The 72,089-nt window shown below is 47.8% G+C and overlaps 1 protein-coding gene across 1 annotated transcript; it reads right to left on the reverse strand.

Annotated features, from left to right (window-relative positions):
- Positions 1-468: 468 nt before the first annotated feature.
- PDIA6 (protein disulfide isomerase family A member 6) lies at positions 469-32,411 on the reverse strand. The gene is made up of 13 exons (XM_073568229.1): positions 32,254-32,411; positions 30,268-30,409; positions 29,304-29,361; positions 27,794-27,920; positions 23,743-23,852; positions 12,565-12,692; positions 11,889-12,003; positions 4,463-4,603; positions 4,133-4,217; positions 3,939-4,011; positions 2,439-2,597; positions 2,201-2,297; positions 469-1,005 (listed from the first exon to the last, which is right to left on the reverse strand). The coding sequence occupies exons 1-13, from the start codon at positions 32,270-32,272 to the stop codon at positions 937-939; spliced, it is 1,323 nt and encodes a 440-aa protein (XP_073424330.1). The 5' UTR covers positions 32,273-32,411; the 3' UTR covers positions 469-936.
- Positions 32,412-72,089: the final 39,678 nt, after the last annotated feature.

A 72,089-nucleotide genomic window follows, 5' to 3' on the forward strand; every position in this document is an offset into this window, starting at 1 on the left:
GGCTCCGCTGTTCACAGAGAAAGTGGTTACCAAGGATTGTTGAAGACCCCCAATGGATGGTGCCAGGGAAAGTGGCCAAAAAAGTGCAAAAAACAGCCAAATGAGCTGTAAACATTGTCCTTCCTGGGATGCTATCTGAAGAAAACGTGTAGAAGATCTGATGCGGATAGTGTCTGCCTCCTACAGACACTAGGCTAAAACTGAGCTGCCTAGCGTCGTAGGAGAAGATTGAATCCACCAAACATTTCGATCATATGTTGAGCCTTGTCGTAGCAGGGCGTCTACTCACAGTCCTGTATACCTCTATGCTATTGACGGGAAAAGTATAATATATTTGCTCTGGTACCTACAGAACACCAAAATACAAATAAACTCTACTATAAAAAAAAAAATAAATAAATTACAAATTATAATATGAAAGCTACATTCATCAGAAAGGTAAAAGACAAATCAACCAATAAAAACACCAAGTGTCAAAAAATATTTTATTCAGAAACCGAGTCAAGCTGATCAATTTGCCATTGAAAATACCCAAAACTTAAAATACATTAAACAAAACAATATTTGCAGCATCGGCCAAGAAGACGATCCGGGTGACAGTTTTTAACTGGCCAAAAAGCCAAATGGGGTGTAATTGCTTCAGTCTGCAAACACCGCAACCCCAGACCAAAAAGAAAAAAAATGAAAACAAAAATCTAAAGAGTAAACAACAGAAGTCATCACTGTTACGACAATTCATAGAATTTTTTTCAGTGTTCTCCCGAGAGGAACTGTCCATTGGTAGAATTGTAATCCTTCTCTCCGAGCGCACATATAAAAGTCATTGCAGCTGCCACCTCAGCGTTCTGGATGAGTGGCGGTCCACCCCACCCGCTGAAATGTTCCTCCGAGAGGAGGGATGTAAAGATACAACATGGAGGCATGTGCTGCTTCTTTTCACAGTTCGTCTTTCTCAATGTCATCAAGGTCTACATCGCTGAGATCAATGTCGTCCTCAACCGGAAGCTGCAGAGAAAAAAAAAAAAAAGACAGAAATGTAGGATGGATTTATTAAAGAGGTTCTCCGGGCACATGATATGGATGACAGCACAGAGCTCAAGGTTTATATCTAGCCACTGCTGCAATGGCTAGCAGCTGACTGATGGAGGTACCAGGTTTGAGCACCATAATATGGTTCTGGCAGACTCAATGTAGAAGAGGAATAATATTACCACCCCCCTCGGTTGTCAGTTTAGTCATACACTTCCAGGAGGAGTAACAGAGGAATGGCACCATGCAACAATCTAGGCATAGATGATCCAGAACTAGGTGCCCCGTTACAGGGGTGATCTAAAGAAGAGGTCCAGAGGACATGGACATCATAAAGGAAGGTCCAACGCTTTTTTAGTATCAAGAGCAAAAAACTGCAAAGAGCGAGCACCTATCATAATGCCCGATTTATCACAGCCACGTATTCATTTTTGCAGTAGTCCCAGTAGCAGGAGAAATGTGTGGAAACCCTCTGATGACAGCTGATTTCCTGAGAGATTTTAGAAACCAGAGGTCTATCAAAGGTTATCTGTCAGCAGTTTTTTTTTTCTATGTAATCTGAGAGCAGCATGATGTTGGGGCTGAGGCGCTGATTCCAGGGATGTGTCACTTACTGGGCTGTGTGGTTGTTTCAATAAAATAAGTGTATATCAGTAGGAGATTTTCACTACAGGACTAGATGTCTTGTGCCTCCTAGTCCAACCACGCTCCCACCACTGATTCGTTTTCTGCCAGTGGTGTGGGCGGGGCTATAGAGGGATCAGCATTCTGATAACTGCTAGATTTGAGGCAGAGAAAACTGTGATTGTAACAAAATGACAGCATGCAGACCAGCAAGTGACACATCGCTGGAATCAGGGTCTCATCATGCTGCCCTAAGCTTACATAGCAAAAACCTCCTGACAGTTTCCCTTTAAATGGGGTTGTCTGAGACTTCTATATTGATGACCTATCCACTATGAATAGGAGATAGGATACAATGCCGGCTGTCAGCAAGCACTAAACACTGTACAGGGCGGCTGTGTTTCTCCCCATACATTTATGGCAACTGCAGGAGCAGACTGATGGAGGGCGCCGGGTGTCAGCCCTCCCAACATTGTCCTATGGGTAGTTCCTCAATATAGGAGTCCCGTACATGCCCTTTAATAACCATAATTAGATGTGTTCTTACCTCTCCATCCTTCCCATCCCAAGCCTCGACGGCGTTTATCTTGGGAATGGCGCCACCGCCAACTGGAGAAGTGGAGCCGCGGCCAAACGAGAGCTCTCTGCAAACACAGAGGAAAAAGCAAGACCGAATAAACATGGAGGTCAAATTTATAAAACCCGGATGTCGCAGAATTCTTTATGGATATCGCTCTGAAAAGCTGAGAAGTGACATTAACCCACGAGACACAATTTACTCTTACCGTAAGAACTCGTTGATTCCCTGCTCGCTGAAGGAGCCCTTCAGAAGTGCAAACTTCATCTTTCGTGCATTAATAGCAGCCATGGCCGGATAACCAAAGCCACCGATACCGAGAGCGGTCTCTAGATCCAGCTGCGCACCGGCTTCTGTCCAGAGCCATCTGTAACAAAGCGTGCGCTATTAGAAGTCTGCACACCGTGGCAGCTTGGAGCTGCAAACTACTCCAATATGGTTAACGTCAGCTACTGAGACGTTAAAGGGTTACTACCATGATCATAACTGGATATTGGTTGAACAGTACTGGTAAAAACAAGCACTTTTGCAATTTACTGCTTATTAAAATTTGCAGCCGTTCTGGAGATACTAGCCTTTTTGTTTACAGATCGTTGCCAAGGAGACCAACCACTGCTGCTGCTTAGCATGCAGACACTGCGCTGAAACTAGCCAGGATTAGGAGGTAACAGCTCTCTCTAGTGATCCTGGTCAGTTTTTTTTTTTTTTTTTAAAGAACAGTCCTTACAAGCTCAATAGAAAAGAGCTTGTAAACACTACTCATGTTCTGTTGTCCAGCAGCGGTGGTCGGTCTCTAAGGCAACGAGCCTATTAAAAAAAAAAGAGAAAAAGTGTTAATATCTCAAAAACGGCTGACATTTTTTATAAGCAGTAAATGGCAAAATTGCTTGTATTTACAAACTCTACCCGACAATATCAATTTATGAGACGGGGAATAATCACATTAACCCCTACGCGACATGAAAATTTTTCATAACCTTATTTTTTATTCTTCTGAAATCGTCAGACATATGAGGAGGTTTGTTTATTGAGGGACGTTGTTCTTTCTGGCTGAGGACCATCTATTTTACCATGCAATGTACTGGGAAATAAATTCCAAGTCTGACCAAATTTCAACCTCCCCCCAAATCCTGTAACTGTTTTTATTTTGTTCATTGTGTGATAAAAATGACCCAGCAGTATGATTCTCCGGGTCAGTATTAATACCGTGATACCAAATATGCCTAGCTTCTCTTTTTTTTTTTTTTCAGGGTGTTAAAAAAACAAAACAAAAAAAAAAAAACAAAATTCGTAAAAAAAAATAAATACATTTTGTTTGTGCCTCCATTTTCCAAGACTTTATTTATTGAAATAATTCACATTGCCATGTAATGGACTGGAAAATGAAAAAAAAAAAAAAAAACCCAAAAAGAATGCCATATAGAATGAAATAGTGAAAAATAAAAAAAAAAACCCCAAACATTTGTGCAATTTTTTTTTTTTGGGGCGGGTGGGAATGTTTTTTTTTTAATTTTTTTAAACAGGGTAAATTTTTGGAGATCGGACGGACTATGGCGGCTGAAGGGAGATATATATATATATATATCACGATCTCCCAAAGAAGTCCAGCTCGCCTTCATATGCCCTATTGTCAAGAAGGGGGTTAAAAAAAATGAAGTCTTGGGGTGACATTTGAATAAAGCTTTATGGCGTCTGCCGGTGGACTTACCCCCATATCTTCTTCTTGTACTTATCAGCCATTTTCAGCATAACCTCCAAATAGGCATTCCTGCCAGACGCACCTGCAAAAAATGGAAAGCAATCGAAGTACTGTCCGTGTCAACGAGGGCGAAGGCCAAGTGATGCAAACCACTACCCCTCCGATTAGTCCGACACTGTGCAGGATTGTATCAGACCTATTACCTGTGTCCAGGATATGAGGCAGGACAGCGATGATGCATAGCTGATGTTCCTCGCAGGTCTTCTTCACGACGGCTTCATTCAGCATCTGTCAAAGCAAAAAAGTATGAGAGTTCATCATTCGCGTCCGGGAACATGGAAGGACGTAGGGGAAGGTCACAGAGTTTTCTGACATCCTCCATCATAGATGATGGTGGGCTCCTGACAGGTCGGATTAGCGGCATGGATGATCGGCTTGTCCAAACCATGCCGGGGGATAAAGCAGCTGCCAGGCACCTCTGCCACCGCCTCGCCTCATCTTCTCACAAATAGGCAAAAATGAAGCAAACCAACCTCCAGGATTTCCGGGGGAGGTGCGTTCTCAGAGAACAAGTCAAGGGCACGAGCCACGATGTCCGCCCTCGTCCGTCCACCTTCATAGTCGATGGGTTCCTCTCCTTTCGAGAAGATTTTAATGGTGGGAAATCCTCTGATCTGAAGAGAAAAAAAGAGTTAACATTAGAGATGCTGCGCCTGAAGCTGATGGAGGCGTTACAGACACTTATCCTTCACTGCCAGACCCCTATACTGCAGAGGAGAACAAGGTCCGATAAAACTCGATTATTAATGCAATTCCCCAATATACAGTGCCTTGGAAAAAGTATTCACACCTCACAAACTTTTCCAAATTTTTTCACTTTAAACTCACAGATTTATATATAATTTTATTGGGATTTTATGTGACATACCAACACAAAAAAGTGTAAAGGAAATTACACTTGGTTTTCCAATTACATTTTAAAAATATAAAGCTTGAAATTGTGACGTGCATTTGTATTCAGTCCCCCTGAGTCAATACTCTGTAGAACCACCTTTTGCTGCAATTACTGCTGCAAGTGTTTTGTTGTCACCTACACCGCAGTCTCAAGTCTTTTGCAGCCTGAAAACTCAATCCAAAAGTTCTGGCCCCTAGGTATCTCATTTCTGTTTAATTTGCCACCTGTTGTAAAGTGTAATCCGTCTCTAGCAGCAGAGATGCCGAGACGGACGACTGTTATGAATGAGTCACCGTAGGAGGCAAAACAGAAATGCTAGCTAAGTCCAGAAAACCAGAGAAGTTGGCAGCTATCGGATTGCAGACCCCTGAACCTATCAAGAACAACTAGCAGTAGCCGTGGGTGGTTCCTACGATGCCCTACACCCCTCGATCACAGCCGGAGAACTGCCTAGCCTAAAGACAGAAAGGGAAATCTAAACTGCCCCAGAGCAGACCCCAAAGCAATAGGCAGCCCCAAACATATAATGACAGTGAAGCAAGAAGAAAAAACACTAACACAGATAGAAAGATAGACTGAGCAAATGATGGGGCCCAAGCTAACCAGATAGGACAGGATAGGAAGGCTGCTGTCTGCAAACCGCGAAAAACCCTATCAAAATAAGAGCCAACAGACTGACAGGGAAAAAGGCCCTGAAGACGCTAGGCTTCAAAAAGACTATGTCAGTACTCAGGTATTTTCTGAAGACAGAGCAAACCGACAAAAAGGAATTCAGCTCACCCCAGCAGGGAATGGCAGAATCCAGAAAAGCAAGGCAAACTAAAACCAAAACAGAAAACTTAGCTTTTGAGGAGCAGGAATCAGACTGGTCTCCTAGAATTCCACAGAGAAATCACCAGCGAGGCAGAAGGGCGTCGGCTGCCTTATATCCATCCAGTCAGAGATCCCCGTCGCCCAGTCATCCTCTCCCAGCTCAGGTGCTTGGTAATCAGCCTCACTACCTTCCTTCACCAGAAGAGGGAGTTCATCAGACCTCAATGGTGAAGGGGAAAATGAACTCATAACAGTACCTCCCCCTTGAGGAGGGGTCACCGAACCCTCATCCACGCCACCAGGGCGATCAGGGTGAGCCCGATGAAAGGCACGCACCAATCTTTTGGTATGAATATCAGAGGCAGAGACCCAGGAATTATCCTCCTGACCATAACCCTTCCACTTAACCAAATACTGGAGTCTCCGTCTAGCCAGACGGGAATCCAGTATCTTCTCTACCTCATATTCCATGTTACCTTCAACCAATACAGGGTCCGGAGGTGCCACCCCAGGAACTACTGGTTCAACAAACCTCTTCAACAAGGACTTATGAAACACATTATGGATTTTAAATGTGACAGGAAGAGCCAACTGAAAAGAGACCGGATTAATGATCTCCAAAATCTTGTAAGGCCCAATAAATCTAGGCTTAAACTTAGGAGAAGCTACCTTCATAGCGATATTTTTTGATGATAACCAAACCATATCACCCACCTTAAACTGGGGACCAACGGTCCTATGTCGGTTCGAAAACCGCTGGGCCTTTTCCTGGGAGAGAGATAACTTATCCACCACTTGGTCCCAGATCTGGTGCATTCTCTCCACCACAGTGTCAACACCTGGGCAGGCAGAAGGCTCCACCTGCCCTGAAGAAAATCGAGGATGAAACCGAAAGTTACAAAAAAAAGGTGACATCAAAGTGGCAGAACTAGCTCTATTATTTAAAGCAAATTCGGCCAAGGGCAAAAATGAAACCCAATCATCCTGATCAGCGGAAATAAAACATCTCAAATACGACTCCAAGGTCTGGTTTGTTCTCTCCGTCTGCCCATTGGTCTGAGGGTGAAACGCAGAGGAGAAGGACAACTGAATTCCCAGCTTGGAACAGAACGTCCTCCAAAATCTAGACACAAACTGAACTCCTCTGTCAGATACAATGTTCTCAGGAATCCCGTGCAAGCGAACCACCTGTTGCAAAAACAGGGGCACCAACTCAGAAGAAGGTGGCAACTTAGGGAGTGGTACAAGATGAACCATCTTAGAGAACCTATCACAAATCACCCAAATAACAGTCATTCTCTGAGAGACAGGCATATCAGAGATGAAATCCATTGAAATATGGGTCCATGTACTCCTGGGGACTGGCAAAGGCATCAACAACCCACTAGAGCGAGAACAAGGTTTAGACCGGGAGCAAGTCCCACAGGACTGCACAAAATTCCTGACATCACGAGACAAGGCGGGCCACCAAAAAGACCGACTCACCAGATCTCTAGTACCAAAAATACCTGGATGACCAGCCAATGCAGAGCAATGAACTTCAGACATCACTCTCTTCTTCCACTGGTCAGGAACATACAACTTTCCACTGGGACAACGCTCAGGTTTGTCCTCCTGGATCTCTTCCAGAGCACGTCTCAAATCGGGTGAGATGGCAGAAAGAACTACCCCTTCGCCTAAGATGGTAGCTGGCTTGGTCACCACAGGAGAATCAGCAAAGAAGCTCCTAGAAAGAGCGTCAGCCTTGACATTCTTAGTGCCAGGAAGAAAAGACCACAAAATCAAAACGTGTAAAAAACAAGGCCCATCTAGCCTGTCTAGGGTTCAAGCGTTTGGCCGACTCCAGGTAAATCAAATTCTTGTGGTCAGTGAGGACCACGACTTGATGTTTAGCTCCCTCCAACCAATGTCTCCACTCCTCAAATGCCCATTTCATGGCCAACAGTTCCCGATTCCCCACATCATAGTTACGTTCAGATGGGGAGAACTTTCGGGAAAAGAAAGCACAGGGATTCATTTTAGATGTTATAGGATCCTTTTGGGACAAAACAGCTCCTGCACCAATCTCAGAAGCGTCCACCTCTACCTGGAACGGGAGTGAGACATCAGGTTGCCGCAAAACCGGGGCAGAAGTGAATCTTCGCTTCAGCTCCTGAAAGGAAGAAACAGCCTCCGGACACCAATTAAACACATCAGCACCCTTCTTAATCAGATCAGTCAATGGCTTGGCAATACTAGAAAATTTTGCTATAAATTTCCGATAAAAATTAGCAAAAACCAAAAACTTCTGAAGGGCCTTCAAAGAAGTGGGCTGAACCCAATCATAAATGGCCTGTACCTTGGCCGGATCCATTTCAATAGTTGACGGAGACAAAATAAATCCCAAAAATGAAATCCTCTGTACCCCAAAAAGGCATTTCGATCCTTTGACATACAGGGAATTCTCCCTCAAGATCCGGAACACCGTCCGAACATGTTCCACATGAGAATCCCAATCCTTGGAGAAGATCAAAATATCATCCAGATAGATAATCAAAAATTTATCCACAAAGTCTCGGAAAATGTCGTTCATGAAGCACTGGAAGACAGAAGGGGCATTAGTGAGCCCAAAAGGCATCACCAGGTACTCAAAATGTCCCTCTGGAGTATTAAACGCCGTCTTCCATTCATCCCCATGCTTAATGCGGATAAGATTATACGCCCCCCTGAGGTCAAGCTTGGTAAACCAGCAAGCACCTTTAACTCTGGAGAACAGATCTGAAATCAGGGGTAACGGATACTGATATTTAATAGTAATTTTATTGAGGGCACGATAATCAATACAAGGCCTTAATGAACCATCCTTTTTGGCCACGAAAAAAAACCCAGCACCTAATGGTGAAGAGGATGGTCTAATATGACCCTTCTCCAACGCCTCCTTAATATAGGATCGCATAGCCTCGTGCTCGGGTACAGATAAATGGAAGAGCCGACCCTTGGGAAATTTACACCCCGGGCTCAGTTCAATTGCACAGTCATAACTCCTATGAGGAGGCAGAGACGCAGACTCATTATAACTAAATACATCATAAAAGTCCGCCAAATAGTCAGGAACATCATGCGACTGAGGAAAGGTGGAAAAAACCGGAGCCTCACTAAGGGCACACCGACAACCCCAACTCACCACAGACACAGATTTCCAGTCCAAAACTGGATTATGAATTTGCAACCAGGGAAACCCCAGAACAATGGTATCATGCAAATTATGCAACACCAAAAATCTGCAATTTTCTTGATGGTTTGGGGCGACCCGACCCGCATTACCACCTGGGTCCAAAACTGAGGTTTATTTTTCGCCAAAGGAGTAGCATCAATCCCCCTCAAAGGGATAGGCGTCCGCAGAGGTGTCATAGGAAATCCACAACGTTTAGCAAAATCCAAGTCCATTAGGTTCAGGGCTGCTCCCGAATCCACAAAAGCCTTGGCGGAAAATGTGGACAGGGAGCAGATCAGAGTTTGAACACCACCCACAGAAAACGTGTGTGCAAAACGTTTCTCTCGTTTAGGACAGAAATAATATGCGAGGCATCTCCACAAAAAAAAACACAGCTTATTACGCTTTCTGAACTCCTGATGTTGCTCCCTGGACAAAACTCTATCACATTGCATAGGTTCAGACACTTGTTCAACAGGTGGCCACACCTCTCGTGCAGTCCTGCGTTCACGTAAACGCCGATCAACCTGAATGGCTAATGACATAGAATCGTCCAGACCAGAGGGAACAGGAAATCCCACCATAGTATCTTTTACGGCTTCTGACAAACCCTTCCGAAAGAGAGCTGCCAAGGCATTATCATTCCAGGCAGTAAGGACCGCCCACTTTCGGAATTTTTGACAGTACAATTCTGCAGAATCTCGACCCTGGCTCAATGCCAACAGGGTCTTTTCAGCCTGATCAATAGCATTAGGTTCGTCATACAACAACCCCAAGGCTTGAAAAAAATGTGTTCACATTAGTCAGACTAGGATCATCAGGTTTCAAAGAAAACGCCCAATCCTGGGGATCGCCACGCAGCAAAGAGATGACAATTTTAACCTGCTGCGCGGAGCTCCCTGACGAGTTAGGCTTCAAGGCAAAAAATAATTTACAATTATTTTTGAAATTCAAAAATTTAGACCGATCCCCAAAGGGATCTCTGGTTCAGCAGCATGTGAATGAGCAAGGTAGGCGGAAATTCCCCGCACTTCCGCAGCGAGCTGCTCCACACGATCAGACAATTGCTTTATCTCCATTGAGAGAAAAAAAAATTCCCCCTACGGCCTCAGAGATAGAGGAAAAAAAATACACACTTTTTTTTTTTTCAAATTCTTTCCTGCTATTGAGTACCCTAGGATCTGCATAAGGCTGGTGATTCTGTTATGAATGAGTCACCGTAGGAGGCAAAAACAGAAATGCTAGCTATGTCCAGAAAACCAGAGAAGTTGGCAGCTATCGGATTGCAGACCCCTGAACCTATCAACAACAACTAGCAGTAGCCGTGGGGGGTTGCTACGATGCCCTAGACCCCTCGATCACAGCCGGAGAACTGCCTAGCCTAAAGACAGAGAGGGAAATCTAAACTGCCCCAGAGCAGACCCCAAAGCAATAGGCAGCCCCCAACATATAATGACGGTGAAGCAAGAAGAAAAACACTAACACAGATAGAAAGATAGACTGAGCAAATGATGGGGCCCAAGCTAACTAGATAGGACAGGATAGGAAGGCTGCTGTCTGCAAACCGCGAAAAACCCTATCAAAATAAGAGCCAACAGACTGACAGGGAAAAAGGCCCTGAAGACGCTAGGCTTCAAAAAGACTATGTCAGTACTCAGGTATTTTCTGAAGACAGAGCAAACCGACAAAAAGGAATTCAGCTCACCCCAGCAGGGAATGGCAGAATCCAGAAAAGCAAGGCAAACTAAAACCAAAACACAAATGCAAAAAGGCAAAGCAGAAAACTTAGCTTTTGAGGAGCAGGAATCAGACTGGTCTCCTAGAATTCCACAGAGAAATCACCAGAGAGGCAGAAGGGCGTCGGCTGCCTTATATCCAGTCAGAGATCCCCGTCGCCCAGTCATCCTCTCCCAGCTCAGGTGCTTGGTAATCAGCCTCACTACCTTCCTTCACCAGAAGAGGGAGTACATCAGACCTCAATGGTGAAGGGGAAAATGAACTCATAAAAAAAATGACGGGAAATGGAGAAGGCTCTTTTGTCTCTCTGCTACTGCTCTCCTTTCTGTCAAGCTGATTAAAGGCATACTATAGAGCCGGACTTTCAGCTAAGGACAGGTACGCGAGTGGACAATGGCAGGAGCAACACACGGGAAAGTGAGGGGAAAGGAAGTTCCAGCTCCCGTAGTGCTGACAGAATGCTCAGCAACTCCACCTACTGAAAGAGAGTGGCTGGCAAGTTACAAAGCAAGAGAACAGGAACAGATGCTGGACAGATTAGATGGATATGTACCCTGAAAGCCATTTAAATTTGTAGTGAGGAGAGAGGCCAGAAAGACCTCGCTGTCCTATAGGATTTCAGTGAAAGGGGTGATCACATTACTGATCTCTTAGATTTAAAACAAAAAAAAAGTTGTTCATTCATCTCAGGATATACAACAATCCCGTGTAGTTTGTAGATACAGAAGAACTTAATGGATAAAGAGCAGACAGTTCAGTAATGGCCATTACTACAGATTATAGTATGGAAAAGAAAAAACGCTCAGTATCAGTGCCAGTACAGGCACCAGTCCCCGTATACAGTGCAGTCACAGTGATCTCCTGATATTATAGCCCAGTGCCAGTAGAGGCACCAGTCCCCGTATACAGTGCAGTCACAGTGATCTCCTGATATTACAGCCCAGTGTCAGTACAGGATCCAGTCCCCGTACAATGCAGTCACAGCGATCTCCTGATATTATAGCCCAGTGTCAGTACAGGATCCAGTCCCCGTACAGTGCAGTCACAGTGATCTCCTGATATTACAGCCCAGTGTCAGTGCAGGATCCAGTCCCCGTACAGTGCAGTCACAGCGATGTCCTGATATTATAGCCCAGTGTCAGTACAGGATCCAGTCCCCGTATACAGTGCAGTCACAGTGATCTCCTGATATTATAGTCTAGTATCAGTGCCGGTACCTGGCGATCCGGTTACACATAGGTTATGTAGGGTCACTACTCACCCCATAGCGGCTGGCTAGTCCTTGGTGCACCGTGGCATCCACTGCGCCCAGCTTCACTTTGCCTTTGGTCTGTTCGGCCACCTCGGAGGCTGCAGCCGCCCACTCAGGCTCCAAGCTGAAGGCAGAAGGAACATGGCACATTACTCAGAACACTCAGATCAACGACTTACAAAAACTATGATCGCTCCAACAATTAAAAAAAAATAAATAAATAAAATCTCTCAAACTCTACTACCTTATCTGTTTAGGGCAATTTTTATTTATTTTTTGCACATAACTGATATTGTGCTGCAGCAACCACCGGGAGAGGAGAGAACGTCAAATCGAGATTAAACCCCTCAGATACCACGGCCAAAAGTGGATGCAGCATCTACGTGGTTACAAAAGGCAAGAGAGTCTCCCTAGTGTCCCCCCTACAATGCAACGGCATCTTTGCACATGGCAAATGATTTGATTAGCTGTCATGTGCCTCTAAAAGCCATAATAACCTTTTACACCCCATCATATATTTTTATTTTTTTATTTTTCTGATCAGATCATAGGTCATGTGCCGGAAAACATGTGGGCTCAGTGCCGGAGCCCGCATCAAACGGGGAGACCTAGGACCTACCTAAACATCATAGGTCGTGAAGTGGTTAAAGTGACCTGTATACCAGAGCTTCCAGTGTACACTTACTTCTTACAGTGGCCGCACCACGGGGCGAAGAACTCAACGAGCCAAACTTCATCACCGTTCAATACTAGTCTGTCAAAATTGTCATCTGTCAGTTCAACGACCTCCTTCTTGCTTCCAGTGCTTCTCTGCTACAGAACACGAGAGAGAGAGAGAGAGAGAGAGAGAGAGAGAGAGAGAGAGAGAGAGAGAGAGAGAGAGAGAGAGAGAGAGAGAGAGAGACGAGACTATAAAGATGAATTATTCCATTTCTCTTTCAAAAATATTTACATTCATTTAGTGTGCCTTGATGCACTGACACTCAGCATCAGTTGCAACAATGAGGGATCCCAACAATAAGCATTTAGTTTCTCTGCAGTGCCCCCACAGGGAACATGAGGCATTACATTATTCGGTCCTCCAGCTTGAGATTTTTTTTTTTTTTTCAAAGTCACACTTATCTCTTGCAAACTAAGAAGTCAATAATAATGTATTAAATAAAAGAAAAAAAAAAAAATAGCTCAAACCTTGGCCTATGTTGGCATGCAAGCCATTGTAAGCTCTTATTTGCTGGTACTGACTATAAGATGTATGCCTTCAGAAAGGAGCTCACATCTTGCCCCCATAAGCAACATTAGAAGCATTGTGTAGGTGGAGAGGTAGGGAAGGCCCGGGCATTGTGGCAGACAGTGATCTTATTTTTTTGCTTCCAAAGCAAAATGGCAGAAACAGCTCATCCACCAAGAAGGTCAATCAGTTTACATATCCCATCCTTTACACAAAGGATAAAATGACTGTAAATTATACACATTTCTAGACATCCTGCCTGCACTGCCCCGGGAAAGGACCAACTACAAAATATATTAAAAGTTGATCTATGCGAAAGCTCAAAAAAACAAAAAAAAACAAAAAAAAACAAAAAAAAAAACACTCCTTCAAAAACAAAATCAATTGATAAACACATCAACAAAAAACACAGGATGATTTTAACTATCACCTCCCAGTCACAACTACCAATTAAATACAAAATAAGGAGTTGAAAACTTAAAAAAAATAAAAAAATAAAAATACATGCCACCTTCTCCTCCTTATTGTCTTATGTGGGTCTTTAGCTGCAGCAGGAGCCTCCCCCCCACTGCTGCATCTGTAGTAAGGCTAACCTCTTATCAGTGTACTTTTGGTCCCTGTGAGGAACCTGTGCATAATGAACCCCGCACGTTGACCAATGTTAACTTATGTGTCGGTGAACATGTGTTTTTTCCACACAAACCTCAAGTCCACACGGGAAAAAAAAAAGTTGCAGACTAGAAAACTGCATGTAAATAGTAGAGAGCTCCTACACCTATCAGTTATGTAGACAAGTATACGGAGCCAGACAAAGCCGCAAAGTTACTGGGCCACAAAGTTCAGCACTCATTCTGTGAGATAAGGGGGTGGAGATAGAAGCAGCAAGTAACAGCGAGTAACACCAGCAGCTCTCCACAGCTTCTAGCACTGCCCCTCAAACGAATCGTCATTAGGGGGCGGCGCTGGTGTCACTCACCCTGCTTCTATCACTGCCCACAGATGATTTGAATGAGGGCAGTGCCAAAAGCTGTCGGACGGCGCTGTCGGCCCTCACTGCTTTTATCTATGCCCTGTGCCGACGTCTTCTCTCACAGAAGCAGCAGTGGTGATAGAAGGATGCCGGCGCTGCTCTCACTTCTCCCACAGCTTCATTCACCATGGATCCAGTACATCTTCAGAGTTTGCAGTGATGCAACAACCTGTAGTAAGTGCAACGCCACCTCTTGATGTCCTGTCCCAGCAGGGGCAATATACATTGCAGAAAAGTGACTGCATCCCCTGCCTCCTGTGACATCCCATTTGAGAATCCTCTCAACCAAAATGTCACATGAAGTGAAGTTACAAAAAAATTATCTATGTGCCGTTGAGTATTTAGGAACTTTGCATTTCCATGTGTACTTCTGGTGTTTGCCACCTCATCCACTTCTCTCTGGCTAATCATCTCTTCACAAACTACTGCTTAACATCTATTTGCATTTACTTCTTGGCTCAGACCTGCGGATAACCATTTGTCTGACGCAAGCATAACAAACTCTTCTTTGCCAATACAGGAGCTGTTCATACTGTTACGTTGCTGCGACTGTGTAATCTCTGCAAGTAAGAATCCAGTTTATATGGTTAATTGCGGTTAACAATTTGCTTGCCCAAGTTTCAGCTACTTTCTGTTGATAGCATACAACTTTGCCATTAACCATGTGTTTGCTACAGGTCCTGGACGGACTATACATTTACTGTTCATTTGTATATTCACATTCCTGGCTCTGTGTCATCTGCCGTTTTCTGCTCCACTTATCTTCCCGGTATTATGGTCTTCACTGATTTGTGTGCAGTCTGGCAAGCGCTGTCTGCTTGGCCATTGCCTTCGATCCATGTCGCTCACCCTGACCTTAGTCTTAAATTCCACCTACCAAGTGAGCCCGTAACGCACGGCTTAAAAGGACACTCTAGTGCCAAGATCTTCAAACCCAACTGAATACTTCCAACAAACAGCATCCTCAAGTCTCAGGCGCAGTACGGACCATATGATTGTGATAAATAAGTTTTAGAGCAAGAGAATTAAGCCCAAACTTAGCAGCCAAACATTTGTTTCAGCGCTAGAAATGGAGCACCATTCCAGTACTATATTTATACATCTATCAATGAACCACCATCTTGAAATTGGAAGTGCAAAGCAAGAGGGTTGCAAATAGATCCAAGTCTCAAGTTACGTGGTTCTCTAGAGTGATTTTCTCATCTGACAATGTAGAGTAGGGTGTTTACTTTTCACTCCCCCACCACCTTATCTTTCTGAACATTGCTTTCCTCTCCAAAAATTATGTATATAAATCAACTCATTGTGGATAGAGGTTTTATCACCTTTCGAGGTCATTGGTCTTCATATATTGCTGACTATTGAGAGAACACAAAAACTCATACTCTAGTGTACAAACAACTTTTTATCTCCAACTCTTCCAGATAGATCTACCATTAAAGAGGATGGGTGATGGGTGTAATCTTGCCATAGAGCTATGAAGGAGAGAATGGCTAATGAAATCAAGTTATTAACCTAACATAAGCGAGTTCAGATGTGATGTGACAAGATGGCGTCTGCATCCTGAAACAACACCCTGGAAGGAATCCTTGGAATGTGAAAGTGGATACACCAAAGACTATATATGGAGCAGACCTAACATGGACCAATCACAGACTGACACCATGGCTGCTCAGGAGATCTGTGATGCCCTCTTTTTGCCTGTTACATGATCTGTTGTCTGTACTAATAAAATCAGTTGTGTGCCAGCTCTAGCTGAGCGAGGAGCATATATCTGACATCTGTGTCCGATGTAATTCCTCTAAGCATGCACTCGGCTCATATTTATTAAGGTCAGGGACAGGTAACCGCTAAGATCTCACTCAAGAGATCACCCTCACAGAAGGTAGGACTGAATAATATGAATAGATTGGAAGTCCGGATAAGGGATTTGATAGGGTCTGGGCTAAAAGTATGTGGTTGGGGGAGAGGAGCCAAACAAATATGTTCTCACGTGGCTTTTGACTCAGTGTTATGTTCCGCTAGAGTGCTACCTTCCTCTGATTAATAGATTGGGTTCTTCATGGGCATAATCAGTTCACTCCCGTAGTCAGTAGTGTCCAATGGGATCTAACTTATTTGTGCCAGACCAACTCCAGAACTACCAGAGTATTAGTGTTGAATGGATGGCCATTAATGCTTTATTATTCCAAGCTTCTCAATTGTCTTTTTTTGTGGTAACATGAGCCCAATGGGAACTAAAAATCACGAAGGTTGTGTTGCACCGTGCTTAATTCTTCACCGATAGCTTCAAGAGCCACCACGTCATTCATTTATTTTGTTACGTTGTGGATGTAAATTTGGCCATTTAGTTGTTCTTGAAAGTACCCTAAACATTCAATCCATCCCTAGCACCACCTGACATGAAGTCCAATGTGATCGCAGGTACCAAATAACCAAACTCATTGAGAGCAGAGCTGATGTGTGAGTTACAGTTTATCAGGACAGGTTTGTACAGCAGTCGTACGGACGATCAGAAAGTTACATAATCTTTAGATGATAAAATGGAGAAACGAGTTACACCCGTCCTCACATGAGTGCTAAACAACTAAATCAGCATGTTGTCAGACGCGTCAAGGAAAACAGTAAACTGAAAGATATAGTGCACAGGCAAGAACGCTCTGGACTTTGATTCCAATCATTTAAGGCAGAAGGTTTGATTCGTGATCGTAGGTTGGATCTTACACCTTTTCATACTCGAGGCAGTTGACCAATCTGGTGCTGGAAGCCATGTTGTTGAGAAGGGTGAGGTGGTGGTTGTGAACCCTGGGGACTATGGCGCTGACAGTGTTGCTGCCGACCCTGGGGATTATGGTGCTGGGAGTGTTGGTGCTGACCCTGGGGAACACGGTGCTGGGAGTGTTGCTGCCGACCCCGTTGATCATGCTGCTGGGAGTGTTGCTGCCGACCCCGTTGATCATGCTGCTGGGAGTGTTGCTGCCGACCCCGTTGATCATGTTGCTGGCAGTGTTGCTGCCGACCCTGGGGTCCACGGTGCCGTTTGTGTTGCTTCTTCGGTTTATGGTGCTCCATGTCTTGTTCCTCTTCGGATTCATCCTACACAATGATAACTCCATCATAAAGAAAAGTTCTATGCGGACGTCTTCACTATTAGAGCCTCTCGTCTTATTAGGAGTTGCCTCAATAACATCAGTGTGGTCACCAAAAGATTTTGCTTCTGATTACAAAGGATTACATTTTCCTACTTTTCTCCCTAAGAACTCCGTTCCAATTTTGGCCATGGAGGGAATGTAGATTGGGACATGGAGGCAGAATAGTTTGTGTGTCTATAGGAAGCTTTGTATTCTCTTATTTATAGTTTACAGTCATATAGCAGTAGCAGACATTAAAGAAAATCTGCTAAAAAAAAAAAAAAAAAAGAAGCTCCTTTATGTCTACCGTATCTCAAAATAATGTTTTTATTTCTCTACTCAGGTCCAAAAATATTAATCATGTCGGCCCTAAAGTTTGTCACTAACTTCAAATCAGACCTGTTCCTGGCTGTAAGGCTACTTAGGGCCACAGGTGCACTCCCCAAGCCCTCCATGCTAAGTGCTAGGCCTCTCCTATCAGCCACAAATCACAAAGATCAGGAGGAAATTAGAGAAGTACTCCTGAATATCTGTCACACGATAAACTTCTTGTAAATACATACTGCCGTGTAGTTCAAACTACCGTTTTTTTCACTTCATCTTGGTACCTAGTTTTACCCTTGCATTTTATCCCTCTAGCCTCTTCAGTCAATCCCAGAGTGCATCATTACACAATGAGAAAGTCAGTACCATCTCTGTCTACTAGGAGGACACTGATTAGCTTTCATCTTCCTATATAAGCTGCTACGGTATATTATAAATGTACAGTCAGGGATCCGCATCCATTTAACAGGAGCTGTGCAAGCATCATCATTACCTGTGATGGGAGTTTTTGGCTTGCCTCTGTAGAAAACTTCAGTGGTAAAGTACTTGCAATTTCATCACTTAGGAGCTTTTAATGACTAGGATGGTAATGACAGTGATGGTAATACTAGCTGAGCGATTATATTTTTTATTCATGTTATAGGTAGAAAAAAAAAAAAAAAAGTTCTGTGAAATCAGTAGTGTAAAAATTTTGTAAAAGTTTTTCTCACGTTAAGTGAGATATTGATGAAATATCAGTATTCAAATGGGGTGTACAGTACAGACCAAAAGTTTGGACACACCTTCTCATTCAGAGTTTTCTTTATTTTCATGACTATGAAAATTGTAGATTCACTCTAAAGACATCAAAACTATGAATTTACACATGTGGAATTATATAATTAACAAAAAAGTGTGAAACAACTGAAAATATGTCTTATATTCTAGGTTCTTCAAAGTAGCTTTGCACACTCTTGGCATTCTCTTGATGAGCTTCAAGAGGTAGTCACCAGAAATGATCTTCCAACAGTCTTGAAGGAGTTCCCAGAGATGCTTAGCACTTGTTGGCCCTTTTGCCTTCACTCTGCGGTCCAGCTCACCCCAAACCATCTCAATTGGGTTCAGGTCTGGTGACTGTGGAGGCCAGGTCATCTGGTGTAGCACCCAATCACTCTCCTACTTGGTCAAATAGCCCTTACACAGCCTGGAGGTGTGTTTGGGGTCATTGTCCTGTTGAAAAATAAATGATGGTCCAACTAAACCCACGCCGGATGGAATAGCATGCCGCTGCAAGATGCTGTGGTAGCCATGCTGGTTCAGTATGCCTTCAATTTTGAATAAATCCCCAACAGTGTCACCAGCAAAGCACCCCCACACCATCACACCTCCTCCTCCATGCTTCACGGTGGGAACCAGGCATGTAGAGTCCATCTGTTCACCTTTTCTGCGTCGCACAAAGACACAGTGGTTGGAACCAAAGATCTCAAATTTGGACTCATCAGACGAAAGCACAGATTTCCACTGGTCTAATGTCCATTCCTTGTGTTCTTTAGCCCAAACAAGTCTCTTCTGCTTGTTGCCTGTCCTTAGCAGTGGTTTCCTAGCAGCTATTTTACCATGAAGGCCTGCTGCACAAAGTGTCCTCTTAACAGTTGTTGTAGAGATGTGTCTGCTGCTAGAACTCTGTGTGGCATTGACCTGGTCTCTAATCTGAGCTGCTGTTAACCTGCGATTTCTAAGGCTGGTGACTCGGATGAACTTATCCTCCGCAGCAGAGGTGACTCTTGGTCTTCCTTTCCTGGGGCGGTCCTCATGTGAGCCAGTCTCTTTGTAGCGCTTGATGGTTTTTGCCACTGCACTTGGGGACACTTTCAAAGTTTTCCCAATTTTTCGGACTGACTAACCTTCATTTCTTAAAGTAATGATGGCCACTCATTTTTCTTTACTTAGAATTTGTATTATGGCAAGAAAAAAGCAGCTAACAGTCTATTCAGTAGGACTATCAGCTGTATATCCACCAGACTTCTGCACAACACAACTGATGGTCCCACCCCATTTATAAGGCAAGAAATCCCACTTATGAAACCTGACAAGGCACACCTGTGAAGTGAAAACCATTTCCGGTGACTACCTCTTGAAGCTCATCAAGAGAATGCCAAGAGTGTGCAAAGCAGTAATCAAAGCAAAAGGTGGCTACTTTGAAGAACCTAGAATATAAGACATATTTTCAGTTGTTTCACACTTTTTTGTTAATTATATAATTCCACATGTGTAAATTCATAGTTTTGATGCCTTCAGAGTGAATCTATAATTTTCAGTCATGAAAATAGAGAAAACTTTGAATGAGAAGGTGTGTCCAAACTTTTGGTCTGTACTGTGTGTGTGCTGAGGACAGTAATATATCTATTTACGATGAAGGTAAAAAACAAACCTGTAGGATTACATTAAACGCAACTTTTTACAAGGCTATTTAAGGAGCAAAAATCCCTGCAGTCTGGCGAATACTTGCGCCTGTGTTCCATTTACATTAATTTCTAGAGTTAATGATCTTTAACTTCAGAGCTGGCAGGATATCTGTACATGGTAATGAACTAAGGAAGGAACAGCAGAACTAATTTTTCAAAAATTACAATGGAAGATGATCGACATGAAATAGTGACAATCCAAAGAAGAGCTCGTTAAAAAAAAAAAAAAAAAGTTATGTGCTTTCCTGTAAAATTCAAAGCAAAGAATGGAATACGGCGCCCCCCCCCCCCCCCCCAGAAAGCAAAGACCAGAGGCTCCTTCGTTCATGTATTGCACCGTTGCGGTCTGGGGACTGTGTGAAGAATGCAACTATCTCTAGCCTTATTAATAGAGTTGGGTGACATTGTAGCTGAGCACGCTAGTCCGTGATGGCATTTAAGGCTAATAATAGTCACGAGCTCCCAATGGAATATCCCTTTAAATTATTACTACTTGCAATATCAGAATAAATTTTGCAAAGTTGCGTTTTCCTGTTGCTTTTGTGGAGTGTGGCACGAACTCAGAATTAAAGCCTGAACAGACTGCAGCACAGCTATACAGTAGGTAGGGCAGTGCCATCTATTGGTTTTGCATTTGGGCTCATGTAGACATCCGTGAAACTCGTACCCCAATGCATGGACAGTCTGCAGGTCTCCCAACCCGAATGAGACAGCCTCTAGGCATATGTGAGACCCATGAGTCTGTGCTTGGACTGAGGTTCATGGTCAGCTGTACGATCCCTTACTCTGCTTGTTAATTGAAGCCGATGGTCCCATAGAGAGGCCACCATTTAAAGTCTTCATTTATATTCATCCGTCCAATGATCATGTAACATCAGAGAAGTGTCTAAAATGTATTTGCTCACATATAACCTAGAGGTATAATATACATTTGACTAGATCGTTTTAGTCAGTTAACCCTTTTTCTTCACAGAATGTAATGGTACATCGAGTATATGAGATTATATATACACACGTGCTTCTCACAAAATTAGAATACCATTAGAACGTCAATTTATTTCAGTTCTTCAATACAAAAAATGAAACTCATTATATAGAGTCATTACCGAGTGATCTATTTCACGTGTTTATTTCTGTTAATGTTGATGATTATGGCTTCCAGCCAATGAAAATCCAAAAGTCATTTTCTCAGTAAATTAGAGAATACTTTATAACACCAGCTTGAATAATGATGTTAAAATCCGAAATGTTGGCCTACTGACATGTATGTTCAGTAAATGCACTCAACACTTGGTGGGGCTCCTTTGGCATCAATTCCTGCATCAATGTGGCGTGGCATGGAGGCGATCAGTCTGTGGCACTGCTGAGGTATTATGGAAGCCCAGGTTGCTTTGATAGCAGCCTTCAGCTCGTCTGCATTGTTGGGTCTGGTGTCTCTCATCTTCCTCTTGACAATACCCCATAGATTCTCTATGGGGTTAAAGCAGGCGAGTTTGCTGGCCAATCAAGCACAGCGATACTGTTGTTTGTAAACCAGGTACTGGTACTTTTGGCAGTGTGGGCAGGTGCCAATTCCTGCTGGAGAAGGAAATTTTCATCTCCAAAAAGCTTGTTGGCAGAGGGAAGCATGAATTGCTCTAAAATTTCCTGGTAGTCGGCTGTGCTGACTTTGGTCTTGATAAAACACAGTGGACCTACACCAGCAGATGACATGGCTCCCCAAACCATCACCGATTGTGGAGACTTCACACTAGACCTCAAGCAGCTTGGATTGTGGCCTCTTCACTCTTCCTCCAGACTCTGGGACCTTGATTTCCAAATGAAATGCTAACTTTAATTTTATCTGAAAACAACACCTTGAACCACTGAGCAACAGTCCAGTTGTTTTTCTCCTTGGCCTAGGTAAGACGCTTCTGGCGTTGTGTATTGGTCATGAGTGGCTTGACAGAAGGAATGCGACACGTGTAGCCCATGGCCTGGATACATCTGTGTTGATGGCTCCTGAAGCAATGACTCCAGCAGCAGTCCACTCCTTGTGAATCTTTTTTTTTGAATGGCCTTTTCTTAATCCTTTCAAGGCTGCGGTTATCCCGGTTGCTTGTGCACCTTTTTCTACCCCACTTTTTCCTTCCACTCAACTTTCCATTAATATGCTTGGATACAGCACTCTGAACAGCCAGCTTCTTTAGCAATGAGCATTTGTGGCTTATCCTCCTTGTGAAGTGTGTCAGTGACTGCCTTCTGGACATCTGTCAACTCAGCAGTCTTCCCCATGATTGTGGAGCCTACTGAAACAGTCTAAGGGGCCTTATTAAACACTTAGGAAGCCTTTACAGGTGTTTTTTGTTAATTATTCTAATTTACTGAGATAATGACTTTTGGGTTTTCATTGGCTGTAAGCCATAATCATCAACATTAACAGAAATAAACACTTTAAATAGATCACTTTGTAATAACTCTATATAATATACGAGTTTCACTTTTAGTATTGAAGAACTGAAATAAATTAACTTTTTGATGATATTCTAATTTTGTGTGAAGCACCTGTATATCTCTGTCAGGAGCCGCACCCTCACCATGCCCAGCAGATGCCAGGCTGCCATCCTATGAACGCCAAACTAAAAAAAAAAAAAGGAGTGCTAGGTATAAACCGAATACATTTTATTCTTCCCAGAGAAGGACTGGAGGGCGCAGAGTAGGACTCAAGGATCCTGTGATGAGCTGCATATTTAGGGCTGGCACCAGGTACAGCTCTATCAGTTCTGTACGGAGTGCTCATTTAATTGCTTTAGATGGAAGTGTTGAAAAATATCTTCATGCACAGAGCTTCCATTACCATCGTGGTCAGTTATTTATTTTTTTTTCCCCAGTCAAGTATGGAGAAAAAAAAAAAAAAAAAAAAAAAAAAAAAAGGTTTGGCGCAGACTCCATCAGAATCGACTTTAAATAAATGACATGCACTTTATATTTTCAATACCTTCAGATGGGGAATAAAAAACCCCAAAACAAATAAAAGCCTTTCTATGCTGATGTGTCTACTCCCAAGTCTAGAGTCTGCAGTAATTGCCTAACTGTTCATTAAGGGGCTTTCACAATGCCCACCTCCAGAAATGATTGGATATCACTAGGATTTGCAACTGCTTAATGATCAGACTCACTCCTCGGTAAAGTGCCAGGGTCACACGAGCGTCCATTTGATTGGATTTTCTTTGAGAGATTATATTAATGAGACTCTGATCAAACTGATCAGAGTTTGGTCTGAGTGTCACGTTAGTGTGATCAGAGTCTCTGAGAACAGAGAATCGTAGCACCGGGGAGGAGAACAAGATTTCTCCATCTTCTCAATTCTGGGAAAATTAGACCACACTTAGAAGTCATCCGAGTGCAGTCCGATGATTTCCAAGCACCCATAGTCTTGAACGGGTGCATGTCATCCGATTTGCTCGTGTTTTTTTTTTTTTTTTTTTTCCTCTCATACCAAATCAGAAGAAAAAAAAAAAACTAATGGACACTGCCCCGTAGAATAACATTGGTCTGATAAAACATCACATAGCGGTCGTCCAAGTTATACGCTCGTGTGAGCGAACTGAACGGCTCAGTCTTTGGCCTCTTTTGTTACACAGATGGGGCAGGAGTTTAGCCATACACTTCCATTAAGACAAGGGGGGTAAAACAGCCAGACTCATGGGGGCGCTCCCATACCTACCTGTTTTCCAGAATCATAGCCACCACTTCCTCTGCCGCTCAGCCGATCCTTCACTAGAGACCGGAGGGCATTTAATGCACCATCAACAATGGCTTCACTGGTTCTTCCTCCTGGAAAACAACATGAGAAGATGCATTCAGCAAAACAGAGGATCCTGAATAAACCAGGAACAGAATAAGGGTTACTTTACTATAAGCTTCAGAGACGTCCCAGGTCATATGCCTACAACAGTTATGGGGGTCGTGCAGCCCCTCTCATCTCTACATCCGGCACGGAAAGGCGTCATCTCATGCTGGGCTGGCGGGAGAGCCAATATTTTCCCTAATATGGGTGAAATTAGCTTTTGCCTCATGGGGCGTTTGCCCTCCTCTGGATCATCAGGTTAGGTTATAGGTTGAATTCAATGGACAACTTAATTTAAGGTTGAAAGTTGACCTATCAAAGCAGGAAACAGATTTATGCTAGCCTGGCTAACCCCCAAATGCAGAAATTATTTTGTCCTGCCATGTAAAGTGAAACAGTGGTTAGAAATGTATAAAAAAAAAAAAAAAAAAAAAATTATATAATATATATATATAAAAAAAAAAATTTGTCGCTTGCCTAAAACTGTCTAATCAGAGCTGACTAGTAAAATGTGTGTGTATATTATATATATATATATATATATATATATATATATATATATATATACATACACACACACACACACACACATACACACCAAAAGTTTGGACACACTTTCTCATTCAAAGAGTTTTCTTTATTTTCATGACTATGAAAATTGTAGATTCACTCTGAAGGCATCAAAACTATGGATTAACACATGTGGAATTATATAATTAACAAAAAAGTGTGAACCAACTGAAAATACTGTATGTCTTATATTCTAGGTTCTTCAAAGTAGCCACCTTTTGCTTTGATTACTGCTTTGCACACTCTTGGCATTCTCTTGATGAGCTTCAAGAGGTAGTCACCAGAAATGGTCTTCCAACAGTCTTGAAGGAGTTCCCAGAGATGCTTAGCACTTGTTAGCCCTTTTGCCTTCACTCTGCGGTCCAGCTCACCCCAAATCTCGATTGGGTTCAGGTCTGGTGACTGTGGAGGCCAGGTCATCTGGCGTAGCACCCCATCACTCTCCTTCTTGGTCAAATAGCCCTTACACAGCCTGGAGGTGTGTTTGGGGTCATTGTCCTGTTGAAAAATAATCGATGGTCCAACTAAACGCACACCGGATGGAATAGCATGCCGCTGCAAGATGCTGTGGTAGCCATGCTGGTTCAGTATGCCTTCAATTTTGAATAAATCCCCAACAGTGTCACCAGCAAAGCACCCCCACACCATCACACCTCCTCCTCCATGCTTCTCCGTGGGAACCAGGCATGTAGAGTCCATCCGTTCACCTTTTCTGCGTCGCACAAAGACACGGTGGTTGGAACCAAAGATCTCAAATTTGGACTCATCAGACCAAAGCACAGATTTCCACTGGTCTAATGTCCATTCCTTGTGTTCTTTAGCCCAGCCAAGTCTCTTCTGCTTGTTGCCTGTCCTTGGCAGTGGTTTCCTAGCAGCTATTTTACCATGAAGGCCTGCTGCACAAAGTCTCCTCTTAACAGTTGTTGTAGAGATGTGTCTGCTGCTAGAACTCTGTGTGGCATTGACCTGGTCTCTAATCTAAGCTGCTGATAACCTGCGATTTCTGAGGCTGGTGACTCGGATGAACTTATCCTCCGCAGCAGAGGTGACTCTTGGTCCTTTCCTGGGGCGGTCCTCATGTGAGCCAGTCTCTTTGTAGCGCTTGATGGTTCTTGCCACTGCACTTGGGGACACTTTCAAAGTTTTCCCAATTTTTCAGACTGACTAACCTTCATTTCTTAAAGTAATGATGGCCACTCGCTTTTCTTTACTTAGCTGCCTTTTTCTTGCCATAATACAAATTCTAACAGTCTATTCAGTAGGACTATCGTATCCACCAGACTTCTGCACAACACAACTGATGGTCCCAACCCCATTTATAAGGCAAGAAATACCACTTATTAAACCTGACAGGGCACACCTGTGAAGTGAAAACCATTTCCGGGCACTACCTCTTGAAGCTCATCAAGAGAATGCCAAGAGTGTGCAAAGCAGTAATCAAAGCAAAAGGTGGCTACTTTGAAGAACCTAGAATATAAGACATATTTTCAGTTGTTTCACACTTTTTTGTTAATTATATAATTCCACATGTGTAAAGTCATAGTTTTGATGCCTTCAGAGTGAATCTACAATTTTCATAGTCATGAAAATAAAGAAAAGTCTTTGAATGAGAAGGTGTGTCCAAACTTTTGGTCTGTACACACACACACACACACACACATATTATATATACACACACGTTACTAGTCAGATCTGATTTGTCAATTGCCTAAAACTGTCTAATCACATAGTAATGCCCAGTTGCCAATTTTTTTCACACATTTCCAGGAAACTTTACAGAGGAAAAGCATAAGGCTATGTGCACACGTAGCGTTTTAAAACGCTTACTAAAAACCGGACTCCTTCCCAGAAATCGCGCGTTTTTTTCCGTGCGATTTCACCGCGATTTTCGTGTGCGATATTCAAGCACTTTCCAAGCGATTTGAAGCATCGCTTGGAAAGTGATTGACAGGTTGGTCACACTCGTCAAACAGTGTTTGACAAGTGTGACCAGGTTTTTACTATTGAGGCCGCCTATGCGGCATCAATAGTAAAAGATAGAATGTTAAAAATGATAAAAAAAAAAAAAAAAAAAAAAAAAAAAAAAAAAAAAAAATCGGGGTATATTTACCTTCCGGCGTCCCGCGCTGCCATCAGCGTTCCCAGTAATGCCTTGCGAGACCTGTGATGAGGTAGTCTCGCGTTGCTATAGCGATCTCGCGAGACCGCTGGAGTCACGCGAGACCACGTCATCACAGGACCTTGCCGCAAGGCATTACTGGGAACGCTAGGCCGGGAATGCATTGCGGGACGTCGGTAGGTAAATATACCCCGATTTTTTATTTTTTATTCTTTTTTTACAGGGGTATGGTGCCCAGGGCCTGGAGGACAGTCTCCTCTCCTCCACACCGTGGGTACCAACTGCACATGAGACGCTTAACTTCCCGCATGGTGGGCATAGCCACATGCGGGAAGTCAGCGATTCTCATGCATTCCTATGGGTGCGGAATCGCGGCAATTCTTTGCGATTCCGCACAAAGAATGAGCATGCTGCCATTTTTTCCGCGATGCGATTCCGCCGCGGAAAAAAGCGCAGCATTAGCACAGCATGTGCGGAATACCATAGGAATGCATGGGGGGCGTTCTGTACACGATTTTTAAGCGTTTTTGCGCCGAAAATCACGGCAAAAACGCTTAAAAATCGCTACGTGTGCACACAGCCTAAAGGACTCAATTCATCAAGAAGTTTGTGTCAGGATTTTGACTTAAAACGGAGTGCAGTGTCTTTTTTGTGTGCAAGAGATACAGATGACTTATGTATCACTATAAACACTTCCAGATGTCCTCTCACGGCAGTCACTATTTGGGGGGGGGGGGGATGAGAACAAACAGCACTGCGATATATGAGATTTAGAAGCGTTATTATATATTAGCGTAATTATATATAACTCAGCTCAGTTGTATCATAACAAACACTTCCAAATCTCTTCTCACAGCAGTCAGTATGGGGGAGGACGAGAGCTGACAGCACTGCGAGGTGAGATCTGGAGATGTTTGTAATGATACATAATTCAGCTGCTGCACTGAGAAGAGGAGGGTGTGTTCTTTTCTCCCATTCATGACACCTGCTTATGATTGGTCAACCTCATGCAGGGGCAGAAGTACACGCCCTCACCACTGACTGTATATTGACAGAAAGCTTACAAATCAGCGGTGTGGGCGGGGTTATACACAACTCCGCATTCTGAGCATGCAGACCAGCAAGTTACACATCGATGAAATAAGGGTCTCAGCCTTTACATCATGCTGCTCTCAGATTACATAACAAATCCTTTAGCACCAGAGACCAAAAGCCTCAGCTAATCAATTGGACACGCACCTTGATGATCATCAGGCTTATTCTTGTTTGCCCCAAATATCTTGATTGTTGGAAACCCTCGAATCTCGTACTGACCGCCCAAATCCTTGTGCTGATCACAGTCCACAGCTCCCACCTTCACTATTCCCTGAAATAGACATCGGACATGAGCTAAGAGGCCGGCAACCTGGAGCACTACTGTATACGGATTAATTAATGCATGACAGTATATAAGGGATCAATATGGATTTGCTCCAAATTTATTATTATTATACATTTTTATAGCGCCATTTATTCCATGGCGCTTTACATGTGAATTTAGGTCAAAGATACAATACATCAAAGATGTGGGGTGTGGGGGGGGGGGAATAGTTTTTTTTTGGCTGCTGCAACATAACAGACAGCGATAAGAGGCGATCAAAACATCACATATACCCCAAAGTGGAGGTCAGTAAAGACATCAACTAAGGATGCAATAAATAAGGCCTCGCAGAGCTTCAGAAAATTAAACTTTTACAGTCTTGGAAAATGGAGACATAACCAATTTTTTTTTTTTATTAAACAAATTCCCACCACTTAACAAAAGCAAACAAAAAAAAACCTACACGTTTGGTATCTGCATACTTGTACTGGCCCAGAGAATTTTAATGACAGGTCAGTTTTACCATGTAGTGAACACGGTAAATAACCCCCCCCCCCCAAAAAAAAAAAAAAGTTTGAGTTGTCAATTTCAACCCACTTGGAATTTTTTTTCACTCCTGCTTTCCAGGTAGATTGAATGGTGTCATTAAAACGTCAGTTCAGCACGCAAAAAATAAGCCCTCACCCAACCCGAGATCACGAAAAATGGAGACGCTACGGATATGGGAAAACGGCGCAATTTTTTTTTTTTTTTTTTAAGCAAAGTTTCGAGTTTTTTTTTTCACCACTTATGTAACAAAGAACCTAGACACGTTTGGTGTCTATGAACTCGTAATGACCTGGAGAATCGTAATGGCAGGTCAGTTTTAGCAGTTAGTGAATCTAGTAAAAAGCCAAACAAAAAACAAGTGTGGGATTGCATGATTTTTTGCAATTTCACCACACTTGGAATTTTTTTTTCTCGTTTGCTGTTACAATATAAGGTAAAACCAATGATGTCGTTCAAAAGCACAACTCTTCCCGCAAAAAATAAGCCCTCACATGGCCATATTGACAGGAAAGAAAAAAAAAAAAGTTATGGCTCTGGGAAGAAGGGGAGCGAAAAATGAAAGCGCAAAAAACCAAAAGCTCCAGTCAAGAAGGGGTTAATGATAAATGATATGACCTGATGTCAATTTAAAATGTATACCAAAATAATAAAAATCCAACCAGCATAACAACTTGTGCCATTTAGCATCCTGTGGTTATTACAATTTTTGTGCTGTTCCTCACTCTTACATAGGATGTAAAAAAAAATGAATGTATAAAATAAATAAAAAAAAAAAAAAATGTCTGGGGCAGCAGCCTATTGGCCCAGAAGTGACAATCTTGGCTGCACACGGGCATTTACCTTCAACGCAGTCGCAGCTTTCTTCCAGTCGGGGGTCAGCCTCTGACAATGGCCGCACCTGGCAAAAGAAACCCCAACATGTCACCATTCCATATGAAGTTATTCTACTGATCTAGTTTCTTAAAGGGGTTTTCTGGTTTCAGACATTCCTTACGGTTTCCGGGGCCAGCGCTGAGTCTCCAGTGTCTCTCCCACTATCTGGGATTGTCTGCAACACTGACTTTATACTGACAGCGCTGCAGCTAATCAGCGAAAGGGTCTTTGCCTGAGTTAATGGCACGAGCCCCAGAAACAAATGATTGGCTGCAGCGCTGTCAATATGATGTCAGCATTGCAGACAATAACCGACACAGGGAGCAGTGGCGAACACTCAGCGCTGGACCGAGAGAGGGCGAGTAAGGCACAGTATGTAAAAAAAGAAAAAAAATGAAACAGGAAAACCGCCTTAAAGCCACCAAATAGGTGATAAATGTTGGCTAGGTGGCAGTGACTGCTCGCAGGGCCCAAAAACTGAAAATGGAGGTTAATGGACCGACAGCCTGGCATGTACCCTGCTAGGATAGGCGATAGAGACGTCAGCTGAGATAGCCTTTAAAAATAAAGTTTCCCTCTCCAGATCTCCTGTGGATAAGGATTTGATCAGGACGTTACCGCCACAATATACACATGACCGATGTCCTGTTTGGCTACAGGTCCGATAAATGATCAGTGACGATCACCCCAAGGAAGACTGAGCAAGCAGCGAACTACTGGACGTGTGGCCAAGTGACCAGCGCCCCAGCCGGAGACGGCCGTCATGGAGAGGTGCAGGTCGTCTCTGCTTCACTAGCTTGTCTGGATGATGGATACCAACATACACGTATTCCAACCAGCTGTTGTGGAACTACAACTCCCAGCACGCAGAGGGTTGTAATCCACAGGAGCTGGAGACCCCAGCATTATGCCCCCGGACAATCATACCCACCAGGGAGCATAGAACTCCACCAGCCACAGACTGTCGCTCTGGACCACTTCTCTCTGGAAATTGGACGGCGTCAACGTTACGACGTCATCGCTGGCCGAGTACATGCACCGCGCTGCCACAAACAGCGAGCAAACGACTGCGCCTGGAAGAAAAGATCAGCTCATTAATATAGAAAAAAATGTAATGTATGGAAAGATCAGACTCACAGGAGAGAAAAATCCATCTACAGGTCGGCTGGGCCAAGACGTCTGCAGCACTCGGAGGCGTCACACCGGGCATGTTCTGCGGATTGCCACGCTGCGGGCATCTAGGTTATAGTCATAAGAGCAAAGCAAATGCCCAAGTCGTGATCACGGCGTCTCCCCCGTACAATGACCACCAAGCCGCTAAACACAAGCAGACTGCTGGTCACTCACATAGGGGGCAATGGCCGTTCACAGGACATCACGTTCTTGGCAGCACATATCCGGTTTACACACGCCGCGTGCTACCGATGACGATTTTTATTCCAGGTGTGAACGATCTGATCACCTGACAAACGGCAGAGCGAACGTCCATCATATTCAGGAGTGTACGCCTACAGGAGGCGACTGTCAGACGCAGGCTATTACATCTGAGTGCTTCCAGCAGGCAGACGCTCCGAAGAATAATGCACGCTTGCTCTGCCGTCACCATTACAGACAATGGCCCTGTTGGCGCCTAGTCCAGACCCTGTGGTGCCGGGAGTCCGACATGTACCCCGACAGGGTCACTAAACGCAATGTGAAAGTGTCCTCACAGCAGAAGCAAAAGAGACTTTACCAAGCATCATCCAGACGCAGCACAAGACGACTGTGCCCATCGGTCTACAGCGCGGATCATTAATCTGCAGATCTCCCCACAGGCGATGCACAACTGCAGAATGGCGAAAATTACATCCGAAAAAAGCAAAAAAAGAAAAACCCCAAACACTGGATTGGGTGCAGCTTTTGTGTAGGATGTGGTTACACCTGTAGATGAGATCGGATCCGTCCAGACCGCACGTGACACGGATTTCATTACAAGATTTGCGCCAAAAACTACTTTTATTTCTGAAGTGTGAGGAACGGCAGATCCACAGTGGGACTCTGGCACGCTCACAACACCGGATCTATTACTGTCAGTTTTAAAAGTGGGCGACGAATGGACCCAATCTTTAATGGACCCGTCCGCACCAGTACCGGACCCGACTGTGCCTCCGCGCCAGTACCGGACCCGACCGTGCCTCCGCGCCAGTACCGGACCCGACTGCGCCAGTACCGGACCCGACTGTGCCTCCGCGCCAGTACCGGACCCGACCGCGCCAGTACCGGACCCGACCGTGCCTCCGCGCCAGTACCGGACCCGACCGTGCCTCCGCGCCAGTACCAGACCCGTTTGCCCTATGTCCACGCAGAATGGATGGCTTACACGGCTGCTGTCCTCACTGCATCCTCATGCAGACATACATGGCTCACGGACGGGCACAATTCTCACTCTGAGGCTATGTGCACACGCTGCGGATTGGTATCTGCAGTTTTTCCCTGCAGTTTATCACCTCTACAATGGAGGAGATGGTAAACCGCAGCAGAATCCGCAGAAAAGAAGTGACATGTCATTTATTTCTGTGGATTCAAAACCGCAGCTTTTCCGCAGTTAAAAATCCGCAGCATGTGCACAGAAGATTGTAAATCCCATAGGATAACATGCTACTGTACACTGTCTGCAGAACTGCTGCAGATCCGCAGCGTGTGCACACAGCCTGAGCGGCCACTATGAACGGGATTGGCCATTTTACCCCCAGACGTTGGTTACCATGGCGGCCACCAGTCGCTGCAGTTAGTGGGTGCGCAGCCTATGAGAGGTTTCCCCTAGAGAGGAGGCTGCGCGCAGGGAGCAGCGGCTCTGGGGCCGTCACTATAGAAACCACCCCTGAGAACAATGGCTGCACACACACACAAGCTGCCGCTCACCCAGCAGCAGACTCACCCAGCAGCATCCTGGCCATGCTCTCGCCGGGTCCCGGTGTGTGGAGCCTCTGACTGACTTCGCCTCTGTAGTCCGGGGCTGCACTCTCACCTTCCGCCGTGTCCGCCGCCCATTGGTCGCTCCTAGGATTCCATCATTAATATAGCCAATCAGCGTCGGCCGGGTAGCGCAGCCGCCTCAGCCTCCGTCCCACAGCCTTCCTCCGGCAAGGCGAGCTGGGGGAATCTGATTGGCTGGCGCCGGCTGACTTGTTCGATGTGGGCGTGGTTTGTTAGTGTTCTAGAATGGATCGTGACGTCACCGCCGGACAGAACATTGTGAACTTAGGGGGGAAGCTGCCTTCTCCATTGTGCGCTGTTTTCTTGCCCTTTTCCTCTTCTCCAAGACCTGTTATTAGTCTCGTATCAGGCTGATCTGACTCTACCCCCACTGGGAGGAAATACTGATAGGGATGATAACATTTCTGGGTGGTGGTGTTGTCTTGTGATATCTGGCCAAAAAAAATAAAAGTCCCAGCATGCTGCACCGTTCATTGTTTGGGCAAGTGAGCGACATTGGGACAAAAATCAGGAATCTGTCACCAGATTTTTGCTATGTCATCTGAGCAGCATAATGTAGGGGCAGAGACCCTGATTTCAGCGATGTATCACTTACAGGACTGCTTGTTGTAGTTAGAAAATCCCTGTTTTCTCAGATTTATCAGCTCCCTGACTGCTGAGCTGTGTATAACCGCGCCCACATCACTGATTGGCTGGTTTGTGTGTACACTGCATAGGCAGAAAGTTGCCAGTCCGTGGTGGAGGCATGGTTGGTCTACCTGGCAGCAAATTTACAGTACCAGTTCTCTAGTGATAATCTCCTGCTGATAAAACAATTATTTTTATCAAAACTGCATCAAGCAGCTCAGTAAGTGACATATCATTGGAATCAGGTCTAGGTACGTCCAAAGTCTTGTTCCTGCATTTGTTGCAGGCTCCGGCGCTGAGTCCGCTTCTTTCCCTGCACATGACAGCTGATCTAGCAGTCGCGGGTGGGTTCGCGATCCACCCTCGACTGTTGGCAAGTTAAATGCCGCTGTCAATCTCTGAGTGGAAGTGCATCCCACGTCCCGCCGTCTTTTGCCCCATTCAATAGAAAACACAAGAAAATTTAAAAAATACACATATTTGGTATTGCTGTGTTCAGAAATGGCCGATCAAAATGTAAATGTATCCGATCGGTAAACGTCGTAACAAGAAAAAAATAATATTGCCAGAATTACGTTTTTTTTGGTCGCCACGACATTGCAATAAAATGCAGTAACAGGAGATCAAAACATCGTATCTACCCCAAAATGGTATCAATAAAAACATCAGCTCAGGTGCAAAAAATAAGCCCTCACCCAACCCGAGATCACAAAAAATGGAGACGCTACCGGTATCGGAAAATGGCGCCTACCCGACCAGTTACTTACTCCATCCCCATCGTCCTCGCACCCACTCCGTCAGTGGGCTTGACCTGGTTAATGCGCATGTCGTTGCGACACCTGCATCGGTTTCCGGCACCTTGCTGTTTTCGAAAATAGGTGCCCCTCACATCACAGCGCTCCGTGGTGGAAACCCCGGGTGAGGTCTAGAGCTGCATCTTGTTTTTTCTCACTCTGCATCGCTCTCTAGAGCAGGGTTTCCCAACTCCAGTCCTCAAGGCCCACCAACAGATCATGTTTTCAGGATTTCCTTAGTATTGCTCAGGTGATAATTGCTTCACCTGTGCAATACAAAGGAAATCCTGAAAACATGATCTGTTGGTGTGCCTTGAGGACTGGAGTTGGGAAACCCTGCTCTAGAGGAACCCCCAGCGTGGTTACTCTGCGCTGCATTACATTATAACCGACCTTGCAGTTTTTTCCCCTTTCTCCCTTCCCTCTCGGAGGCTCTGTACATCTTGGCAGCTATGGATCCACCCCATACCTTGACGGATCTGGTGACCAGCCTGACCCAAATGATGTAGAACTTGTCAGTGGATCAGAGGGCTTTGGCTGCGTCTCACCAGCAGGTACAGCGGGAATTAGCTGAAACGGTTAAGTCTGTTCAGACCGTTTCTCCATCTGCTGACAGTAAGAATGGTGGAGTGTCTGATGTTTCCTTGCCCTCCCTTGAACCTTCAGTCAAACTCTCAGAAACCTTTTTGGGGGAGAAAGACAAATTTATGGTGTATAAGGAGAGTTGTAAATTGCTGTTTTCTCTCCGCCCTCGGTCCTCGGGTGATGAGAGTCAAAGGGTAGGGATAGTTATTTCCCTTCTTCGGGAGGGTCCGCAGTTCTGGGCTTTCTCCCTACCCTCCACCGCCCCTGAGAGAATGTCTGTAGATTGCTTCTTTGAGGCTCTGGGGATGAGTTACGATGAGCCTGATCGGGTTAAGTTGACTGAGGACACAATCATGGGTCTCTCTCAAGGGAAGCTCTCTGCCAAGTGGTACTGCTCCGAATGTAGGTGTGGCGCCCCTGAGGCTTCAGTCCTCACAGAGGTACTGCATCTTCTCCTAAGGTGTAGTGCCCCACCATCCAGGTAAGGTGGGAACTCCTGACCACGCTCCACACCTACATTCCACAAACAGGATAGTTCAGTGGGGCCACCTAACAGCTTCAGGCTGGGGGTTAGCAGAGCACCCCTCGTGGAACCCTGCTTCGTAACACGAGATGTGCTGGGAGGCGGGTGGAGTGAGATGATACAAAAGAGTGGGAAGAGTGAGAGTTAGTTGGTTAGTTGGAGAGAGGAGAGTGAAGATGGGTGTCTGAAGGACGTGCTGCAGCAGGTCCCAGTGATCTGGGCTGCTGGCACGAGAAAGACCAGAGAAAGAGATTGATAAGATTGATAACCTAACCTTCCATAAGAGAGATAGAACAGATCGGAACGAAGGAGAATAGAAGGACGGTGGGAAGTAGGTTGAAGAAAGATAGAGAACCCTTCCAGTCCAGAGAGCGCAAAGGCCAGGGCCCGGCCCCCGAGGTTGATTGGATCTTTATGTCCGGCAACAGACACCGGAGGAGTAGTGAGCCGCTAACGCCTTGCTCCCATCATAGACTTGGGACACAACAGCAACTGAATAGAGAGCCGGGACGCAGTGAGGAGTCCCCGAAGCAGGCTACAGCTGTCTGTCATACAAGTAGAGACTAGGAACACCTAGAGAGAGGCATTCTAACTAAGTAATGGAGTGCTTCGCACCTAAAGGCGCATTGGAGGAGTCGTTCAGTGAAGGTACATATTGGCGGAGTGTGGAAGGGAGAACCCTATCTGGCCTGGAGGTTGGCTGGAGCCCTGACCTGGAGAACACAGTACAGAGGCAGGCAGTTGTGTGAACTGCAAACAGTGAGTAAAGCCTTCTAACCGCACACCCTGGTGTCCTCCAGTTATTCCAGCACCGCTACACCTGGGTAACAACATCTATACCATTCTGCGCCTCTTCTCATCCATTGCACCTACACTGCCCTGGGACTACAGCTCCACCTGTGGGGAGCTACACCATCTTTGCTGCACCACACCATCAGTCCCAGGGGATCTGCATGCAGCGTTGGCTCAACATCTTACTTGCCAAACACCACGGGTGGCGTCACAAACTATTCTACCATTAACTACATCTCCCCCATTGCTTGGGCGCCCAGGGCCACGGACCGGGTCGCCGCTGCTGTGACACATCCCCCTGACACCGGCCCGGTACCGAGTACCCCACTGCCCTGGGAGGGTGACCCAATTTTGGCATCACAAACAGGATGACGAGACCCGATGCCATCGGGTTCTGTGTGCCTTGGATTTACAACTTTTGAAAATGTGCAAAAGACCAAATTTAATAGACTGTAAAATGGACATTAGAAATGGCCGCTGGCGCGGAGAAGAAGGGCGTGAAGAGATGGGAGGTCCTAAGAAAAGACCGCGAAGAGTCTTGGGCCTTCCCTGCCTTAATTACTATGTGACAGATGCATGGCCCACCCCCGAGGGGTTCGTATACTGGCTTGGTATGGAGGCGCTGGAAGAAGACGCCGCCCCCGGAAGGAGGGGCAGAAGAAGCCAGTGGCGGGAAAGGGGCCAAGGCAGGAAGAAGAACGCCAGAACGCCATGATGAAACGAGCTGAGAAGACAGAAGAACAGGGGGAGGAGAGGCCACTCACCTCTAGGCCGCCCCCGCGGAGGTTGCGACCGCTGATTCATCCTCAGCTGCATCCGCCACCGCCTCACAACAGATACTGTCATTGGGTGAGCCCCGTCCGGAGGAGATACATGAGGGCTCTAGAGCAGAATGGAGGACCGGGACCGCGTCTCCACCTGGACCGGGCACGGTGGCACCGGCCTCCGCCGACAACCCCAGCTGAGACCGGCCTGGTCCCGGCACGGATCCAACTGTGGCCTATTCCACCAGTCACTCCGGGAGTTGCGGCTGCTGCCATCTTCCACCAGGAACTGGAGCCGGAACCGCAGCTGGAAACGCCAGGTATGATCGCTACCCCCTGTCTGACCCTGGTTTTGGGAGCAGAACCCACAGATAGGAACAGGCCCACTGACCCTCGCCGACGATCCCCGGCTGCAGTACCTATGGGGGGGATGATCAAGTTGTTCCTGGCTGGCGGCCTCGGGCTTGGCACCATCTCCTGAACTTCCTATGGAACTGGAGGGACCCATATCCCCGCAGACAGTAGAAATCTCCATGGCCCTTTCCCTGGGCCCCACCAGTCCCTATCCCTCTCTATGGGAGATTGAGTATATGCGGCTAGCAAGTAGTCAGCGGGACGAAGATACCACCTCTGAGAACAGTTCCAGTTCAGCTTTCAGAACCCCAGGAGGGGATCACCAGTAGAAGAAAAATAATTTTCCAAATCTCGTTACCCAGGAGGGTTTTGCTGGCACCAGTTGTGCCTTTGTCTTTTTGTTTATCATGTTGCCCTGTTTTTGATTGGCAGCGTTGTTTTTGAAATGGAACTGTAGAGATCATAGATGCTGATTGGTTCAAAAACTTTTATTGTAAATAGTTGCACCTCTTTAGGTGCTGTGAGAATCATGTGGGAATAGTGGATGAGGGCAGGTATATCTCGCCCAGATTCCTTTCCTATGTGACCTAGTCTGGTCAGTATCGCACCTGCTTGCTAATGAATAATGGGAGGTGGATATAAAAGGATGCCAGGTGGTTGTGTGAGGGTCTCAGCCTGGGAACACAGAGAGCCTGTCTGTGTGAGAGACACACGTGAGTGGAAGCAGTGCCCACTGCAACTGTGGTTTGGCTGGACGGGAGAAGCCCGCCAGTTGGTAGTTAGGTTGTCCATTGTTTAGTTAGTGCCGGACAGGCAAGGATTTGTTTTATGTTTTATTTCCTTTTGCATTGCTTTCACCGTTAATAAACCTGACCCAGGGTCAGTTATACACGAATCCCAGCTCTGCGCCTGAGTTTCATGCTGAACGCACGTGACCTTTGACCCCAGCAAAGGCGATCCCGGAGTGTTTTATCACATTGTGGTGGAGAATGCGGGCATCACGTTGCAAGCATGAGCATGGAGGACGTGGTGAAAGCGCTGGTACAGTCCACCGCCGTCCAGCAAGAAGCTAATCGGGTGATGATGGCCCAGCTGAAGGAGTTGGTGGACATGACAGTTACCGATCGTTCGCTTCTCCAGCAGGTGGCGCAGCGCTTGGCAAGCTTACCTGAGCTTAACCTGGAAGCCGAGTCGAGAGTGATTCATGTGAGTCGGTACTGGCAGAAAATGACGACCGAAGATGACGTCGAGGCATACCTGACCACGTTTGAACGGACAGCCGTGCGAGAAAAATGGCCGAAGGCACGATGGGCCGGCCTGATTGCCCCGTTTCTTTCCGGTGAGGCCCAAAAGGCTTATTATGACTTAGAGCCTGAAGCTGCGCAGGACTTTGACAAATTGAAAGCCGATATCTTGGCCCGGCTGGGAGTGACGACCGCTGTCCGTGCACAGAGAGTGCATCAATGGACTTATCAGCCGGATAAACCACCGCGGTCCCAGATGTTCGACCTGATCCACGTGACGAAGAAGTGGCTACAACCCGAGGTGTTGACAGCGCCAGAGATAATCCAGAGAGTCGTCATGGACAAGTACCTGAGAGCTCTACCGCCAGCCCTGAGGAAGTGGGTAAGCCATGGAAATCCTACGACGGCAGATCAACTGGTGGATCTGGTTGAACGTTACTCCGTGGCGGAAGGACTCCGAGACGACGCTACCCTACCTCGTTCTTCATCATCTCCACGTGGAACCGGTAAGACTGTTCCAGGGAGTAGGGGAGATGGAAAAATCCCTAAGACAGTGGGGGAGGAAAACGGGACTGCCGCACTGCGAGGCAGAGAGTAACAAACTATGGTCTAAGCAAGGGGCCCGTTAGGTGTTTCCGCTGCCAAGAGATGGGACATATTGCTGCGAACTGTCCGGTCACTACCGAACCCATGCAGTGCGACGTCACGGACTCTAAAAACCGCATGTCTATGGTTGCACGGGTGGTGAGTGTGAATGCCGGTCAAAAGGATGTGGAAAAACACTTGTGTGATTTAATTGTTGATGGCAAAAATGTGGTGGCATTGTTAGACTCGGGAAGTGTGGTGACGGCCAGTCTGGTGTCAGCCCCGACTGGACCATCAGACAAATTTTCTGTAACATGTGTGTTAGGCGTCGGATTCCTGGCACTGCACAGCGGGAATCCAGAGCCAGACATCCTGCGGTCTCCTATTCTCCTCCGACCGCTCGGACTCCTGCTCAGCAATCTCGGCGAACTAGGCATTCCCCGCAGACTCGTTCTGTGAGCCTGGATGTTGCTGCCACCTCTGGTGCAGCAATGATAACGCAACCTGCTTTGCAGGGAACTGCTCTAGAGGCTAAGTCCTCGCGCCGTGCGACTGGGCATGCCCGCAACTTGTCCTCTCAGTGGAGAGCAGGGGTCACATGTGAAGGTCCTATGTCGGATCTGATTGGTCCTTCCTATAGTACTGGAAGGTCCCGGAAGCGCATGGCTATAAAAGGCCTGCATGGCGGCTCGGCCATGCGCTAGTGTAGCATATTATGCTGTGTGTGTATGGTGATGGATGCATGGACTGGTGTCTGACTTATTATGAATCCCCTTCCCTCGGATATTACGAATGGTGACAGTATGTTGGGTTAGTCAGCTCCAGATTGTGGCAGGCTACACGCCACTGAGCCTTCCTCACCTACACTAGCGTCCGTCGGTGCCCGGCTCCTCCGGCATCGCCGCTTAGCGGCTTCAGTTACGGCCGCGCTGCAGTAGTAGCAGCTTTTGGTGTTCGCGGCTGCGACGCCACACGCCGGCTGACCTGTGCAGCTAACAGGTTCAGCCTTTACGTCTAGTTCATACTTTGGCGTCTCTGTGACTAAACAGAGTCCGCCCTCAGGCTCTCGGGTGACGTTAACCCGAGCGCTGTATCGCACTTCTAGCGTATCTGCCATTGTCCAGCAGCGGTCTTGTCATCTACCGCACGGTGGACCCCGGGCGGCGAACGCGCCTTCCATTATTTATATCTGGTGCGTTCCGCCGACCCTAACATTACACTAGCGCCAGGGTCTGGCTGGCAATGGCAGACGTGCAGCAGCTGCAGCGCTACATTCGGCAGCTGGAGAGCAGGTTGGCGGCTATTGAGAGCACCAACTCAGCTGCGAATGCTGCGCTAGCTGCTGCTCAGACAGTCGCTGAGGCTGTCTCACGTGCGCCCACACTTTTGCCCCTGCCGACAATGTCTCGCCTCCTGCTCCCCGATAAGTTTTCGGATGATAGTGCCTCCTGTAGGGGATTCGTTAGTCAGTGCTCCATCCAGCTGGAGTTGCTGGCTGCACGGTTCCCTACGGAGCGGGCTAAGGTGGGATTTATTGTCTCTCTGATGTCTGGCCGGGCATTACAGTGGGCCACGCCATTGTGGGAATGTGGTGATCCCGTGGTACAGGGGGCTGCTCAGTTCCTCGCGGCTCTGAAGCAAGTCTTCTTGGGACCACGGGTCACCCACGATACGGCTCTCCAACTGTTATCTTTAACACAAGGGTCACTTTCGGTTAGCCATCATGCTGTCCAGTTTCGGACACTGGCTTCCGAGTTAGAGTGGCCGGACAAAGTGTTGGTCCCGGTGTTTTGGAGAGGCCTGGCTGAGCACGTAAAAGATGCTCTAGCTACTAGGGAGATTCCCACCAGTCTGGAGGAGTTGATCGCCGTTTCCACCCGCATTGATCTCCGCTACACGGAGCGCGGGTTGGAACGAGCGCAATCCAAACGTAGGGTTAATTTGGCTCCCACCTTTACTGAGCCGCTGAAATTTCCCGCACAGGAGCACCCCTCCTCTGAGCCTATGGAGGTGTCTCGCACCGGCACTAAGTCGCGTCCGATGCGAACCTCTGTGCGCTGTTATCAGTGCCGACAGTTGGGCCACTCGGCTGGCACATGCCCTCAGCGGCCGAAAAGACGACCACGTTCAGTGGCCGTAGGTGGTGGTCAGTCCAAGGTGGGACCCTTTTCACCCAAACCGGTGTTCCGGGGTACATTAGATAGTGGGTCCTCCTCCTGGGAGGCAGAGGTCACCCTGGATTCCGGGGCCGAGGGGAACTTTATGTCCTCGACTTTTGCCCAGAGACACGCTATCCCTCTGGTGATACTCCCCCAACCTCTGACCATCAGGGTGGTAAATGGGGCACCGTTACCGTCTCAGGTGACCCATCAGACAGCCCCACTCGGGCTCTCTATTTCACCCTCACATCGGGAGACTCTGTCCCTGCTAATTATGCCCAATGGCATCGATCAGGTGCTCCTCGGAGTTCCCTGGCTTCGATGCCACTCCCCGCATATTGACTGGGCTTCAGGGAGGATACTGGGCTGGGGCAAGGACTGTGAGGGAAGGTGCCTGAGGGGCAGCGTTCAGGTGGCTTCCACAGAAGTGCCTGCGGATCTCTCCGTGCTCTCCGTGCTCTCCCCAAACCCTACCACCATTACGCGGACGTCTTCTCTAAGAAGTCTGCGGAGACGCTCCCACCGCACCGTTCCTTTGATTGCCCGATTGATCTCCTGCCAGGCACAGAGCCTCCCCGAGGCTGTGTTTACCCTTTATCACTCCCTGAGACGGAGGCTATGTCCCAGTATATCCGGGAGAACCTGGCTAGGGGTTTCATCAGAAAATCGGTGTCACCGGCTGGTGCCGGGTTCTTCTTCGTACAGAAGAAGAACGGAGAGCTACGCCCCTGCATCGACTACCGAGGTCTCAATGCTATCACGGTTAAAAACAAATACCCCCTACCGTTGATCTCGGAGTTATTTGACAGGTTGCGGGGGGCCCGGATCTTTACTAAACTAGATCTGCGGGGTGCATACAACCTGATCCGCATTCGCGAAGGAGACGAATGGAAGACAGCTTTTAATACCAGGGATGGCCATTACGAATACCTGGTTATGCCCTTTGGCCTTTGTAATGCCCCAGCTGTCTTCCAAGATTTTGTCAACGACGTCTTCCGCAACATGCTCCCTACCTCGGTGGTGGTCTATCTTTTCGCCAGATTTGACCACCCACCGGAGAGACGTCTGCAGGGTCTTTGACCGTCTGCGGGCGAACTCGTTATTTGCCAAGCTGGAGAAGTGCCAGTTTGAGCAGGAGTCCTTGCCGTTCCTGGGCTATATCATCTCGGCCCAGGGGCTGGCCATGGATCCGGCCAAACTACAAGCGGTAATGGACTGGCAGGAACCCCATTCCCTTAAAGCGGTGCAGCGCTTTTTGGGGTTCGTGAATTACTACCGCCAGTTCATACCACACTTTTCCACACTGGTGGCTCCTTTGGTTGCTCTCACCAAGAAAGGAGCTAACCCCAATGCTTGGTCAGAACATGTCTCCAAGGCCTTCTCGGCTATAAAATCACATTTTGCTGGCGCTCCCATATTACATCGTCCCGATGTGGATAAGCCGTTTATCCTTGAGGTAGACGCTTCTTCCGTCGGTGCAGGAGCAGTCCTTTATCAAAAGGATGCTCAAGGTCGGAAGCACCCCTGCTTCTTCTATTCCAAGACCTTCTCACCGGCGGAGAAAAATTACTCCATCGGCGACAGGGAGCTGCTAGCCATGAAGTTGGCTTTTTCTGAATGGAGACATCTCCTGGAGGGAGCCCGGTTTCCCTTTCTGGTATATACGGACCATAAAAACCTGGTCTATCTACAGACGGCCCAACGCCTGAATTCCCGTCAGGCCAGGTGGTCGCTCTTCTCACGATTCCGCTTCACCCTCCACTACCTCTCTGGAGAGAAGAACGTCCGTGCGGATGCTCTCTCACGTTCAGTGGTCTCAGCGGAGGAAGGAGAAGCTGAGCCTCGGTTAATTCTCCCACCGGAGAGTTTTACGACCGTGGCTCCAGTTGCGCTCGAGTCGGTACCACCGGGCAAGACCTTGGTGCCTCCTCAGCTACGGCCGGAGGTCCTCGCCGGGGCACATGCCTCGAGTGGGTGGCCATTTTGGTAAAAAACGGACCGCCGAACTCCTGGCAAGGTCATATTGGTGGCCACATATGGCTCGAGATGTCAAGGAGTACGTGCAGGCATGTGTTTCGTGTGCTCGGAACAGACCCTCTAGACAGAGGCCGGCGGGGCTGTTGTTTCCCCTGCCAGTGGCGGATAGACCTTGGGAGATGGTTGGCATGGACTTCATAGTTGGCCTGCCCAAGTCTGGTGGCAGTACGGTCATCTGGGTGGTCACCGACCATTTTTCCAAAATGGTGCATCTGGTGCCACTCGCACGCCTGCCTTCCGCTCGAGGTCTGGCCACCTTGTTCATTAAACACATATTCCATCTACATGGCATGCCGGACAAAATCGTGAGTGACCGTGGTCCCCAGTTTGCGTGTCGGTTTTGGAGGGAGCTCTGCAGTTTACTCAGCATCGAGCTAAATCTATCCTCCGCTTACCATCCCGAGACGAATGGCTTGGTCGAGAGAGCCAATCAGACCTTGGTCACCTATTTACGACATTTTGTCTCTGCCAGGCAGGATGACTGGGCATCCTTGCTACCTTGGGCAGAATTTGCCCTAAACAATGCGGTGGCTGATTCCACTGGTCAGACGCCCTTTCTCCTAAACTATGGCCAACATCCACGTGTCCCTGTCCCGATGCCAGTGTCCTCCACCGACTCCAGGGTGGCAGACTGGGCAGTGGAGGCCCGGGACATTTGGGATCGCACTCAGGATGCTATCCGGGCTTCTAAAGAAAGGATGAGGGCGTCCGCCGACACGCATCGGCGGCCCGCACCAAGCTTCTCCCCTGGCGACATGGTATGGCTCTCCACCCGAAACATTAAACTGCGGGTTGAGTCTCCCAAGTTCGCACCGCGATACATTGGACCATTCAAGGTCCTCGAGCGACTTAGCTCGGTGGTCTACCGCCTGGCTCTACCTCCACATTTGGCCATTTCGGACGTGTTCCATGTGTCCCTCCTCAAACCAGTTCACATGGTCCGGTTTTCTGAGTCATCTGCCGGGTCATCAGACTTATCGTCTGATGAGTTTGAGGTTAACGCCATCGTGGGGCGCAGGTTTGTCCGTGGCAAAAAATTTTATTTGGTGGACTGAAGGGGTCATGGGCCCGAGGCTCGGACCTGGGAGCCGGTGGAAAATATTCACGCACCGCTCCTGATCGCGGCCTTTGAGCGCAGTGAGGCGGGGGGCCTAGGAGGGGGGGTAATGTTAGGCGTCGGATTCCTGGCACTGCACAGCGGGAATCCAGAGCCAGACATCCTGCGGTCTCCCATTCTCCTCCGACCGCTTGGACTCCTGCTCAGCAATCTCGGCGAACCAGGAATTCCCCGCAGACTCGTTCTGTGAGCCTGGATGTTGCTGCCACCTCTGGTGCAGCAATGATAACGCAACCTGCTTTGCAGGGAACTGCTCTAGAGGCTAAGTCCTCGCGCCGTGCGACTGGGCATGCCCGCAACTTGTCCTCTCAGTCGAGAGCAGGGGTCACATGTGAAGGTCCTATGTCGGATCTGATTGGTCCTTCCTATAGTACTGGAAGGTCCCGGAAGCGCATGGCTATAAAAAGCCTGCATGGCGGCTCGGCCATGCGCTAGTGTAGCATATTATGCTGTGTGTGTATGGTGATGGATGCATGGACTGGTGTCTGACTTATTATGAAACCCCTTCCCTCGGATATTACAAATGGTGACAGTATGTTGGGTTAGTCAGCTCCAGATTGTGGCAGGCTACACGCCACTGAGCCTTCCTCACCTACACTAGCGTCCGTCGGTGCCCGGCTCCTCCGGCATCGTCGCTTAGCGGCTTCAGTTACGGCCGCGCTGCAGTAGTAGCAGCTTTTGGTGTTCGCAGCTGCGACGCCACACGCCGGCTGACCTGTGCAGCTAACAGGTTCAGCCTTTACGTCTAGTTCATACTTTGGCGTCTCTGTGACTAAACAGAGTCCGCCCTCAGGCTCTCGGGTGACGTTAACCCGAGCGCTGTATCGCACTTCTAGCGTATCTGCCATTGTCCAGCAGCGGTCTTGTCATCTACCGCACGGTGGACCCCAGGCGGCGAACGCGCCTTCCATTATTTATATCTGGTGCGTTCCGCCGACCCTAACAATGTGTGCATGGAGACACCTGTTCGTACCTCACCACCGTCATATGCATTACTACTTCCTATGGGTCTGTGCAACATAAAGTGGTACTCGTCCCGGCGTTATTGCATGATGTTATCCTGGGCCGGGATTTTCCCCACTTCTGGCAATTGTGGGAGAATCAGTTGATACCCCAGGGTAATAGTGTACATGATTCTTCTCCCAGGGCGCGTGTGGGTCCCGAACCCCTGGAAGAGGTCTCCCCGGAAGACTCTGGGGAAGAGTCTGCGGGAAATGACCTGCAGTTCCCGTTTTCAGTCATGGCGGGTGATACGGAGGAGACCGGGGAAGAGGAGGAGGCCGACAGCCGTCCACCTCACCGTTTGCCGGATTTAGAAGTTCAGAAAGATGACTTCCAAAGCGAGCAAATAAAGGATCCTACCCTTTCTCAGGCTAGGACAAATGTAAAAGTGATAAATGGGGTACCCGTAGAACCTGGCTCTAGGCTGGCATATCCTTACATGGTTCTGGAGAATGATTTACTCTATCAGATAGAGAAAAAGGGGGAAGATACGGTGCAACTATTAGTCGTGCCAAAACCCTACCGGCGGCAGGTGCTGGATCTGGCCCACGGACATGTGATGGGAGGTCACCTGGGAGTCCAGAAAACCACCGAAAGGATATTACACTGTTTTGTTTGGCCAGGCATGCATCACGATATTCGTGTATATTGTGAGTCTTGTCCTGACTGCCAAGCCTCTACACCTAAGCCCCGGTTCTGTAGCCCTTTGGTACCCCTACCTATTATTGAAGTCCCGTTTGAGAGGATTGGGATGGATTTAGTTGGGCCCCTTCCACGGTCTGCACGTGGACACCAACATATCCTGGTCATCTTGGATTATGCCACTCGTTACCCGGAGGCCATCCCTTTGCGTAACACGGCCACCAAGACGATTGCCAAGGAACTGGTGCATGTGTTTAGTCGGGTCGGTATACCAAAACAGATACTCACCGACCAGGGGACCCCCTTTATGTCCAGGGTAATGAAGGAGCTCTGCCGATTGTTACAAATTGAACCGTTACGCACATCCGTGTATCACCCTCAAACAGACGGGTTGGTCGAACGGTTCAATAAAACTCTGAAGCAGATGCTGAGAAAGGTGATAGACAAGGATGGGAAGAACTGGGACTATTTACTTCCGTATTTGCTTTTTGCCATCAGGGAAGTACCCCAGTCTTCCACGGGATTCTCGCCTTTCGAGTTGTTGTACGCCCGACGTCCTCGCGGACTGTTAGACGTTGCAAAAGAAACCTGGGAGGGTCAGGTCACTCCATTTAAAACAGTGATAGATCACGTCACACAAATGCAGGACCGTATTGCGGCTGTTATGCCTATCGTCAAAGAACACATGATACAGGCTCAAGGAGCCCAAAAAAGAATCTATGATAGGGGCGCCAAGATCCGTACGTTTGCACCCGGAGATAGGGTGTTGATCCTGGTCCCCACGGTGGACAGTAAGTTCCTGGCAAAGTGGCAGGGCCACTTTGAGATCAAGGAAAGAGTTGGTTAAGTAAACTACAAAGTATACCAGGCAGGTAAACGGAAACCGTAACAGATTTATCGTGTAAATCTGATAAAGCCCTGGAAGGATCGGTCTGCCTTGTCAGCGGAGCTGGCCCGTCCTGTCTGCTCGCATACCGTACCGGAGGTACGGGTTGCAGAGACTCTCTCGGAGCGGCAAAAGACGGAAGTCAGGCAGTTTCTACTTCACAACCAAAAGTTTTTCTCAGAAAAACCCGGGCAGACTATGCTAATGAAACATGACATCGTAACGGAACCTGGTGTCACAGTTCACGTAAAGCCCTACCGAATCCCGGAAGCGCGCCGTGAAGCCGTTTCCCGAGAAGTGAAGGCAATGTTAGAGTTAGGAGTCATTGAGGAATCGCACAGTGCGTGGTCCAGCCCGATTGTGCTAATTCCTAAACCGGACGGCACCATCCGGTTCTGCAATGACTTCAGGAAACTGAATGCGGTCTCAAAATTTGATGCCTACCCCATGCCCCGGGTCGACGAGTTAATAGATCGGTTAGGAAAAGCCCGGTATATTACGACCCTAGACCTAACAAAGGGGTATTGGCAGATCCCTCTGGTGGAGGCTGCCAGAGAAAAGACAGCATTTGCTACGCCGGAAGGTTTATTTCAGTATGTGTATATGCCGTTTGGACTGCACGGGGCCCCGGCGACCTTCCAGAGACTGATGGATCGAGTCTTGAGGCCACATAGGCGGTATGCTTTGGCCTATTTGGACGACATTGTCATTTACAGCTTGGACTGGGAGACTCATCTCCAGAAAGTACAAGCTGTGATTGACGACCTGTGGGAGGCAGGTCTAACCGCGAACCCCAAGAAATGTCACATCGGGCTAGAAGAAGCCCGGTATTTGGGGTATGTAATTGGGAGGGGTGTTGTTAAACCCCAGGTTGATAAGATTCAGGCGGTTCAGGACTGGCCACAACCTGTCAACAAGAAGCAGGTGCAAGCCTTCCTGGGGATCGCCGGTTATTATCGCCGGTTCATACCCAATTTTGCAGCCATCGCTACCCCCCTGACGGATCTTACAAAAGGGAAAGACTCCGTCATGATTAAATGGAGTTTAGCGGCTGAAGAAGCCTTCCATAGCCTAAAACGGGCACTTTGCTCTCAGCCCGTACTGGTGACTCCGGACTTCCGCAGTGAGTTTGTGGTACAAACGGATGCCTCTGATACCGGTATCGGGGCCGTACTCTCACAAGTGAGCGACGGAGTGGAACACCCAGTCCTCTATCTCAGCAGGAAGCTGAATAAACACGAGCAAAGGTATGCAGTCATAGAAAAAGAGTGCCTCGCCATTAAGTGGGCTCTAGAGGCCCTCAAATATTACCTGGTGGGCCGAAAGTTCAGGCTGATCACTGACCATGCCCCTCTCAAGTGGATGCACTTGAACAAGGAACGGAATAGCCGGGTGACCCGGTGGTTCCTTGCCCTGCAGGCCTACACTTTTACGGTGGAGCACCGCCCAGGGGTACAGATGGGAAATGCAGATACCCTGTCCCGAGTGCACTGTTTGGCGGGTGTCATTGCTCGACCGGAGTGGTCTGAGCAGAAGGGGGGGATATGTGAGATTCATGTGGGAATAGTGGATGAGGGCAGGTATATCTTGCCCAGATTCCTTTCCTATGTGGCCTAGTGTGGTCAGTATCGCACCTGCTTGCTAATGAATAATGGGAGGTGGATATAAAAGGATGCCAGGTGGTTGTGTGAGGGTCTCAGCCTGGGAACACAGAGAGCCTGTCTGTGTGAGAGACACACGTGAGTGGAAGCAGTGCCCACTGCAACTGTGGTTTGGCTGGACGGGAGAAGCCCGCCAGTTGGTAGTTAGGTTGTCCATTGTTTAGTTAGTGCCGGACAGGCAAGGATTTGTTTTATGTTTTATTTCCTTTTGCATTGCTGTCACCGTTAATAAACCTGACCCAGGGTCAGTTATACACGAATCCCAGCTCTGCGCCTGAGTTTCATGCTGAACGCACGTGACCTTTGACCCCAGCAAAGGCGATCCCGGAGTGTTTTATCACAGTGCCCTTTCTTGGTTTTACATATAGGACCCCTTTGTGAAGATTATGGTTACACAAAGACACTTTGCAAAGATGTTGTTTTTGAATGGACACTTTTCGAAGAATGATGTCTACCTCAAGGGACACTGCAAGAAATCCTGGCTGGGAGCAGTGTTCAGCACTTTGCAAGAATCTTTGAATGTTTTATGATAACGTATTTGATAATGTTGTGTCTTATGAAAAGTAAATGTCTGTTATAGAATATTTGATACAGAGAATTAGAAAAGTTTTGAGCTAGAATGTGAGAATTGAATAAAGACTGAAGAATTGAAAGTGACAGGTGACAGGCCAAGTGTAGATGGTCGGTGTCTTGCGTCTAGTAGAGAAAGAGAGAAAAGAAAGAAGAAAAAAAAAAAAGAATTGTAATAAAGAAAATGTGTTGAGTATAGCACTTTGAATTAAGAATTGCACTTAAGTAAATTTTTGATACTAAGATAGGAAGTTAGCCTGTTTGTAACGTTTAAGAAATGTGCCTCCTATATTAGGAAGATTAGATAAGTATTGTTAAATAGCATTTAAATTTTTTTGCGTGTTCCTGTATTGTACCTTTTGTTGTCTTGCAGCCCGCGGACGTGCTGTGCTTAACGAGGGGTATGTGGCGCCCCTGAGGCTTCAGTCGCCACAGAGGTACTGCACCTTCTCCTAAGGTGTAGTGCCCCACCATCCAGGTAAGGTGGGAACTCCTGACCACGCTCCACACCTGCATTCCACACACAGGATAGTTCAGTGGGGCCACCTAACAGCTTCACGCTCGGGTTAGCAGAGCACCCCTCGTGGAACCCTGCTTCGTAACACGAGATGTGCTGGGAGGCGGGTGGAGTGAGATGATACAAAAGAGTGGGAAGAGTGAGAGTTAGTTGGTTAGTTGGAGAGAAAGAGAGAAGAGTGAAGATGGGTGTCTGAAGGACGTGCTGCAGCAGGTCCCAGTGATCTGGGCTGCTGGCACGAGAAAGACCAGAGAAAGAGACTGATAAGATTGATAACCTAACCTTCCATAAGAGAGATAGAACAGATCGGAACGAAGGAGAATAGAAGGACGGTGGGAAGCTGGTTGAAGAAAGATAGAGAACCCTTCCAGTCCAGAGCGCAAAGGCCGGGGCCCAGTCCCCGAGGTTGATTGGATCTTTATGTCCGGCAACAGACACCGAAGGAGTAGTGAGCCACTAACGCCTTGCTCCCATCATAGACTTGGGACACAACAGCAACTGAATAGAGAGCCGGGACGCAGTGAGGAGTCCCCGAAGCAGGCTACAGCTGTCTGTCATACAAGTAGAGACTAGGAACACCTAGAGAGAGGCATTCCAGGGTAACTAAGTACTGGAGTGCTTCGCACCTAAAGGCGCATTGGAGGAGTCGTTCAGTGAAGGTACATATTGGCGGAGTGTGGAAGGGAGAACCCTATCTGGCCTGGAGGTTGGCTGGAGCCCTGACCTGGAGAACACAGTACGGAGGCAGGCTTGTGTGTGAACTGCAAACAGTGAGTAAAGCCTTGGAACCGCATACTCAGGTGTCCTCCAGTTATTCCAGCACCGCTACACCTGGGTAACAACATCTATACCATTCTGCGCCTCTCCTCATCCATTGCACCTACACTGCCCTGGGACTACAGTGCCACCTGTGGGGAGCTACACCATCTTTGCTGCACCACACCATCAGTCCCAGCGGATCTGCATGCAGCGTTGGCTCAACATCTTACTTGCCAAACACCACGGGTGGCGTCACAAACTACTCTACCATTAACTACATCTCCCCCATTGCTTGAGCGCCCAGGGCCACAGACCGGGTCGCCGCTGCTGTGACACATCCCCCTGACACCGGCCCAGTACCGAGTACCCCACTGCCCTGGGAGGGCGACCCATAGGCGATGGTCTCAGGAGGTGTCCTGGAACGACTCGGCTCTGAGGGTTCTGTTCCAAAGGGGTCTTTCTAACCATTTAAAGGACTCTTTGGCCTTGCATCCGCCACCAGACTCTCTGGAGGAGGCTGTGGGAGGAACGGCCCCCGTCGAGTGTCTGGGCTTGAACCAAAGGAGCCGTCATCTGGGTTCCGGGGGAAACTGTCCCCAGAGGACAGAGTTCGGGGATGGACCGTTGTGACAGACAGATGGGCTGGGGGAGGGACCAGTATAAAGGAGGCGGGGAATTCCCGGGACGATGAGTAAGCAGACCGGGACAGAGGCAGCAGGAGACTGAAAGCCAGGGCAACTTACCAGTGCCAGGGAAGACGCTCACTGAGGACTCCAGAGGGACGGCACCAAGGCGATCATCCGAGACTTGTTGCCCCGCTCCAGCCCGTGGCCACTGCGGCCCCAGTTCGACCCGTGGCCGCTGCCGCCTCACCTCAGCCCGCGGCTGCGGCCTACCCATGGTCGCCCGCGGCATCTCGCTCCAGCCCGCGGCTGCGGCCTGTTCCTCGCCACCCGCAGCCGCCCTGCTCTCACCAGTGGCCGCGGCAAGTACAGTGCCGTCGGCGGCCACCACTGTCCCGCTCCGGCCCGCAGCAGGGGCCGAGCCTCTGCTGGCCATGGACTCCCCGTCGCAGCCGTTAGCTGCGCAGGTGGCCTGTGATTCGTCACTCTACATCGCTGCCGCTTGCCCCAGTCCGGGGACTGCGGCCTATCCATCCAATGACTCCGCTGGGGCCTGTGGGGCTCCAGTGTCATCAGCGGGCCGAAGCGCACGAAGACTTCGTCAACGCCTCCTCAACAGGGCCCAGCGACTACTATGCCGAAAGACCACCATCCCAAATGGCGAGGGACGTCTGGATGGCTAAGTTGACTATATAATTAAGGACCTGTAGTCAGCCATACAGCGGCCCTATAGTGACCGGCTATTGCCGGAAGTAGTCGTGTTCTACCCTTTTGTGTTTGCTGGTATAGAGCCCCTGCGAGGGCAACCCGTGTTACCCCCTTTTGTTGATCAGGCCGTGACTGAGGAAAGTTCCCTCTAGTCTTATAAACATTATTATAGAAAGCACCAAATTGTCTTGCGACTCGTCACTGCATCCTGCGTACCTGCAAACGCCACATTTGGCGTAGTCGGCAGGATGCAGTCTCCGAGAACAGACGGCGGTGCCCTGATCAGAGTGGGGCTGCTGGCGCTGCTGATGATGGGGGCCCCCGCTCCAGCATTTCCCTGGGGGCTATGCTTAGTAACTTGCCCCGGTTTTCTGGCTCTGATACGCTGTTGTGGAGCTGGACAGAACGTATGCGGGGCCTCTTCCGCATGCACCCCATGACCCCCGATTTAGAGGCTGAGGTGGCCCTTATGGCGCTAGATGGGGAAGCCCGGAAGTCGGTAATGTTGAGACCCCCGGGGCGTCGCAACACCTTCGCCAGGGTCTTGCAGATCCTGGAAGAGACCCACGGGGATCCAACAGACGTGGAGGAGTTGAGAACCCTGTTGTTCAGTCGGATGCAGGGGGAGGGGGAGACCATCACCCAGTATACGAACGCCCTCAGGAGCTATACACCGCCATAGAAAGGAAGGACGGAATAGGGGTAGGGCCCATCAACATCACCCTGCGTGACCTGCTAGTGACTGGACTCCGGGACCCGCTAATCAAGCAGGCAATGCGGGAACAGGTCCGAGTGAACCCACGTTTAGCCTTCTCCGAAGTGGGGAGTCAGGCCCGGGTGTGAGAGCAAGAGCAGGGGATGACGGCTCCTGTGGGAAAGGCCCGGAGCATGGAGTCTTCCGTAAGCGTTGTCGAAGAACCTCAATGGATTGAGGAAATGAGACAAGAACTGAAGAGTATCCGGGGCGAGCTGGCTGAAGTGAAGAACAGAACGGAGCCCGCGCCCAGCCGACCTGGCTACAATTCCGGGCCCTGGGGGCCTCGCAATACCCGGGGTAGCCGAGCCTCACCGCCCCGGTGTTATGAGTGTGGAGAACTGGGCCACTTCGCACGGGAGTGTCCGCGGCGTGGGAAATACCCACCCCGGCAGAAATTAAACTAGAGGGCTCCGGGCATGGGGGACGCTGCTCGGAGCCGGAAGCCACAACAAGGGGTGGTGGAAATTCCGAAGTATGGGCCGAAGTCGAGGGTCGTGCTGTGCGGTACTTAGTGGACCCAGGTTCTCAGGTAACGACCATGCCGGCAACGTACTTCCGGCAGCATTTCCCGGAAGCGGCAAGGCCCCAGTGGGGGCCCATGATACGACTAGTGGCCGCAAACCAACTGCCGGTACCTGTCGCCGGAGTGGTGTGGTTTCAGATGACATTGTGTGGTAAATCCCTCGGTGGCCGGGGAGAGGTCCTAACCCAAGGAGAGACTAACGACCGTCATCCGATCATCTTGGGCATGAAAATACTGCGGGAGTTCGGCAATCTACTCCTCAACGATTCCACGCAGGAGACCCTAAGTCAGTGGGGTTCTCGCACGGCCCAGGGGCAGGTCTTCCAGCGGTTGGTGCGGGAGGCGCGAGTGCTCCAGGAGTGTCAGGAGGGTGAGGCGCTGGGCAAGGTCATCGCGCCGGCAGCCCCCCGCTCGTGCTTCCTCCAGGGGAGACAGTGGTGGCTCTGCCGATCCGCGCCCTGATACCACTGGAGGGCGTGGAGGTGCAGGTGGAACCATGTTACTCGGAGCGCCTGCACCCTGGCATCCTGGTGGCCCGCTCCCTGGTCACAGTGTTGGAAGGGACCGTCTTGGTATGTTGTGTCAACCTGGAAGATCAGGACATCGCCTTGAAGCCCAGGGCCGAAATGGCCAAACTAATGATGCCATTGGAGGAGATGCTGCCGGATCCCGCAGTCCAGTTGAGGGTGCAACCCGAAGATCCCTGGGCAGTAACGGTACGAACCCAACAGACTGTCGCATCCTCGGCCCAAGAAAAAGGTCGAGTCATCCTGGAGAGAATGCGGGCTGAACTTTCCGGCCTAGCGCCAGCCCAGCTTCTCCAGGTAGAGACACTTCTTGGACAATTTTACAGTGTCTTCGCCAGCAACGAGGACAACTTCGGATGTACCACGGCCATCACGATTGGGATCCCCATGGCAGGAGCGGCCCCCATCTGTGAGCGATATCGGCAAATACCACCACAGCTATACCAGGAAGTGAAAACTCTATTAGCCCAAATGCTCCGTAAGGGGGTCATACGAGAAAGCCAGTGCCCTTGGGCGGCCTCTATTGTCCTGGTTCGGAAAAAAGATGGCACTCTGCGTTTTTGCGTGGATTACCGGAAGTTGAACGCCTGCACCATCAAGGATTCGTATCCATTGCTCCACATAGAAGAGTCTCTGTCAGCCCTGGGGAATGCAGCGTACTTCTCAACCCTAGACCTGGCCAGTGGGTACTGGCAGGTGCCGTTGTCGGAGGAAGACAAAGCCAAGACGGCATTCATCCTTCCCATGTGACTGTTCGAGTTCAATCGGATGCTGTTTGGGCTGGCCAACGCCCCAGGAACTTTTCAGTGGTTGATGGCGCCGTGTCTAGTAGACCTCAACTTTGAAACCACGTTAATATACCTGGACGATATTATCATCTATTCCGCCACGTTCGAGGACCACCTGAGGCGGTTGGGGCAGGTGCTCGGCCGGCTGCAGAAGTACGGGTTAAAGGTAAAGCCCCAGAAATGCCACCTGTTCCGCACTCAGATCGAATACCTGGGGCACACCATCTTGGCAGAGGGCGTCCGACCATCCCTGGAAAAGGTCGCTGCCATCCAGGGGTGGCCTACCCCTGAAACGGTGAAGGACGTGCGGGCCTTCTTGGGGTTGGCCGGCTACTACCGTCGGTTCGTGAAGAATTTTGCACGCCGAGCTCGAGCCCTGCAAGACCTGCTGAAGGGGGCTCCCGCCGGGGCAAATGGACGGAAGATCTAGTGGCAGCAACCGCAAGAGGATGTGTTTCAAGATCTCAAAGCTGCTCTCGGTCGCCCCAGTAGTGGCACTACAGTAGACCCGGGAATCCCACCAGAATCAACTATTCGACCACCCTCACCCACCCCAGAAGACTCCACTACACCCGAGTTTCGACGCTCCGAGCGGTCAACAGCTGGCAAACCCCCTGAACGTTACGAACAGGACCAGTTCGTATGGCGAACCCGAGTCTACGAAACCCGAGTCTACGAAAACCCTCACCCGAGGACTGGCGAGCATACAGGGCGGGGGAGTGTGGGAGGAATGGCCCCCGTCAAGTGTCCGGGCCGGAACCAAAGGAGCCGTCATCTGGGTTCTGGGGAACTGTCCCCGGGGGACAGAGATCAGGGATGGACCGTTGTGACAGACAGATGGGCTGGGGGAGGGACCAGTATAAAGGAGGCGGGGAATTCCCGGGACGATGTGTCAGCAGACCAGGACAGAGGCAGCAGTAGACCGTGGGAGCGACTGAAAGCCAGAGTGACTTACCAGTGCCAGGGAAGACGCTCACTGAGGACTCCAGAGGGACGGCGCCAAGGCGATCATCCAAGACTTGTTGCCCCGCTCCAGCCCGCTGCCACTGCGACCCCAGTTCGACCCGCGGCCGCTGCCATCTCGGTCCAGCCCGCGGCTGCGGCCTGTTCCCCGCCACCCGCAGCCGCCCTGCTCTCACTAGTGGCAGCAGCAAGTACAGTGCCATCGGCGGCCACCACTGTCCCTCTCCGGCCCGCGGCAGGGGCCGAGCCTCTGCTGGCCACGGACTCCCCGTCGCAGCCATTAGCTGCGCAGGTGGCCTGTGATTCGCTACCCTACATCGCTGCTGCTTGCCCCAGTCCGGGGACTGCGGCCCATCCGTCCAAGGACTCCATCAGGGCCTGTGGGGCTCCAGTGTCATCAGCGCGCCGGAGCGCGCGAAGACTTCGTCAACGCCTCCGCAACTGGGCCCATCCCGAACGGCGAGGGATGTCTGGACGGTTAAGTTGACTATATAATTAAGGACCCGTAGTCGGCCATACCGCGGCCCTATAGTGACCGGCTATTGCCGGAAGTAGTCGTGTTCTACCCTTTTGTGTTTGCTGGTATAGAGCCCCTGCGAGGGCAACCCGTGTTACCCCCTTTTGTTGATCAGGCCGTGACTGAGGAAAGTTCCCTCTAGTCTTTTAAACGCTATTATGGAAAGCACCAAATTGTCTCGCGACTCGTCACTGCATCCTGCGTACATGCAAGCACCACATTTGGCGTAGTCGGCAGGATGCAGTCTCCGAGCGCAGATGGCGGTGCACCTGATCAGAGTGGAGCTGCTGGCGCTACTGATGATGGGGGCCCCCGCTCCAGCATCTCCCTGGGGGCTATGCTAAGTAACTTGCCCCGGTTTTCTGGCTCTGATACGCTGTTGTGGAGCTGGACAGAACGTTTGCGGGGCCTCTTCCGCATGCACCCCATGACCCCCGATTTAGAGGCTGAGGTGGCCCTTATGGCGCTAGATGGGGAAGCCCGGAAGTCGGTAATGTTGAGACCCCCGGGGCGTCGGAACACCTTCGCCAGGGTCTTGCAGATCCTGGAAGTGACCCACGGGGATCCAACAGATGTGGGGGAGTTGAGAACCCTGTTGTTCAGTCAGATGCAGGGGGAGGGGGAGACCATCACCCAGTATATGAACGCCCTCCAGGAGCTATACAACGCCATAGAAAGGAAGAACGGAATAGGGGTAGGGCCCATCGACATCACCCTGCGTGACCTGCTAGTGACTGGACTCCGGGACCCGCTAATCAAGCAGGCAATGCGGGAACAGGTCCGAGTGAACCCACGTTTAGCCTTCTCCGAAGTGGGGAGTCAGGCCCGGGTGCGAGAGCCACCGCCGTTAAAGAAAGAGAGAGTAGACATCATAGGGAGAACAAGCTCTGCTTCTATTGTGGTGCCTTAGGACATTGGAAGAAGGACTGCCCCTCCTGTCCAATGGTCACCAAGGCATCGGGATACGCCTAAATCAGGGTAGCTGTCGAGGAGGCTACCCAGACTCTTAGGTACATTTTTCCTCAACTTTCAAATTGTTGCTTAAAGTGAAACTTGACGTTAAAAACTCTTTTTTGCCCACTTCGGCTTTTGTGGACTGTCAGTCTTCTGTGAATCTGATTGATGCTAAACTGGTGGCGGCCCATTGTGAGATAGGGACAGTTAGATTAGTGACACCTATGAAAGTGGTGGCCATAGACTCTACACCGCTCATCAAGGACGGGATTTGTGCTGTTTCGGAGGAGTTTATCCTCAAGGTGGGGCCTGTACATCAAGAGCGTATATCCTATTTTGTTCTTGATAATCTTCCTGCGGGGTTGGTGTTGGGGTTTCCTTGGTTGCAACTCCATAATCCAGTTATCAACTGGGAATCCCGGAAAATTGTTAAATGGGGCCCTAAATGTGTTAAAACATGTTTGGTTTCTGTGTCTGTGTCATCCGTCGATCTGGAGGTTATTCCGGAGTACCTGAAGGACTACGAGGACATGTTCTCCAAAAAAGAGGCTGAGATTCTACCACTGCACCGTCCATTTGATTGTGCCATTGACCTGATTCCAGGTGCTAAATTACCCAAGGCCTGTTTATACAATCTTTTGGGTCCCGAGCGGGCAGCCATGAAGGATTACATCTGAGAGTCTCTGCAAGGGGCATATGTTTCCCCTGTGGTGGCAGGGTTCTTTTTTGTAAAGAAAAAAAGATGGTGGTCTCCGCCCATGCCTTGATTTTCGGAAACTCAATTTGATTACTGTGAGAAACACTTTCCCTCTGCCACTCATTCCCGATTTGTGTAACCAATTGTTTGGGGCCAAGTGGTTTTCTAAGCTGGATCTTCGAGGAGCATATAACTTAATCCGGGTGCAGGGGGTGGATGAGTGGAACACTGCCTTTCTCACTTCAGAGGAGCTGTTTGAAAACTTAGTCATGCCTTTCGGTTTGACCAATGCTCCTGCAGTCTTCCAAAATTTCATTAATCATGTGTTCTCTGATTTTATTGGATGATTTATGGTGGTGTAATTAGCGACATCTTGATTTACTCGCCTGATAAACAAACTCACATGGGTCATCTCCATGCTGGTCTCCAGGGACTCCGGGAGAATTGTCTCTTTGCTAAGTTGGGGAAATGTACGTTTTTCGTTCAGGAAATGTCTTTTTTGGGGTTTATTGTGTCTGCTGAGGGGTTTTGCATGGATCCTAAGAAGGTTCAGGCCATTGTGGACTGGGTTCAACCCCGTGATTTGAAGGGCCTTCGACGCTTCTTAGGGTTCGTGAATTATTATCGAAAGCTTATTAGAGGGTTCTTGCAGGTGGTCAAACCCCTCACAGATTTGAACCAAGAGGGGGCCGATGTTAAAAACTGGTCAGACTCAGCTGTGGCAGATTTTGGTCATTAAAAGGATGTTTCATGTCGGCTCAGGTTCTAATTCAACCGGATCTGGCTGGACCATTTATTGTTGAGGTGGACGCCTCAGAGGTGGGGGTGGCGGCGGTGTTGTCCCAGAGGCCCGCCACGTTGAATAATTTGAGACCCTGTGCTTTCTTGTCTAGGAAGTTCTCCCCAGCAGAGAGGAACTATGATGTGGGTAATCACGAACTTTTGGCTGTGAAACTGGCTTTTGAAGAATGGAGGCATTTTTTGAAGGGAGTGGTCCATCCTATTACTGTGGTTACTGATGACAAGAACCTGGCCTATATCGAATCTGCCAAGAGGTTGACCCCGCGGCAGGCTAGATGGTCACTTTTTTTTCCTGATTCCAGTTTTCGATCATGTTTCGGCCTGGGTCCAAAAATGTCAGGGCCGATGACTTGTCTCATACTATGGATCCAGTCTCTCCCCACGAGCCTCCTTTCTCCATTCTTCATCCTGGGGTGGTTGTGGTTGATATTTTGGCAGGGTTGGAGCAGGAGATTCAGGCTGCTCAGTCGCTAGCTCCTCTGTCTAAGCCGGTGGATAAACTTTTTGTGCCGGTGCAGTTTCTCCTCAGGGTCCTTTGGGAGTTCCACGATTCAGCCCAGAGTAGGCATCCTAGGATCTCGGCCACCCATAGGGCCATCGCGAGGGTATTTTGGTGGCCCTTTTTAGCCTCAGATGTGGGGAAGTTTGTGTCTGCTTGTGATGTATGTGCTCTTGCGAAGGTCTCTCATGGCAGGCCGGGGAATTGGTGCCTGTTATGAATGAGTCACCGTAGGAGGCAAAAGCAGAAATACAAGCTAAGTCCAGAAAACCAGAGAAGTTGGCAACTATCAGATTGCAGACCCCTGAACCTATCAACACAACTAGCAGTAGCCGTGGGGGGTTCCTACGATGCCCTAGACCCCTCGATCACAGCCGGAGAAATACATAGGCCTAAAGAAAGAAAGGGGAAATCTAAACTGCCCCAGAGCAGACCCCAAAGCAATAGGCAGCCCCCAACATATAATGACGGTGAAGCAAGATGAAAGTACTAACACAGACAGAAAGATAGACTGAGCAAAGACGGGGCCCCAAAACTACCTAGATAGGAAAGGAAAGGAAGGCTGCTGTCTGCAATCTGCCAAAACCCTATCAAAGACATAAGCCAACCAGCTGATATGAAAAAGGCCCTGAAGCAGCTAGGCTTCAAAAACTGAATCAGCACTCAGGTATTTTCAGAAGACATAGCTAAATGAATTCAGCACACCCCAGCAGGGAATGGCAGAAATCCAGAAAAACAAAGCAAAAACAAAGTCAAAGCACAAAAGCAAAAGGCCGAGCAGCAAACTTAGCTTTGGAGGAGCAGGAATTCAGACTGGTCTCCAAGGATCCCACAGAGAAATCACCCGCAGGGCAGAAGGGCGTCGGCAGCATTATATCCAGTCCGTAACTCCACTCAGCCAGTCACAATCATCAGCCTCAGGTGTTTGACAATCAGGCTCACTACCTTTCTTTACCAGAAGAGGGAGTTCCTCGGGCCTCAGTAATGAAGGGGAAAATGAACTCACAACAGGTGCCTTTGCCAATTCCTGATAGACCATGGACTTATCTGTCCATGGACTTTATCACCAATTTTCCTCTTTCCAAGGGTAATACTGTCAGTTGGGTCGTGGTGCACTGGTTTAGTAAGCAAGCACATTTTATACCCTTGGAGGCTTTGCCCACTGCGGAAACACTTTCCAGGTTGTTTGTGGAGCATGTAGTGCATTTGCATGGTGTGCTCTTGAATGTGGTGTCTGATAGGGGGTGCAGTTTGTGTCCAGGTTTTGGAAGGCATTTTGCAGGAGGTTGGGGGTTGATTTGTCCTTGTTGTCCGCTTACCATCGGTCAGACTGAGCGGATTTTGAGTTGTCTATCCTCAGCTCGACAAGACGATTGGTGTGCCGCCTTGCTTTTGGCTGAGTTTGCTTTCAACAACTGTGTGAACCAGTCAACAGGCGCCTCCCCTTTTTTCTGCAATTGCGGTTTCCATCTGCATTTTGGGGAATTCTCCCGTTTGGTCTCCGGGTGTCCTAGGGCTGATGAGGCAGTCCAGCGGATGGGGGAGTTGTGGTGGGAGGTCCAGAGGAATACTGGGGAGGCTCAAAGGAAATGTACATTTTTTGCAGACAGAAGACGGTTGATGGGGTCTGTGTTCCGAGTTGGGGATAAAGTTTGGCTGTCGACTCGAAATATAAGACTTAAGGTTCCCTCCGTGAAACTGGGGCCTAAGTTTATCGGCCCTTATGAGATCACCGAGGTGGTTAACCCGGTGGCCTTTCGACTGCGTCTCCCACCGTCTTTTCGGATTCCCAACGTATTCCAAAGGGCCCTTTTGAAACCTTTGGGGTCTGTTGTGGAGGGGTTGTCGCCTTTTCCACCACCTGTCTCGGTGGATGGGCAGATGAAGTATGAGGTGGAGCGCATCGTGGATTCCCAATTGGTCCACCGTGCGTTTCTATACCTTGTGCATTGGAAGGGTTATGGTCCGGAGAATCGATCCTGGGTTCTGGCCCAGTCCTTCCATGCAGATCGTTTGGTCAGTGCCTTTCATGCCAGGTATCCTGGGAAACCTGGGGGTCCAGCAGCCCCCTGTTGAGAGGTGGGTACTGTCATGATCTAGGACAGGACTTGTTCCTACTCTGTCCTAGTTTGGGCAGGGTTAATGGTTTCTGCCTCTTTCTGATGTAGAGGCGGCTATTTAGTTGGGACACGACCTAGCTCTGGCGTCGGTTATAGTTCCAGTCCTATGGCTAGAGCAAGCTGACCTAGGTTTCCCTGTGGGTATTGTAGTTGCTCTGCGTGTCTAATTTCTGGTGTGATTGACCCGGCTTGTTTCCTGACTCTAGCTCCATTCTCTGATTTGGTACCATGTTGCCCTCTCTGGTTCCCTGACTCCCCAGCTCGTTTTCTGATTATAATTCCGTCTCGTCCTTGTATACCTCGCTCCCATCCGGTTTCTGACCCCCTGGCTCGTCCCCAACCACGTTTTACCTTACCCTTGCGTGGCGCGTACTTTCTATCCTCCGCCTACCCGACCGGTTACTTTCTCCGCCCCCATTGTCCTCGCACCCGCTTCATCAGCGGGCTTGCCCCGGTTAACCCTCAACTGGTGAGGTGGGGTTTTTGTCACGCAACTGGTGATGTGGGGTTTCCTGTACCCCAGTGGTTAGAAATTTCTTATTTTTACAGAAAATGCAAAGATCACATTTGTTTTAATCGTTTTCTTATTGGCGATTGATTACATATGAGTATAACAAATTTTTGACACCCACAAGTATTGGAAAATGTAATACTTTGATGATTCAATCCGACGGCATTATGAAACATGACTTTTAGGATAATGTAAACAGTGAGTGGTGATGTGGGGTTCAGCAAGGCCAAGACAGCACCTAGCAACAGCTAGCTCTTATGCGTGGCCAGAAGAGAGATGCCTTGATGACATTCTGTTGACAAGGAAATGGTTTTAAGCTAGTGAGACACGTATCCTCATACCAGCATTTTTCAATAAATGGCAGCTGGACAAAAATTGCCTGGGGTGTGGCAAACCCCACCTCCCTCACCAGTTGAGGGTTAATGCGCATGTCGCTGCGACGCCTGCAATGGTTTCCGGCACCTTGCTGTTTTCGGAGATAGATGCCACTCACATCACAGCGCTCCCTGGTGGAAACCCCCGGTGAGGTCTTATTGCTGTGTCCTGCTTTCTCTCACTCTGCAGTGCCCTCTAGAGGAACCCCCAGCGTGGTTACTCTGTGCTGCATTACTCTAGGACTCATCAAGTGCAAGTCTGGGTGGAGTGGAGAGCAAGGCTAAACATAGCATATTTAGCAGGTTCTAGCGCAACTGAGCTGTAGCAGAAGAGAACGGGTCCGGTCAGTATTAGTTTCCCAGAAGAATGAGGACACAGCTTTGGTCACGTCTGGACATCGGAAAAGTCCTAAACCTAAGGTTCGGAAGAGGTATAGAGAGTCATGCCTTTGACTCCCTGATGAGGAAGATGTTAGCCGGGTTGAAGATTGAGGTGCAGATGGTGAGTCTCAGGACAGGACGAGGACAAGGACTGATGGATCACAAAACCAAGGGAACATCACTAAAAAGAGACTTTGCCTTAAGCTGTATGCTGCAGCCACGTGTATATGAATTGTACAGTAAAGTTGAACCTGTTAACCTGGACTCAAGGTTTCTGTCTTGTTTGTAGCCGACCTGCTGGTTTGAGAAGCCTTGAACTGCAAGAAGGTCCTACACCTTTTGCCATGGAATTTGCCCCAAATGGACTGTGCCCCCATCCCATGGACTGATGAAGGACAGATGGCTATTTGAAGTTGTTTTATGCACTGTGTGGAGTTGGCCTATGCGCCCCTGTTTATAACAAACCTGAGAGACTGGGAACCGCAGGTGGATAGTAGATACCAAGAGAACCACAGGCAGGCAGACGGAATTCTAGTAACCACAGGGAGGCGGGATGCTGTAAACTGCAGGCAGGCATAGACGTACAAGAGATAATGGGCAGGCAGGTAGGATGCTGGAAACCGCAGGTAGGTGGAATGCAGGAAAATGCAGGCAGGTGGGAGACGTCCAGGAAACCACAGGTAGGCCGAATGCTTTAAACCACAGGTAGGTGGAATTCAGGAAACTTCAGGCAAGAGGGAGACTTCCAGGAGACTGCAGGCAGGAGGGAGACATCTAGGAGTTCACAGATAGGCAGGAAATGTCCAGGAGTCTGCTGGCAGTTAGGCGATATGCTGTAAACCACAGGCAGGCAGAAGATGTCCAGGAGACTGTGGGCAGCAGCTGAGCAGGTCATGGTGTATAGCGCAAGCCAGAATCTAGCAACATTCAAGTCTTAATACCAAGACACAGGTGTGCCTTGGCGAGTCTTATATAGGCCCATATAGGTGCTCACATTGGATCACGCCGGGCCATCTGCAAAACCCGATGTGGAGCATAATAGAGTATAGCAGACCATGGTGAGGGAATCAAAGCTCGGGTCCAGGATAGGTGTGTAACAATTACCCTTGGTAGTTACAGCAGTGCCCCTTCTTACCTCTAATAGCAAAAATTGTGCCTCCATTAGTAAAAATGTATGAGACCAATTAGTCATCAGAGCAGCCCCATCAAACACTTCTCCATAAATCACTGCAACCCGCCCAACGTCCCATGTAGTCATAGTGGATCTACTCACGTCCTGGTCCACTAGTGGTCAGTGTCACACAAGGGCCATCATCTTGCAGCCACATGCACACATCTGTGAAAAAGACCATGATCAGATAGGAAGACCCGTCCCCACTATTGGGTCTCCCAATCTGTGCCGCTCCACACATGCTCAGGTCAGTAGACCAGTGTCTTCCAATCCGAGAAATGTCTGTGGGTCGCCCTCCCAGGGATGTGGGGTACTCGGTACCGGGCCGGTCCTTCAGAGGGGAATGTCACAGCAGCGGTGACCCGGTCTGTGGCCCTGGGCGCCCATGTAAAAGGGGGTTTGAGTGGTTGAATAAAGTTTATGAGTGATTCGTGACGCCACCTGTGGTGTTCGGCAATGAAGGTGTTAAGCCGACGCTGCAGACAGATCCTCTGGGACAGATGGTGTAGTGCAGCAAAGATGTTGCAGCCCTCCACAGGCAGGGCTGTTGGTCCCTGGGCAGTGTAGATAGGTGTTGGGGAATGTTAAATATTAATAATTCGTTAAATATTTCTTATTACACCCAGTTCTGTAGATTGCTTTAGCTTATATGACATAGGCTATTTTTAAGCTTGGCTCATGGTAGAAATGTCAGCTCACTACATATTTAAGTTTAGCCTTGAGGTAAATGTCAAACTCCATATATACCGAGATCACGTGTTTCAAGAGACGTATATAATTCATGGCTAACTGTAGAGGTCGCTGTCTTCTTCCCTCACCATCATGAGAGACAGACACGAAGATGTCGCCTGTGTTGAGCCATGACATGACATAACAGCTGGTATATTACTTGACGGCGATGTGAGAAGCCGAACTGAGAGACAGCAGCTATTTGCTATTCAGGATCTCGGAGAGAAGAAGAATACATGTTGCTTTGCTATGAACAATGGACAATCTCTCTTTCACTTATTTTTATTCACCTGTTTTTTCTGTAATAACCTTTCTTTGATGGAAGAAACCAAATAAACCACTATATTTTTATCTGGTAACTAGTCCTGAGTATTTTACAGGATAAGCATTATTTTACATTGGAGAGCCAGCCAGATCTGAATTTTTGTACTTTTTTGCGGATTTCCCTCAACTTGCCCACAAGGGGGATTGAACTTTGCTCATATGTGCAAGTTGTCAGGAATTCCACTATTCACAAGAATCAGACGGAACCTAGACGTGAGAACCTAGAAGTAAGAATTGCCAGATAGATTGAGAAGTACTACAAGTGCCAGACGTGCTGAAGCCAAGACGTGTGAAGACAAGAGCCCAGCGTTGTCCATTAAAGGAACAAGCTGAGAAATTTCAAGGTAAGAGAAATGGATGTAATTAATTCTTATGCTAAGCAGAGTAGATTGAAATTTAAGTCTGTAGACAAGTCTAATCCAGAAGTATTATGGCTTAGATTATATGCTGAGTGCGAACTGGCGAATCAGAAGTTAGACGGTAAATTCTTCAATAGAGAAAGAGAGAGATTAAAAAATATTCTACAGATGGTAGATATATTTCATAGATCTGTGTCAGAGAAATCCAAAAATGATTGTTGTGATGTTCTCGAGATTGACTGTAATCAAGTGTCTGTAGCGGCCATTGAAGGTGACCTTGCAGACGTGGAACAAGATGGAGAAGTAGGAGGAGACTTCAGAACTGACGTAGAGGACGTACAAGGGAAAGACGTACCACTAAAAATAGACGACTCACAGGCCCAAATCCGAAGGAAAGTAAGAAAAACTTTGCTAACGATATGCAAAATCATTCCTGCATATGACAACAAAATACATGTTTGTAGAAACTCTGAGGTTTTTGAAAGTTGTGTTGATAAATTTGATTTATCTAACGAGGAGAAGAATCAGTTGTTCAAAATGTGGATCCCTGTAAATTTTGCTAGGAGATTGACTTTAAAGTTATCTGGTGAAACACATGAGAATTTAACTGATAAGGACAGATTAAAAATTCTGATTTTTTGTTCATCAAATGAAAATCATCCAGATATTGATATTCTTCAAAAATTAAGGATTGGTCAGAAGGAATGTATTTTTACGTTCATGTCCATATATGAACGTTTGTATAGAATGCTGAGTGAGAATGTCAAAACACCGTCCCTCATAAGGAGTTTTGTAAGCAAATTTTGGTTTTTAAATCCTGCATCTCGTGTTATTGCGTCACAAAAAGATTCTTTGTTTGAATGTGCGCAATCCCTTGATTTTGCCAGAAAACACGAGAATCGTGAGAGGAAAGTAAATTGTGCTAATTTTGTAAAGACAGGCAGAGTAAAATCTTATCAGAAGCTTGTATTAGCAAAACCTTCTAAAATGAGTTTTCCCCAAAATCAAATATATGAAGAACAAAGGAGATCACATGTTTGTTATAAGCCATATGGAATGATGCAAAGAATCACCGAAAAGACACAAATTGAATTAAGAAAAATGATGAGTTCTGATTTTCTTTCTGTAACCAAGATGGCCGAATTTGACAGACAGAAACAGGTGGTGAGTGACATCATGGCCTGTAAACTGAATACTCTGCTCCAAGAATCTATCAGCTTTAAAATGGCAAGAACCTTTCAGGATATTTTTTGCAGAGAAATAAGTATGGGTGTAGGAATTGGCTAGGGAAAAAAGTATGTCATATGGTATACAGTCTATCTAGAGTCTAACGCATGGGTATAATAAGACACATGAGACATAAGCTTCTTAAGCATTTCTTGTATTACTTCATACAAGTAGTGCAGTAGCAGGATAGTTGCAGAGTTAGGCAAACAACCAACGATATTCAGAGTCCATTACTTTCCTGTCAGAAGTAGCTGGCAAGCAGAAGGGTTCTGTGTCCACAAATGGTTCCAAGCAGAGGAGATCCAGGCTTCACAGACCAAGTCACAAACTGGGAATAGAGCTGATTCAGGAGCACTGGTGAATCAGCTGGAGCTGATTAAAAGGACAATTGGCAGGAAACAGGGCAGGGACATCATAGCTGAGTACTCCATGTTATTTGAGGGCAAAGTCACTGCACATGCCAGGAAACAAGATGGCCAACGACAAGCTGAGGACTCCATATTGGTTGAGGGCAAAAGTCAATGCACAGTCCAGGAAACAAGATGGCCGACACACTAAATGCGAAGATAACGGATCTAGCATAAAAGTCCGAAAACATTACATTACTCCCCCCTTAAGGACAGCCTCCGGATGGCCCCAGTCCAGGCTTTCCCGGGTACCTCTGATGGAACTGGCGGAGTAAACGAGGCGCATGGAGATTGGAGGCTGGTTCCCACGAATTGTCCTCAGAAGAATAGCCTTGCCACTGTACCAGGTATTGCACCCCGTTTCTACTCAACCTGGAGTCCAGGATCCTTTCCACGACAAACTCCTCCTGGCCATCGATGAGGACCGGAGCAGGAGGGGAAGAAGAACGACCAGGGAAAGAATTGGGAGTTGCAGCCTTCAGTAGAGAAACATGAAACACAGGGTGAATCCTCATAGATCTTGGCAGTTGAAGGCGACAGGCAACGTTACTGACAAGCTTAGTAATCTTATAAGGCCCGATGTACTTATGACCCAATTTGGATGATGGTACTCTCATCTTAAGGTTCTTAGTTGACAGCCAAACCAAATCTCCTACCTTGAAGGTTGGTGCAGGTTTACGAAACCTATCTGCCGATTTTTTATACCTGTCCTGAGCGGATTCCAGATTCCTCTTAAGTAGATCAAGGTTCTGTTGTAGAGATGTGATTCTGTCGGCTACAGCTGGGAGAGGTGTGTCTATGGGAAATCGAGGAAGGATGTTAGGATGATAACCCAAATTGGCATAAAAGGGTGACAACTTAGTGGAAGCGCTCTGCGAATTGTTGTAAGAGAATTCAGCCAGTGGGAGCAAATCCACCCAGTCATCTTGTAGGTGGCAGATAAAACAGCGGAGATACTGTTCTAGGGTCTGGTTAGTCCGCTCAGTCTGTCCATTTGTCTGCGGATGAAAGGCAGAAGATAGATTAACTTTGATGTTTAACGCAGCACAGAAGTGCTGCCAAAACTTTGAAGTGAATTGCACCCCTCGATCAGATACAACCTCATCCGGTACGCCATGCAGACGAAACACATTTTGGATGATCAAGTCCGATGTGTGTTTCGCAGTGGGTAAACCCACACACGGAATAAAATGGGCTGCCTTTGTTAACCGATCCACCACCACTAGAACTGTGTTCTTCCCTTGAGAGGTTGGCAGCTCCACAATGAAGTCCATTGATATGGATCCCCATGGACGGGTGGGAATGGGTAGGGGTTGTAAAAAACCTGTAGGCGACGAACGTGGAGTCTTGCATCTAGCACAGACTTCACAAGAAGTGACATAATCCAGAACGTCTCTTCTGTACGTGGGCCACCAAAAGAAGCGAGACAGGAATTCTTGAGTCTTCAGAACTCCTCTATGCCCCGCTATTTTAGAATCGTGGACGAGTTGCAGTACTTTCCCTCTGGCCGCTTCAGGAATATACAGGCGTTGCCCCTGAATCCACACACCATTCTTATATACAAGACTTACTTCACAAGATGGTTGTGCCAACCAGGGATCCGTATGGTATGCTTCCTTGATATCGTTAAGCAAGTCTTGATTATGGATCACCCCCAGGAACCTGGAATCAGAGATAACAGTCTTATGAAACGTGAGTGGGATAGTTTCATCTGAGTAGAGTCTAGACAACGCATCGGCCTTTCCATTACGCGATCCTGGTCTATAAGAGATAACAAAACTGAATTGGTTTAAAAAAAGACTCCAACGAGCCTGGCGAGGAGTCAAACACTTAGCCGATCTGATAAACTCGAGATTGCGGTGGTCAGTCAAGACGATTATCTGCTGTGCAGCTCCCTGAAGGTGGTGTCTCCATTCTTTGAAGGCTGCGATGATGGCCAACAATTCTCTATTACCCACGTCATAGTTTCGTTCTGCAGGAGACAACCGCCGAGAAAAGAAAGCACAGGGATGTAAGACTTCTTTCTCGCCTGTCCTCTGGGAGAGGATAGCTCCAATGGCACTGTCTGAGGCATCCACCTCTATTATGAAGGCACGTTCAGGGTTAGGATGCACCAGAATAGGTGCCGTGGTGAATTTCTGTTTCAGGCGGGAAAATGCTTCTTGAGCCTGGGGGGTCCAGGTAAAAGCAGAGTTCTTGCGGGTAAGCTGTGTGATGGGAGACACTACCTCAGAAAAGTTCCTGATAAAACGCCTATAAAAATTAGCAAACCCTATAAAGCGCTGGACCTCCTTTACATTCTTGGGGACCGGCCAGTCTTTAATGGCTTGGATCTTACTCTCATCCATACTAATTCCTCGTGACGTCATTACATACCCCAGAAATTGGATCTCCGTCCGATGGAATTCGCACTTTTCTAGTTTGATATACAGATGGTTTTGTCGAAGGCGTTCTAAGACCATCTTCACATGTCTGTGATGTTCCTCTGTGGAGTTAGAAAAAATCAAGATATCATCCAAATAAATTACAATGAATGTATCCAGGAGATCTCTAAAAATGTCATTCACCAAATGTTGGAAAGTTGCTGGGGCATTACATAAACCAAATGGCATTACCAGGTATTCAAAGTGTCCGTAGCGTGACCTGAAAGCAGTCTTCCATTCATCCCCAGGTCTAATGCGGACCAAGTTATAGGCCCCATGGAGATCCAACTTAGTAAAGAGCTTTGCATGCCGTACTCTCTCCAATAATTCCGGAATCAAAGGTAGTGGGTAACGGTTTCTGATCGTGATCTTATTGAGCTCCCGATAATCTATGCAGGGCCTAAGAGATCCGTCTTTCTTCTTCACAAAGAAGATTGGTGCACCAGCGGGAGATGAAGAATGGCGTATGAAGCCCTTGGCTAGCTGTTCATCTATATAGTCCTTTAGCGCCTTTAGCTCTGGCCCTGCCAAAGGGTAAATCTTGCCAAACGGTATCCCTGCACCTGGTAATAGGTCTATTGGACAGTCATATGGACGGTGAGGGGGTAGTAGGTCTGCGTTCTTTTTGTCGCACACATCAGCATACTCACGGTATATTGCTGGTAGCTCTGAGACTGATGGTGGTCCCTTAGGGATGGAGCAGACTGAAGCTTCTGGACTTATCTGTGTCTTCGGAAAGTGCAGTTCTTTAGTCTCCCAATTAATCGTAGGATTCTGAGCCTGCAGCCAAGGCAGTCCTAGAATAATAGGGAAATGAGGAGAAGAGATGAGCATAAAGGACAGACTCTCTTGATGGTCATTACCCATGAGGACCTTCAGGGGTTCCGTCTCCTGGTCCACTGGTCCCGAGTTTAACAGTGAGCCATCCACGGTCTCCATCTGTACAGGAGTAGCCTTCTTTACTGAATGTACGTTATGTCTCTGGGCAAAGGAGATGTCCATAAAATTGCCGCTTGCCCCTGAATCAATCATAGCGGAGGTAGATACCCAAACGGAGTGAACCCTGAGTTTGAGGGGAATGAAGCAATGAGAATTGTTGTTCTTGCAGCTCAGCTGGGAAACCGCTGAGAGGACCGGAAAAACTGCTGCAGTAACACCTGCATCGGGCTCAGAGATAACAGAGTTCAAGTCCGAGTAATCAATGTCTGTATCTTCTACTCCCTCTGGGGTCTGTAGTGCGGACCTGACAGAACCCCTCTCACAGCACTCGCAGTGTATGATGGCTGCAGTTGTCTTACGAGAACGACTGGGGCAGTTGATGATGAAATGTCCTGACTTACCGCAATAGAAACACAGATTTTCCTTTAGTCGCTGTTCCTTACGTGCATCACTGACCCGTCTCTGTAAAGAGTCCACCTGCATAGGCTCGGGTTTTGGTTCTCGTATAATCCTGCTCAAGGACTCCTTGGCTGGAGAGGGAGAGAATAAATGATTAGAGTGCCTTAGCTCCGACCACCTCTCCTGTCTGCGTTCAGTAAGCCGAGCATCGATCCGAATACAGTAGTTGATAAAATCTCCTAATGCTGTAGGTGGGTCGACACGAGCAAGTTCGTCCTTAATTACAGAGGATAATCCTCTCCGAAAAACCGATCTTTTAGCGGAGCTATCCCAAGTGGTGTCGAGGGCCCATCTCCGGAAATCCAGAGCATATTCTGCTACTGAGCGCTTACCTTGGCTTAAAGTCAACATAGCTGATTCCGCTGTAGCACCGCGGTTCGGATCATCGAATGCCTTCCCCATAGCTGAAATGAAAGCATCAAGGTTATTTAGACAGTCGTCGTCAGTCTCAATTAGAGGGTTTGCCCATGCGAGAGCTTTGTTGGAGAGCAGCATAATTATTGTTAATACTTTAGATCGCTCAGTAAGGAACTGAGGCGCATGAGCCGCAAAGAACAGTTTGCATTGATTAATGAATCCTCTGAATCTTTCCCGTTCACCGCCAAAGCGGAATGGTGGTAGCTTGGGGATTCCCATTGCCGGGGTGGAAGTTTGGGTTTGGACTTGTCGCTCCAGAACCTCAATCCGGGTTCGTAAGTCCTGAGTGGTCTGTCCGAACACCTGTAGATTATGATCACTCCGATCCCGCAGACTTGCAAAGCTGTCCTTTACTGCCTGTAGATCGGCAAGGATTGAATTGGTTACTTCGCACAGATGTTTAACAGAGTCCTCCATATTCCCCGAAGATGTATGGCAGAGAGGCTGGAAAGAAAGAAAAGGAGCACAATAGTGTTTACCTGTGGTAACACTCCTGACTTAAAAGAAGGGAATGTGCTCACCTGGAAAGGTTGTGAGAAGCCACAACCACTATCACATATATCGATATCTTGGATCCACAGCCTGCAGCGGCTCCCCAACGGCAAAGATCCAAAAAAAATAAAAAAAAATAAAAAATCTCTATACAGGTTGCAGCGGTGTCTCAGACCCAGCAGACTCTATCATGGCTCCTGAATCTGTCATATGGTATACAGTCTATCTAGAGTCTAACGCATGGGTATAATAAGACACATGAGACATAAGCTTCTTAAGCATTTCTTGTATTACTTCATACAAGTAGTGCAGTAGCAGGATAGTTGCAGAGTTAGGCAAACAACCAACGATATTCAGAGTCCATTACTTTCCTGTCAGAAGTAGCTGGCAAGCAGAAGGGTTCTGTGTCCACAAATGGTTCCAAGCAGAGGAGATCCAGGCTTCACAGACCAAGTCACAAACTGGGAATAGAGCTGATTCAGGAGCACAGGTGAATCAGCTGGAGCTGATTAAAAGGACAATTGGCAGGAAACAGGGCAGGGACATCATAGCTGAGTACTCCATGTTATTTGAGGGCAAAGTCACTGCACATGCCAGGAAACAAGATGGCCAACGACAAGCTGAGGACTCCATATTGGTTGAGGGCAAAAGTCAATGCACAGTCCAGGAAACAAGATGGCCGACACACTAAATGCGAAGATAACGGATCTAGCATAAAAGTCCGAAAACATTACAAAGTAATATATATTGTGTAACAGTGTTATACAATTAGTGAGTTATATGTAATTATTTTATAGAGTATAATCCTGTAGTTTTATAGTTTGTGGATATATACATATTCATACAGTATATATAGAGTGTTTATAGAAGTAGAAATAGTAGAACTGTATTTTTTAATGAAAATTAAAATCTACATCAGTAATAATATTTAGAATTATGAATATGATATTAACCTTATCTTTTATGTTTCCTTAGAATTTTCATTTCAAAGCAGGACTTAATCGGGAAAAATTCTCTTATAAGGATTTATGCCTTTATTTACACAGGAAGTTGCAATAATTGCATGATTTTATATATCTAACCCTTAAAAGGAAATAACTAATTGCATTTTTAAATATGTTCTGTGTGTGTGCTTTTCTGCATGGTTCGAATGACTACCACAGCATGTGGAATTTGTACCTTGTTCTAATAATAAGTATACCAGACCAGTATACTATGTCCCTGTTCCTTAGGGAAAGAATTTTTAAAGGGGTCTCAGCTTTTGCAAAGCAATGGAATTTTTTTTTTCCAGGCCTAAATGTCAAGTATAGCTATACATATACATATATTTATGTCATGTGGGGAATATTCTAAGAAATATTAAGAGACTAAATTTAAATAGTTTACAATGCATTGATGATTAGGATAATTTGGGTTAAAATACGTGTATTCATCACACCTTCGTATGTGAGGTATTTGGTTTAAACTTA

Source organism: Dendrobates tinctorius, unplaced genomic scaffold, assembly GCF_039654945.1.
Source record: "Dendrobates tinctorius isolate UK_male_01 unplaced genomic scaffold, ASM3965494v1 ptg000021l, whole genome shotgun sequence".
Classification (NCBI taxonomy): Eukaryota; Metazoa; Chordata; class Amphibia; order Anura; family Dendrobatidae; genus Dendrobates; species Dendrobates tinctorius.

Bases quoted from the DNA above. Each gene is read 5' to 3' on its own strand.
- PDIA6 (XM_073568229.1), bottom strand. The intron at 23,853-27,793 runs GTGCGTGTCCAA...GTTGTTTTCCAG, and splicing joins TAAGCCTGATGATCATCAAG to GAGGAAGAACCAGTGAAGCC. The intron at 12,004-12,564 runs GTAAGTGTACAC...TTCTGCCTTCAG, and splicing joins TGGTGCGGCCACTGTAAGAA to CTTGGAGCCTGAGTGGGCGG.